Source organism: Physcomitrium patens, chromosome 2, assembly GCF_059467195.1.
Source record: "Physcomitrium patens ecotype Gransden chromosome 2, ASM5946719v1, whole genome shotgun sequence".
NCBI lineage: Eukaryota > Viridiplantae > Streptophyta > Bryopsida > Funariales > Funariaceae > Physcomitrium > Physcomitrium patens.
The window spans coordinates 20,726,549-20,798,637 of NC_143411.1; the positions used below are offsets into that span (position 1 = coordinate 20,726,549).

A 72,089-nucleotide genomic window follows, 5' to 3' on the forward strand; every position below is an offset into this window, starting at 1 on the left:
TATTCCATTTACAATACAAAGAGAGAACCTACACAAAACCTCATTCATTGCCAAGAAATAATTTGGAGATACTATCGAGATCAAAACAAAGATATTTCACATTAGTGAAAGGAAATTAATTATAAGAAGGTATAGATAAGATATTTGTATTATTGATACATAGGAATAAATAGTTAGAACTATGGAAGTTTCTAGAATTAAAATAGATTAGTAGAGTAGGTAGGATCCATTATAGAATATTCTATAAAGAATTAAGAGTAGTTATTTAAATAGGGTCCATCATCTAGGTGAGGCCACCACTAAACCTTCTAGAAGGAATTTAAGGCAGTTATCTAAATGGAATCCATTATCTAAGAAAATTTTAGAAAGTCCAAGGTGGTAGAATAAAGTATAAATAGGACTGACCAAAGTTCTTTAGAGGCATCTAGTCAGATATGGATTTGGACCCTTTTTCTTAATACAATTGGATTTTGTATCTTCTTATTTTGTTCTATTTTTTTCTAATTCTGGTTGTTTAGTTTTATCTTTTGTGTCTCATTTTATTTAATTCTATTCAATTTTGTTCTAATCCAGTTTGTCCTACCTTGTAATGAGATTTTATGTTGCTATGGATTAAAAAAGTCTTTGACACTTGAGGTAGACTGATCCTATTTCATTGAGCTTCTCAAGATGCTTTACACAAATATGTTAATTCAAAAGCATCCTAACTAGATTTTCCATAGTAGATATATCATTAGACCATAAAGGACTACTAACAATAGTAATAAAAAGCCATGATCACTAATAAAGGCTTTTTTGGAAATAGATGTAGTAGAATGGTCATCGTTATTAGGTGCAAGAATCTCTAGCTTTCCTACTTACTTCAAAGATTCACTTTTGAATATTATTGTAGGTGTAACTCATAATGTTTGACACCTAGAGCAATCACTAGTTGAATTCATATTTTCTTTTTCTTTTTTTACTACTTTGCTAAAATATTTGTATGTTAAAAAATTCTCATTCAACATATTAATATTATATAATATATATTTATTTATTTAAAATTAATTCTTCTTAGATTATTTTTGAATAATAAAAAATATATTTTTTCTATTCAAGGATTTTATTACTTATCTAATTTAGAGGTATTGTACACAAATCCTTAAAACTTTGAGTTGAAAAAAATTATATTATATTAAATTATATCTCATTTTTAATTCTCATACTTAAAAAGATAACCTTTTAAGTATGCTAAATACACTTTAATTATAGTTCATTTTATTCTAGTAGCTCAATCTTGAACAAATTTTGAATATCACAAAATGAAAAAATATTTTGTGATAATAGGTTTTTACAAAGCAAATTATATGGAAATATGCATTATATGATTTCAATTAATATATACTTTATTAGTTGATAATATAATTTTAATAAATAAATAATTAAAATTACTTAAATATTATATGTACTTTTAATTTTATACAAAATATATTTGTTAGAATATTGCTAAGTATCAAACTCTTTGTGAATCACTTGTAAACAATTATGAGAAAAAAAAACTCTCTTATAGGACATGTACGGACATTATATCCTATACATTTGGAATTATTGCAAAAATATCTTTTTATTTTTACTTCTATAGTTTTAAATTGTAAAGCCTAATGTTGTATAAATGTCTCTATATGCATATCACTTCTTGATCTATTCCTTGTTCCTTGAGGTCTTCTCTTTGAATAATTCACTCATATATTTTTTTTGTTGTACAATCACTATTAAAAGTTCTATCAATTGTTTATGTACTTTATCTTGTTGGTGAAGAGATAAAATATCAAATGTATGATTAATAATATCATAAAGAGGGTGGAGAATGTGAAAAGAGACTTCAACCTCTAGTGGTATTCTAACAAACTGTTTAAAATTATTTACTAAATGATATTGATGATGAAAATCAGTAATTGCTAAAACACCTTCAATCCTTAGTAAACTTCAAATATAATGCTTATGTGGAAGCCCTAATGTATTTGTCATTATTCTTATGTAGGATAAATTGTAATCATTAATTTTTGCTCTTACATATTTATATCGTTCAAATATAAGATTAAAAGCAAATAAAAAGATACATTGCATAATATAGATAAAGAAATTAACGTTGTGTTTATAAAAAATACGGATTTGTTTTGAACTCTATTTAGCTTTGAACTCTCTTGTTGTATTTTCAAAAAAGTAAAAAAGAGAAATTTATACTTTCCTAACATCTTTGGTAGATACTTTTAAATATGATTTCAATGCTAAATATTGACTATCTATTCATGATGTAATAACACTTCTAAGATGAAGTAAATTATTTATTCAAGATTAAATAAATCTTTTCTTTTATAATATCCAAGTATATTGTAAATACACAAAAAATATATAAATAACAATAAAAATATAGTTGTTGTAAAGATTACTCTATTCTAGATCAAAAAACTCTTCAAAAGGTGCATTAATCATAGTGGTTCAATTTGCAAGAAATGAAGACCATCATAATTCTACATTGTTTGAAAAATATTTTTTATAATTTACTAACATATTTTTTTTGAATATACCAAATATAGAATAATACATATAAAATAGAAAATATAAGTTCAATAGCATTTATTAATATTAAATCCTTATCAACACTAATGCATATAGATCAAATTTCTCCATATAATTAAAAAAAACTAGATTAATTTCCAAAAAAAGAAAGGTTTTGTTTTTTCTTTGAAAAAAGTAAAACCAATGATAAAAGAGATATTAAAACTTATAATTTCTATAATATGCAACATGGACATTATTAATCTATTTATTTTGTATGTAAAAACTATAACAATGGAAAAAATGTACCTTTTTGTAATTCAAGCATACTCAAAATGTTCAAAAAATAAAGAAATAACCTTATCTTTTTTATTACATTGATAAGTAAAATAATAATTAGAAGCATGTAAAGTTTTCATAATGCAAACAATAGGTGAATGTCTAGAAAGTGCAATGTGATGTAACTTTTGTTGCTCATTGTAAATAGTCTAAGCAATAACTTTGCTATTAGAAGCATTCTCTCGTAAACAAATGACAATAATTTTTGGCAAAATGTATGCAATGCAAATGGATACTTGCTCAAATGACTTACACTATTTCATTGATGAGTAAGACAATTTCAGTCATAATAAACTTGTCTTCTATCACACTTAAAGTCAATACGATCTTTGTTAGAGCATCATTTATAAATGACATATCCTTGATTATATGCAAATGCATCTATATTATCTTTTATTTCTTTACTTTCAAAATATTTTTTTATTGGTGCAAACATATATGCCTCACTTTCCATTGCAAAATACAAAGAATTATAGAATATAGAATCTCTTCTCTTCTATACACTACACACAATGTGCAAAAGAACAAATTCAAGTATAAGATTAACAAAAAAAAGATTGAGTATATGAATACTTACAAATAAAACATAACAAGACAAATACTAATAAATATTAACATTAGCTATTGGAAACTATTGAGAATTTTTGAAAATCATATTCAAAATCATGATTTTGTTTACTCAAGTGCAGATGATAGTTTTAATGATGAAGAAGATTTATACAATGCATGTGCTAATTTGTGATAATAGATAGATTGTTTTAATATAATTTGGATTGCTATATCATTCATTCTTCTTTTTTTTTCTCTCTTTCTATATATATATATATATATATATATTAATATTATTATTTATTTTATATTATTTAATTTTAATTTAATAAATAAACTTTATATCAAGCCATAAAAAAATGTTCATCTTTCAATGAATTTTTTATGTATATATTAAAAAATATTATGTTTATTAATCTATCTTTATTTCAACTTTGATATTTTTTATTTTTTAGTTTTTATTTTAAAATAAAATAAACATATTTGTAAAGTAAAAATTCTTTTAAAAAAAGATATTACTACTTCTTATAAGGTTTTTTTTTACACCAAAAAATAAATAAATAAATAAATAATACATGTATTTATATGATTATTATTTATAATTCTCTATATATATTTATGAACTATGCAAAAGAACTTTGTCATTGAGTTAAATATATTTTGCATATTTTCCATGTATATTCTCAATTTAATCCTAGATTTATAAAAAATTGATTAAAAATTCTAGTATAAATCCTAATTCTTTTGTAACCTGACTTCTATTGGTTGACTTAAACCAAGTAGGAATTTCACATTATGAATAAATTTTATTATTTTCAAACAAAGATAGTGTTAAGTGAGTTCATATAAATTGGCAAAAAGTGAGAATAATGTCATCATATAGCTCAATGTATCATTCATACAACAATTCTAATTCCTACTTATTTCATACATTGGAATTAGTTTATTTTGTTCATGATAAGCTCATATAATGGTATTCCTAATTCTAGATTATTTATGAATAGTTTTTAATTTATATTTTATTACTGTAAATAAATTAACTAATTGAAATTTTATTGCATCAATTCAAAAAGCTGCAATTTTATATTTATGTCTATGATTGTAGATAATTTCATTGTATTCAAAAAATGTTTAAAATTTACATTCAAGTTGAAAAATCATAATAATAAATGTTTAGATCTTCACATTCAGTATCAGATAAAATTCAATGCTCCCTCATGATAAGATTGCTAACATTTTCAAGAACTTTGGCTTGCTTTTAACATTGAAAGTCCTTAACACTGTGTCATGCCCTAGAACCAACTTATATACCTTGTCAGAAGCCGCCCTTGCACAAATCCAAAACCAACCATTCTTCATGTAGAAAGATTCCAAGTCTATTCCAAGTCCACTTGGAAAACCCCTCCGAGATAGCTGAAAAACCTTTTGTTGGTTTAAGGTAGTCTGACGTTAAAAACCTTAAACCCCGGCCGCATGCTACGCGTGTCAGGGCTGGTTGATGATGTCAGTCGGGCAGGGGCCCGCTAAACTTCTAGTCTGCCTGTGTTGCCGTGTGGAGGGAGTAATGCGAAATGCGTGCGAGCTATGGTCGGCAGATAATTTATATTTATTTTTTGAACTCAGAGTCTCCTTTCTTCCAGAGGCTTCTCATACTTTCTCATATATTTCTTCTACACAACGCTTGCAGGATCAAACCCTCAGACCCTTCAATTCGTAGGTTCAAACTCAAATTCCGACCATATTTAGTGCAACGATTGGCATCCAGCTATACACTAGCGATTTCGGTGGCCTTGTGAGGTTAGTCAAGGTGTGACTGAGTTCAGCAGACTTACAGAGCAGTCAAGTTTCGAACGGATTTCTCTGACAACCATCTCTGTGACCTCTCTTAGTGGCGATGGCGAGTTGCTGCGATCTGAATGAAGTCACTGTGGGTTGTGGAAGGTACATTCTACTCAAAGCCTTTCGCTGTTTCATCTGCTGTCGTTATTTAGCCTTGATCAAATGGAGGAACCAACGCGATAGAATTTCAGAGTTTTCAATTTCTTTGCAGGGAGTCGATAGTCGCCACTCTGGTGACATATGTGGATTCAAGAGTCTGCGACGTGAGATCGAACAGGAATGGTCCGCCGCTTTCAAAGATCTTTCCCCAGCTCTTCAATGCCATTTCTCAGCATTTAACCGATTCCATTTCCTTGATCCCCACTGCGAATGCCATCGACGCCTTCATTCATATCTTCTCCACTCCTGTGCCAACGTTGTTGGCTGAGGCGGTGCGTCCGGAAACCCCCCTTGCAAATACGCTCTCAATGGGGTTGTCCTCACACAACATGATGACGAATGGTTCTTGGGTCCTCCACCCGGCTGCTTACGAGGCCGCGGAAAGCACAACACGTAGTAAAACAAGCGGGACGCATTTGTCAGAAGAGTATGTTGTGAGCCTTGTCAGACTCACTGCCAACGGCAATATTTCCTCACTCCACTGCGGGCTAGAGTCGGTTTTGACCAGAAGCCCCACAGAAGTCGGCATTTTGCGAGGGGAGGGCGAGGGAAGAAAGAATCCTGGGGTATCCGGACGCACTCATCAGGTTGTGCTTCTCGGGGTTTCTTCCGATTTGGAATTTGCATCAAAGATTGCCAGCGTCGAAGATTTCATGATGGGAAAGATGGTGAAGTGCATCCCAGGAAATGGCTCAGACACTTGCACGGCAATTGACGGCTGTACATCCACCCTAGGAGCCGCAGCCGCGCAACGTGGAAATCGGGCCGAGGTGAACGGTTTTCCCGGGTTGCATGACACGGGATGGAATGAGGACGCCGTGGACTACGGGGCAGCGAGGACAAAGTCATCGCTGTGGACTAAAACCGGCCTTCCGCTGGTGATGTCATCACTCATACTCCCCGTTAAGGCGGAAGGGGTTGTCATCGTGCCGACAACCACAAGTCACACGGGTTACGTCGTGGTGGTGGTGGCTGTTGTGGCCGGAGCCATTGCAATCGTCTATTTCATCGTCGTCTCGAAATTGAAAGCTCGAGCTCGAGCCCTAGAAATGCAACACATCGACCGTTGTTTGGAGGATGTTCCTTCTACGACTGGGCGACGGAGAGAAGACGAAAACGATATTCCACCATCGCTAAATTTCTAAACCGCGAAGAAGCGGAACACACATAAACTTATCGCTTAACCGGGCTCGTTACTTGAGATCCGCGGCGTGACGTGTCTAGCTTTTACTTTACATCCTACTTTCAGGGAAGATGTAAAGTGACTTTAAATAACCAAAGGAAGGATTCTGAAGGGTACTGATAAGGTATCTTGTTCAGCTTCTTGAAATCTACTACGGGGGACCTGCATTGATTCTGAATGTATGTGTAATCTTATCAAAGTTACTTTTATTGTCTTGTTGTAAAATTCGTAAAGGAGTTTCTGTATTAAGGGGAAAAGGTGAGAAGTTTCAACTGTGAAATCCTTTGATGTGTTGAAATCGATAAGCCCTATTTAGTTGGATTTGTATTTAGAAAAAGCAACCCAAAAATTCAAAAGTTATAGGAGGAAAAGATGATGAGGATTTCACTTTTTTCTTTGGAAAAAAAGTATGATAAGTGTTATTCCCTAGAATTTCTATTGAGCCCACGTGAAAAAGTAATCATTAAATAAATTCATGAAGACTTGCCAAAATTTTCCCAATCGTTGAAAAATAAAACTACGAAATATAAAATAGATGAGAATACAAAAAGGATCTTTGAGACTTCATCTGTGAGGTCCCAGCCAGCACCCACTGACGGTCTTCAAATTTGGGGACCCGAATTAAGATATGTCTTGGAATTTGAGTGACGCGGCAAAGTAAGTCGACAACGGCGCTCTCAGTTCATATTTACGTAAGAATTATAAAATATTAAATACCTTTAAAATTTACAATTCGGCTTACAATTAAACATATAGTAAATTTGAATGATTGTATTAATTCTGTAAATACTTATTTTAGAAATTTATTACCTTTGTTATAAATTATTTACAATTTATACTTTTGGAAGTATCAGGGCACCAACCCACATTCTTTTTGGATGGATAATAAAAAAGCTCATGAAAAAGCAGTCTAAGTTCTCTTTCTTTAATTTTGTAGAATAGGTATCCAATCTGCATTTTGACCATTTTTCTGTCATCCATTAATATCTACAGAGATGGATGTTGAATAGCTACTTCAAATTTAGTGAGCACCTTGGTGATAGGAAACCAATTGTTAGAAGTCCCTAATAATATTGGTAGGAGTGCGTGGTTGAAAATTTGGGATTTCTAAAATTAACTGAAAATTATTTATGAACAATTAGAGAATATTAAGAGTTTGGGATTTTTTAGCATGTTTTATAAGATGCCAAAAAATAGAATACAGCATGCAGACAGGCAGGGACCCTGAGCAGTGGATAACTCAGCATCGGGTTTTTCTGCATGGCCATGTTTCAATCAGATCCAGACATGTGCTGTCAATTCACAACTTAGACCCTGTAGATATTTGTCTCTTCAAGGTCTTCTTACTGTTTCTTAAAACAAGTCAAGTGGTGGGCTCAGAACCTAACAAATTCCTAGAAATTGTGCACATTCTGGACAAGGGTGATGAACTGAAATAAATAAACAATTTCCTTCTTGTGGGTCTGGCAATATCCTTTACTGAAATTCCTGGTTTGAAATGTCCACCCAATTTCAAAATTTGTACTTCTACGTGGAAAGGAGTGAAGCACTTTACGACTTCTCATAGGCCATAAAAGACCTAATGGCCTCCTATTGCAATTCAAAAGTCCACCAATGAAAGGACCTAATGATCTCCATCCACTTTTTCCACTCCTGAAAGTTGGTTTACAAGCTGCAGACCCCAAAATTAAAAAGTGGCGATGTTTCAAAAAACAGGGGAGGGTTTTGTATTTTAGCTTTACATTTGCATATTGTTCATGTGTGGAAGGAGGCTCTTATCAGTCTAGCAAAATCCTATATTAAAAATCTTGGTTTGAATTACACTTGCTTCATACACTTAACTGTCAATAGCTTGAGCTTTGTGTCTAGTATGCAATCTTAAACACTTAGACTTAATTTACCACAACCTTGATGGAATCTAGTTAAGTTTTGAATTTCTATACCAACTACTTGATTGTAGATCAATTGAAATGTAGAAGCAAGTATATGAACAAGGTAGATATTATAATTAATGGACAATTTTTTCAATTCAATGATGAAAATGGTGCATTACTTGAATGCTTAATACTTTCTTACTAATTAATGATTGGTAACAATGAACACTTCATACCATGAAGGTAAAAGCTCATATTCACAAATGTTAGTATGATAGTTAGTGATGTCATCATGGTAGTTGATGATTATTAGAACACATCAATTGTCTCTTTTATTTAGATCCATGCATGTTTTGCTGAATAAATTTTTGAAACCATGGATGTGTAAATATGTATAATGTACACAATCATATTTTCTAAAGATTCTCTTTGACTTATTTCTCATATGTAAGCCAACCTAATTCTGAGGGATGGAGGGTTACAAAACCAAGAATCCAACTTTTACAAAACCATGATGTGTGACACCTAATTATGCTATCAAACTTTAACTATTTCCATACTACTTATAAATATAAATAAGTGGATGAAGCAACAAAAATTCTAAAATTTGGTTGTAAATATTCCACTATATTTGAATTAGATTTTTGCCATCATTCTTCCTTGTTTCCGCTCATCTCCAAATAATATCTTATACATTGTCCATCTTTTGATCCCTCTTCAACAACTCTTTGATTCATTCATGCATAATCAGTTGCCATGTACGTGCAACTCTACTAATGCAAAAATTGATCTTTGATAGTTTACACATGTTGATTCCAAATACGTGGAATTTTATATATTGCTCACAATTAAATATTATTTTTTCTAGGCTCCAAACCTATTTTTGACCACAAAATATCAAAATTGGTCAACAATGGTTCGTCAGCCTATTGAAAATAATCCACCTTATAGGTCAAAAAGAGAAAGAGAGGGGGGAGAGGGAGGGGGGGAGGTTGACAATGGATTGACTATTAGTTATCAATGTCAAATGAATAATAAATAATAAATATATTTAAAATCAAAACTAGTTATTTTTTGTGAAAGTATGTATGAGCAGAAGCATAGTACAACAAGTAACTATGCACTAAAAAAAAGGTGTCGACCTAGTACTTCTATTCATTTTTTTTATTAGATTATATAAAAATATAACATATTTGATTGTATTATATATATATATACACATATTTTTTATTGAATGCATGTGTCTTGTATTACAAATGATTTTTTATCAAAACATATCTCATAAAGAAACAAAAATGATTTGTAAAAAATAGAAAAGTAAATTCTAAAGGATATTCATAAAAATATGGAATACAACTAAAATAATAAATTTATGATTTAAATAATTTTTTCTACTATATACAAGATAATTGAATACTAACTTTTGATTCAACAAAAATCAATATATATATATATATATATATATGTATATATAACACATTTGGCATATCTATAATACTTGAACAAACATCATCAATTCATTGTATATATATATATATATATATATATATTATATATAGGGAGTTATTAAAGCCACATCCCAATGTTATTACAACCACATCTTCCAAACTATGTGATGATTAATTTTGGAGGATAGGGAATGAAAGATTGGATTAGGGAACAAGATAGAAGGGTTGGGAATGGAGGACATGGGGCATGGAACAAGGGATATAGGTATGGACAAAATTGATCATGAGATAGTAATGTGGGATGTGGCTTTAAAAACTCCCTATATATATATATATATATATATATAAAATAGATGATTTTTTAGAACTTTAAAATCACAATATATGTAATATGTGTTTAGAATAAATTTAATATGTTTTTATTGATCCTGTAGTTAAAAATCATTACAAGACAAATAAAATAAAAAAAACATCATTTTAATAACCAAATATAACTGATGGTTCAAATATTTAAAATAATGATTTATGACGTGCAGTTGTAATTAAGAAATTTTATAGTGTAACTGTATTTGTTTCTTTTTTTTATAATTATAAATTTAGGTTAGATTTTCAAATACCTTTGTATACATTAATTCCTTGTATAATACTGTTACAATTTATATATTTTTTGAAAAATATTCAAATAAATATCTGATTATGGTTTGATTACAAGAGGTATTTTTCTCAGAGAATGGGTAAAAACATATTTCTAGTATTATAGTAGAAAGCAGTATTCTTAAACCACACCAATAATTCTTTGATTTGTAGATTTTACATTTGATAAACATAATTTGATGAGGGATTTATTTACGTTGGCTGTTTTTTTCTTTTCTTTTCTTTTCACATTCAGTATGTATGTATGTATGTATGTATGTATGTATATGTATTTATTGGATATGAATTTAAAGTTTTCTTAAAGTTTATGATGGTTTTACTAAAACACTATTTTTTCTTTAAAAATAAGACATTTAAAAAATTATTTTAACAATAATAAATTAAAACACTTATCTCATCATTATTATATTATATATATAGTAATAAATTTTAATACTAAATTTATTTATTAAAGCATGTTTGGCCAAAAACTTCTTAGTAACAAGTTTATTCAGTACAAGATTTGCACCAAATATTGCTATCTTCACGTCCTTCCTGTCTAATCAAGATGCTTTTCAAGAAACTGTGACTAGGTTGATGTAAAATGCCTGAAGTCACAGATACTCAAACCTCAAGACACATATTTCAAATTTGTAGAAACCAATTCCATGTAGGATTGCTCCTCAAATAAACCACGTAATTCAAGGTTGTATTTCCTTCCAATGCTACGCACCTATGAGTGCTACAGAAAACAACATTTGCTGGCTCTAAGGGAAAACAAGGATGGCTTCTGGAGCGACGAAGCATGTATTATTGTACACACTTATTCTACATCACGAAGCACTCTCATGTTTGCCAAAATCTGTACCCATACCACACTTTGTCACGAAGCACTCTCATGTTTGCCAAAATCTGTACCCATACCACACTTTGAATCCTTAAGGCTAGACCTAACTTAGTACACAGTATGCACTGGACACTCCCACTTCATCTTCTTCCAACCTAAATTTTCTAAATAAAACTGTACTTCACACCTCTGATTGCATTGTGACTGTACATTGCCAAACTCTTGTCTTCCAGAAATGAATTGAGTCAACAACAACAATGCTAGAGTAGATGCACTGCTAATTTAGCACAGCAAGAGAAATATATCCACAGACGCCAGATCGTTCAGGTTCTGGATACGAATCAATGGAACCCTAGATTTTAGAGTGTGTAAAGAGCTTGCTGAAGAAAGAACATAGGTTGATTCGATAACCTGATTTCTCTTTTGAAATTAAGCGCAACCTCAAGTTCAGGAATACATTGAAATTGAATTGCACACTTCTATGCTATGCTATGCAATAATTTGATATGATACAAATTGGTGAGAATGGGGAGTAAAAAGGAGAGGTGGGGTGGAATCTAAGCGGAGTTGGGAGCGGCACGGAGCACAAGCACTTCTAGTGTCAGTCCTGGTCCGAAGCCAATGAAGAATCCGAACTCGCTGCCCTCGCCCAAAGTGGACGCACCCATCTTCACAGACCTGTGCCGAATCTGATCCAACACAAACAACACAGACGCGCTAGACATGTTGCCAAACTCGGACAATATGTCCCTGCTCCCTTGCATCTTGTCCTTGGTCAGCTTCAGCTTCGCCTCCACCTGATCGAGAATGGCTGGACCTCCGGGATGCACCGCCCAGAACATCTCGTTCCATGCCGGTGATCCCACTGGCTTCCTGGCCTCGTTCAAAAACTTCTCGATGTTCTTGGAGATGAGCCCGGGTACATCCTTCATGAGGTGGAAGATGAGCCCTGCTTCGGTGAGATGTCCATCGATGGCGCCGTCACTCTCTGGTAAGATGGTCTCTCCAGCCCAGTGCACTTCGAACAATGGCTTCTCTACCTCAGGCTTGGGGTCGGATCCAACCACGTACACGCCGGCGCCATCGCCGAACAGAGCTGAGCCCACAAGCCCGTCCAAGTGGTTCTCGCTCGGGGCTCGGTATGTGACTGCGGTCACCTCGCTCGCGACTGCCAGCACTCGGGCGCCCTTGTTGTTTTCGGCTAGATCCTTGGCCACTCTGAGCACGGATGCACCGCCGAAACACCCGGTTTGGTACATCATGACACGCTTCACAGTGGGCTTCAGGCCGAGCAGCTTGGCCAGGGCGTGATCGGCTCCGGGCATGTTGACACCCGAGGTGGTGGCGAAGACGATGTGGGTAATGTCGGACTTGCGGCCGCCCCATTCCTTGATGGCCTTCTGGGCGGCCTCGGCGGCGAGCTTGGGGACCTGGACGACCACGATGTCATGGCGGACGTTCAGGGAGGGCTCCATGTACGTGCAGATGCCTGGGTTGGCCTTGAGCACCTCCTCCGTGAGAAACATGTGGCGCTTCCGGATGCCCGACTTGTCACAGATGCGCTTGAATTTGGCCTTGAGGGCTTCCTTCTCGCCGCAGTTGGTGATGTTGAAGAAGAAGTCGGGGTACTCACTCTGCAGAAACTCCGCGGGAGGCACCGCAGTGCCGATGCCTAGCACGCAGGCTGGCCCTTCAGCGCGGGGCTGACCCCTGGGGAGCGCGACCCTTGTAACATCCCCAGCAGAAGCCATTTGACAACCCCGGTCGATTTCTTCACTCTAGTTCTCAATCTGTGCTGCCAAACGTATTCCGACTTTGTCTCTTTGCTAATTCTGCAACAAGAGAGGTTGTTCTACGCACCGATTCCGTTACGCTACCAGTTGGGATCTGCGGAGACACCCCACTCTCTTAGTTCGCCACGAGCTAGTCTATTTTCGTAACTTGAGTACAACGATCGGAGAGATTGCCAGAGAATTGATAGACGATGTAGTTGGGTGGCGACTTCCGTTTTGAAGCTTGTATCGACCCTGCTATTTCATGCACAGCGTGTGCCCTTTAAGAGCATCGCCATGTTGACACTTTCATCAGGATCGAGATGTCCTTGACCAGGGTATGTTTCATTTTGACCGCGACTTTATGTCTGCAGAAATAAAGAAATACGTTTACTGCATTGAATCGTGTGCTCTTTCTGTGGAGTCATTGCTGTTGAAAGCTGTTGACCTTTTTTCTGCTTTCACCCCACCACTTTGCGACTCCATGTGCCGTCTAGAGGCGAATTTCGAATTTCACAGTTGCACGACAATTTTTGAATTTCGCAATTGGACGACAAAACTCATGGTCTTGACTTGGCCCTTTGAAATCTTAAATTTTGGTCAGTCTTTCAGTTATACTGGTCTCCCTTTGAAATCTTAAATTGACATTAGCGAAACGATCCAGTCCAGGAGACCAGTATAACTGAAAGACTCTGAGAGTCAGGCTGAAGACCACGAAGATCGCAGCGCCTTCCTCTTTCCAAACAAGACCACGCGTCCAACTTTACTCCAATAGAAAGCGGGTCCACCCCAGGGAGGTACTTTCAAACCTACCCAAGACCCACTGACAAGAACATGAGGGGAATTGTAGTTTGATATAGTGTTGAAGTAAACGACGGACGAACTAAATTTCAACAACCCTGTATCATAAATCAATCTGGAGGGCTCTCATCCTTCATGTGGCACCAGGAGGCTCATAAGTCCAGGAAGGGCACCACTTTCAACATTTCAACGCCACCTCGGACTGTTTTCACCGCAATATACCCACCTTTATGGACTAGGGTCAGCCGTTAGAATACCTTTCGACGGTGAACACCGCGCTCTAGCCAGAGGCATTAGTTGCATAAAGAGCATTCCCCGAATCTCATCAATCTTCATTTCTCCCTGAAGCCCATTCAAGCAGCGCATGCCGGACAATGCCTGCATCCCACCCTTCGGCAATTGGTTCACCTCCCATCTCTTGAAAGATCAGCAAAGTTTGCTACTGCTGCTTGGTTGAGATTGTTTCCTGAAGTAGGCGTTCAGGCACGACTTCGAACTCTCAGTACATCACAGTCTTGCTTAGCTCCGCGCACCCAGTAGATCTCGACAGATAGTGTAATTGCAGGCCCTCAATATCAACAATGGCACCACGAGCTGGGGAGCTTAATGTCGTCGGATCAGGTGAGCAAATTAATGCGGTATCTTCAGACATGATGCTTGATGATAGCACATCTCAGTACTGCATTGGCCCATTCGGTAATGGACTAGTTCATGGTGAGGATCCTCTCAACTGGGCCAAGTCCGCCAAGGCCATGGAATGCAGCCACCTCGAAGAAATCAAGCGGATGGTCGACACCTACCAAAATGCCACCGAGGTGATGATCGAGGGAGCCACCCTCACTGTACCTCAGGTAGCAGCCATTGCTCGCAGACCTGACGTGCATGTCGTGCTCGATGCTGCCAATGCCAAGAGTAGAGTGGACGAGAGCTCCAACTGGGTGCTCGACAGGATCATGGGCGGAGGTGACATCTACGGCGTTACCACCGGGTTCGGAGCGACCTCTCATCGTCGCACGCAGCAAGGAGTGGAGCTCCAGCGCGAACTCATCCGCTTCCTGAATGCGGGAGTCCTCAGCAAGAGTAACACCCTGCCATCCGAGACTGCCCGAGCGGCGATGCTAGTGCGTACCAACACGCTGATGCAGGGCTATTCTGGCATCCGCTGGGAGATCCTCCAAGCTATGGAGAAGCTACTCAACGCGCACGTGACCCCCAAGTTGCCCTTGCGGGGTACCATCACGGCATCCGGCGACCTCGTCCCCTTGTCGTACATCGCCGGCCTGCTTACCGGTCGCCCCAATTCCAAAGCCATCACCGAGGACGGACGAGAGGTTTCCGCGCTGGAGGCCTTGCGCATCGCAGGCGTGGCGAAGCCCTTCGAGCTGGCGCCCAAGGAAGGGCTCGCCCTTGTCAACGGCACCGCAGTCGGTTCCGCCCTCGCTTCCACCGTGTGCTACGACGCCAGCATCATGGTGTTGCTCGCCGAGGTTCTGTCCGCGCTCTTTTGCGAGGTAATGCAGGGCAAGCCTGAATTTGCCGACCCCCTGACTCACAAGCTGAAGCACCATCCCGGACAGATGGAAGCTGCGGCTGTCATGGAGTGGGTGCTGGATGGGAGTTCCTTCATGAAGGCTGCCGCCAAGTTCAACGAGACCGACCCCCTGCGCAAGCCGAAGCAGGACAGATACGCGCTGCGAACTTCCCCGCAGTGGCTGGGCCCTCAGGTGGAGGTCATCCGCAACGCCACCCACGCCATCGAGCGGGAGATCAACTCTGTGAACGACAATCCCATCATCGACGCTGCCAGGGGCACCGCCCTGCACGGCGGCAACTTCCAGGGTACGCCCATCGGTGTGTCCATGGACAACATGCGCCTGGCTCTGGCCGCCATCGCTAAGCTCATGTTCGCACAATTCTCCGAACTTGTGAACGACTACTACAACAACGGATTACCGTCCAATTTGAGCGGGGGACCCAACCCCAGCCTGGATTACGGCATGAAAGGGGCAGAGATCGCCATGGCTTCGTACTTATCTGAGATTAACTACCTAGCCAACCCGGTCACCACCCATGTCCAAAGCGCGGAGCAACACAACCAAGATGTGAACTCACTGGGATTGGTGTCAGCCCGCAAGACGGAGGAAGCCATGGAGATTCTCAAGCTCATGAGCGCCACCTTCTTGGTAGGCTTGTGCCAGGCTATCGACCTGCGTCATGTCGAAGAGACCATGCAGTCGGCCGTGAAGCAAGTAGTGGCACAGGTGGCCAAGAAGACGCTCTTCATGGGCAGCGACGGATCACTGCTGCCATCACGCTTCTGCGAGAAGGAACTATTGATGGTAGTGGATCGTCAGCCGGTGTTCAGCTACATCGACGATTCCACCAGTGATTCATACCCGCTGATGGAGAAACTGCGAGGGGTGCTGGTGAGCCGTGCCTTGAAGAGTGCCGACAAGGAGACCTCCAACGCAGTGTTTAGGCAGATTCCAGTGTTTGAGGCAGAGCTGAAGCTGCAGCTGAGCCGTGTGGTGCCCGCGGTGCGAGAAGCATATGACACAAAGGGACTATCCTCGGTTCCCAACAGGATTCAAGACTGTAGGACGTATCCATTGTACAAGCTAGTGCGGGGAGACTTGAAGACGCAGCTCCTGTCTGGGCAGAGGACGGTGTCTCCGGGGCAAGAGATTGAGAAGGTGTTTAATGCCATTTCTGCGGGCCAATTGGTGACTCCTTTGTTGGAATGCGTTCAAGGCTGGACCGGCACACCAGGGCCCTTCCCCGCTCGCACCTCTTGCTAGTTGACACTGCTTTATCTCCCAATTTTGTCATGATTCTTCGATTCAGCTTCGTGCGTCACATTGACGTTAAAATTAATATTGTACATTCGTAGGAATTGTAGGAGATTCTTGTGGAAAGGCTTGAAGCAGAAGAAGTAGAAGAGGAAAATATGTTCTATTATGGTGAGTCACTTGTTTGCAAGGAAAAATGAATAAGAGTTCACTTCAGCATCTACTTGAGTGGTCATGGATTGTTATAATTTGTTTCGATGTCTTTGTATGTTTCGTGGAGTTTCAGGAAGATGGATGTTTGGTGATTGATGTGATGATGTTTCCTTCATCTGATGATGTTTCCTTTATTTTGTGACTCTGCTCCAGTTTTGTCGAAGCTTCTGTTCTTTGCTAGCCAAACGTTCATGAATTTGTTCAGATATTGGTTTCTTTTGAATGCTATCGTTAGCGCAAAATAGAGCTGTTTTCAAATTTTTAAGATCAGACTAGATCATGAATTGCTAGAAGATGATTTTAACCTTTTTTATACTCTTCTGACAAATGCATGTGATCGAATTGCCCTCTTATGGATTGGATCCTCGGTCAAGTCTCCTACTGGAACTAAAAGAATTCTTAAAATGGAAAAGCCAAAAGTTGGACTCCTCCAATGGACCTTCTGTATTTCACTGTATTTTTCACATTTTTGTACAATTCATTCTGCAATTTTATAGTCTGGGATGATCCTATACTACCGATGGATGACAAAATAGCACGAATATGATTGGCGATTCAAATCCCAATGATGATATCACAACTATGACTTAGATAACCTTGTACAGAATTTACCCCTGGTCAGTCAAAGGAAAATAAAATAAAATCTACATACTCGACGCTTGTTAAAGTATAGTTACTTGTATGTGATGCATACAATGGATCATGTCTAGTCAGCAGCGAAAGTTTCTAGTCCGTTTTAGTGAAATTCACGTCTTCCAGTGAACACACATGTGGTCGGCGCACCAAAATGAATCTCCACTTTTGCCAAAATAGGCATACATCCATAGTCAAAAAACCTTCATTACCAGGAAACGTGTCAGGTTTTTGTGGCGCATGCTTGATCAACAAAGTGCAAACAAATTGCTAACAAATTGCTAACAAATCGTCAAACAATGCAGACAACCAGGATATATCAATGGTGTAAAATCAATGTCTGCAGCTGTTAGACTCGAATACTTGCTTGGGCGTGAGGATGTTTACTTTTTTTTCTTATAATGTTTCTTGATTTTCTTATTCTACTCCGGCTCATTTTGCACTCAGAAGCGGTGTGACGACAATAAGCAGTTGTGAGTCTTATTATTTTCAGATGCCTCTGAGAAAAGACCGATGTAGCATGGTTAAGTTCAGTATTACGCAGCCGTGATGAATTTGTTTTTGTCTAATCTGGTTAGTGAAATCCGGTGCCGAAATGGAGAAAGAGCGGACATTTGCTGTTTATAATCTCAGTTGCGATTCAGAGTAGGAGAGATGGCTCGACAGGACGGAGTCACAATCAAGCAAGAGACTAGATGCATCGGGTGATTGCTGGGCAACGTTTGTTAACATTACAGTGTTGTGCGCAGGAGCTTTCACTGCTGCATTAGTCTGGACAGCGAGCAACAAGGAGGGAGGGCATAAAGCTGTCAACGTTGCATATATTATGCTCTTTCATCTTTATAATAGCCTCGAGCGACTGCAAGCGACCACGAGGTTTCGACAATCGGTAAGTAACTTCGATCTGGTGGCTCTTAACATTATGCCGTCATCGCTTGGATGGAAATTTCTCGGAGTGGGTTGGTAGGGGCAGCCACAACTTCACTCCCACGCATAGGACCTCCGATCTTCTGCCCCGACACCCATCCGGTGCCCTGCATCTACCCCATTGGAGATCTCTTCCCCAACAAGAAAAATCCCTGTAGATGATATGACACAAGGGATATGGTGTTATTAGTGGAACAAACCTGACCCTCTATGTATCAGAAAAGCACAGGGTGTGTATTAGTGGAATTAATCCTGATCCTCTGTATATTAGAATTAATTGTTGGTGTCAAAGCAGTAGAATGTTATGGAGAAGATATTATAAAAAATTCACATGGACCAACACTGAACACAAATTCATGGCATCTCCAATTAATTCGTCTATTAAATTTAAATGATTTTCTTCAGTATTCATCCTACATGCTTTTAAATAATATTCTCCTAAAGTTATGTTCCATCTCCTCCTATTATAAAAAGTTACATTCCTAAGTGATTTGTACATTTAATATTTTTTACTGACTTCTCAATTCTTCGTCAATCTTTCTCCACACCAGTCTCATTAATATTTCCTATAAAGAAGAGATATTAAGAAGCACTTCCAAGTTTGAAGGTCATCCAGCCAGCAATTGGTGCACATCCTCTCCACAACGTAGCAGCGGTGGTGCTTGAGGGAACTCCGTCTGGAGCTGACAAATCCCAAGCTCTTGCTAGAAATATCATCACTTTTATTTCCCGTGATGAAGGAAGAATGTATCATCGAACCCGCAACCGCAACAGGCACCAGATCCGTCGAGCTGAAGGTAGCTGTTGTGGTCGGAGCCATAGCAATCCTCCTTTCCATGATAGCAATCATCCTTTTCATCACCTGGAAATTGCAAGGGCGAGCTAATGCTAGAAAAATGGAACCCATTAACCGGTGTTTGGAGGATGTTCCACGGACGACTGGACGACGCAGACAAGATGCAGTGAACATCCTACCAGATCTTCCTTCTGATCCTAACTTTGACTACGCAGAAGCGGAACTCACGCGTATTCGCGCACGCTCACACACGAGCACCCCTCGTCACTGAGGCCATGCCGAAATCCTGGAAACGACCGAGTCCAGGGCTCGGCAAGCGTTTCCCGGGTGCCGACGAGCTCCCGCGCTCGTGCCACCTCCGTCGGAGAGGTTCGCGAGTGGCCTCACCTTGTTTTTTTTTCTTTTCGCCAAGCAAGCGGAGGTTCAGCACAAACCTTTTCTCCGCGCTTCTCGACACATCTCAGTTTCGTCTTCCTACTCCGTCTCGACGCCATCTCTCTCTCTCTTCCTTCCGGTGTGCTGAGCCAAAAAGAAACAAACTGGTTTCTGAGATTGCTTGTAAATAAGTTATGTTGGTGTAGAAGCTTGCTGTTTCTCATGTGCCGAGTGGTGGCTCAATCACGACGCTGAACTGGGTGCTTTACCTGTGCATGGAATCAGCCCATGGAATTTTCGAATGATGTTGGTCCTGCTCTTTCGACAACTGGTTCTGCTCGACATAAGCCATGCTGTGTGAGATTATTATATAGATTAGGATTTTTGCTTATGGTGCTCGCAGTGTAACGGTTTCTAAAGTTCGAATGGTTTGTGGACCACGCGGACCGCCAGACGTTCTTGTGTCCAGCTTTCGGAGGGTTTTAGTGGTCTCTTCGATTTCTTAACTAGAATAACCACAAGTGGGCGATTCCGAGACTCCTCAGGTGTGAGAATCTACAACCTCGTCTCGCATTGAAGTAGTGTTGGTTAAACTGGGAGTTCACCTTGCCTTTATAACGATCAGAAGAACAAATAAATAAAAATATATATATTTTGTTCATTTGTTTGATATATATATATATATATATATATATATATATAATACTACATTTTATGGTATAAGATCAATGCATAACATCAAGTTAAAAAAATCAAGTTAGAAAAACCAAATAATAGACTCTAAGAGTTTTATTTTTATTTTCAAAAGACATATTATTTAATCTTTTTTTAATTAAATAATTTATTTAGAGAATTATTGATGCTACATCCCCAATTGATATTGCTACATCCTTATAGACTTAACTTCCTTGTAGACAACTAGCTAATATTATGCCTCTTTCTTTTGCTTATATTTTTCTTTTTCTTTTTGCTTTAAGAAAGGGTGGTTGTTGAGAGAGAGACAGTGAATATTTTATAAAAAGACAAATCACAAGCTGCTTTCTTTTTAATAAAATATTTTCCTCAAAGACTATTAATTTTAAAGTTTTATTTTTTATTTGGCTACCAAAAATATAAAAATAAAAATTCTTTTTATTCTATTTTTGGATTAATATTGGAATTAATATTAGACTACCAAACATACCTTTAGCATAGAAGTGTGATCTTTAGTCAGTTTAAGTTGTGCACAAGTTATGTAGAGTGAAGCAATATCAATTGAAGATGTAGTGTTAACAATTCTCTTTATTTATCTTATATATATATATATATATATATATATATATATATATATATATATCATTTAGCTTATTGTTGCAAAAGAAAAGTTTGAATAATTGCCACATAATTTGTATTAACTTTTTAATACAAAAATCATAACTTTAGTGGAAACAAATATACATGTGTATTATTATAAAATTTAGAATTTAAATTATATATATTTAAATAATTTCATATCTTTTGTAATTTTTATATATTTATTAATAAAATAATATAGATTTAAATTTTACACACACACACACACACATATATATATATATATATATATATACACACACACATAACATGTTATTAAAATTAAATATATCATGTATATCAATTGTAAAATCCATATCCATATCTATATATATATATCTATATATATATATATATATATATATATATATATATATATATATATATATTGATAGATTTAATATATTTAGTTACTTGATAATTTTAAAACTTAAAATTTAATCATCTAAAAAATATCAAATTATGATATATAAATATAAATATGTATAATAAGTAATATTGTTTAAAACATAAGTTGTAGTAAATAAGGATGCAATCAAATATGATCATGTATAAGAGTTTTTTTAATAAAGTAAAAATATCTTAACTTGGAATTTATATAAAATTATTACAAATTTTAATAATTAAGATTTTTTTAAATTAAATATTTAGAGAATCACTATATTGATACCTTCTTTTTATTATATAAATATCATCTTGTACCATACAAACAATACACTACTACTATAAGTTTATAAAGAGCTTGACAGTGATAAGGCAGAAAGATATTAAAACATCAACAAAAAACAACAACCTACAACATATAAACATTAGCAACACAAAAGTTAATTAAAAAAATAAAACATAATAAAAAATAAAAAATAAATTGGCCATTATGAAAGGAATCAAATACATCTAGGTAGATGTCTTGAAACTCTACACTTGAATAAATAATAACTAATTAACTTGAATTAATATTTTATCATTTATAGTCTAACTTAAGTTATTACTTCATTAATTATTTAAGTTTCATAAATCTATCCAACTAATATTCATCATAATCCATACAATAGATGTCATTTCAATTTTTCATCTACAAAAATATATCACATTCAAATCAATAATTTCATCCAATTGTTATATTTGTCTAAAAATCTATCTATTGTTTTAATTATTTATCCAATTAAACATCTATATCTTCTTTAACCTTCCATCTAAAATTTATCTATACCAATTAATTAATAGATTTACAAAATTTTCTAAGTAAAGAATCAAGGAGATCTAGCATCTCTAAATCTATTGTTGCAACCTCCCTCCCACCTCTCTTCTTCTTTTTTCATAAAATAACATACTATATTTGCTACTAAGCTCTAAATTGAGTCTAACAAGTCTTGTTAGAAAGAAGACTTAAAGATGCATCCATCTTTTAAATTCAACGTCATATTTATTTGGACATTTCTAATATTGTTCTTTGAAGTTGATATTATAATTTAGCAAGGTAACAAACTCTTTTCTATAAAACTCAATGTTACATCATTTTGCTTGTTTTTCCTTTAGTAAGATTAAGATTATTAAAATATTTACTTTGAATCAAGCTTTTTCTAAATAAATATGATCATTTGGACTATCTTAATTTTCTTAATTTTTCCCCAAAGTTATATCTTCTATAAGTTGCTTGAATTTGGAGGCAATGGATCCTTTGCTACAAAAATTATCACTTCTACCACATATATGGTCAGATATTATTGATTTTTAGCTCTTTGGAAACTAAAATTCATTATTTTTTTTATTATTATTTTTTTAAATCTTTTTTTTTTAATTTGTGAGCAATAAATAATAGCTTTTTAAAATAAAGCCACCAAACTATGAAAGTAGTATACTATCCTTCATTAAATTGGATGTTATTTTTTTTATAGAGTGCAACAAAAAACCATATCTTTAAATAAATACTAAAAATCTAATTATAAAATAAAAGTAAAAATAAATAAATAAATAAATAAACTAACAAAGATCAAAGCCATTTATAAAGTATAGAAAAAATTTGGCATTGCCTTGTCCACTAATAAAAAAGAAGAGGATCCCAACCATATAAACCTTTAAGTCCTCTTATACTATTGTTTGAAGACCTAAAAGTGGTAGCCAAATATCTTACTTTTTTAGCCTAATCAACTTCAACATTGTATTTAGAATGTATTTTTTTAAAGATTGACTACTCAAATGCTTTAATCCATAATAAACTATAACATTTATAAAGAATAGAAGTATAACAATTTGGATTGAAATTAAATTACTTCTTAATTATTTTATAGTTATTTTAAGATTAATTCTAATTTTTTAAAAACTTATTTATGATATTATTTATATTATATTTAGATAAAAATAGTATAACTAAAAAAAGATAATAAAAAATAAGCTTTAAAACTAAATCACTCAATGCTCTATTAATTATGCTCATATCTACCTAGCCAACTTGATCTACAAACTCCACTTCTTTATTTATTTTTTTTTGTTTAGTTTTGGGATTATTGATGTATATGTAATGTGGGTTGTTGGAATTTTTATATCTTTTGGTCTCAATAATGTCAAATATATTCAAACATTTGTAACAATAGCATATTATTAAATTCATAAGAAATGACCATACAATAAAAAGGATGTATCTATACAATAAAATAAGTATCTACCTAGCAATTTATAAAACTATTTTATAGATATTGTTAAGATCTCCTCTTAAATTTTAATTTATATTTGTAGAAAAATTATAATAGGTATTATATAAATGTGATTCAAATATTTTCATAAATTAAAATTTTAAATTAACTATATATTAAATTATTAAATTTTATTTCTACAACAAATTTCAATAAAATTTAGAATTTAAGAAACATAAATTTTTTTAAAATTATAGATATCATATGAAATAAAATCAATAATCATAATCAAATTAAAAACCAACAAATAATTTTTATTTCCTTCTAAGATCCTAATAAAATAAAAAAATTATATTAGTTATTTAATTTAAATTTGAATTTAAATTTTTTATATAACTTTAAAGATAAAATAAAACACTTTTATAAAATTTTAAAAACATAATTTAAAAAATTTATACATAATTAAAAATTTATTAATCTAATTTAATTTCTTTTTTTATAAAAAATTACATATAAAGTAATCTCAAATTTTTTAATTAAAAATCCTTAAACTTTTTCTTCTAAAAATTATTTTTGAAATCAAAACTAATTTGGTATTGAAACTAATTTGAATTATTTAATTTTTGGTTATTTGAATATTTATAATCATAATATATATTTTAATTTCTTTAATTAGATTATCTGAGCAAAATCTAAATTTTAAAAATGCATCAAAATATAGGCATGCACCAAATCATATGAAGTTATTTACTATGTAGATATTAGTATTTTTTTAGATGTCTTGAAATCATAGACCACTAGTTTAATTAATGGAACTTTATATTTCCTAATTTTATTTGTACCTGTTAGTACTCAAAATATTATTTAGATCATCTATAATCTATTCTATCTAAATATAAATACTTTGTAGTTAATAAGTTTTACATCATCTAATTTTTTTCAAGAATTATAGACCAAATTTATTTTTTGTTAATTAATGGAACCTTATACTTCCTAATTTTATTTGATTATTCATAGCTCTTAAAATATTGTGCATATATTTTTATCAAAATAAATTATAAATATTATTATTTTAAATAATTTAAATTTTGAAGGACATACATTGAGGTAGAATTTAATAATTTGTAAGAAAATAAAAAATTATAAATTTAATTATAATATAATTATTTTGACTTATTATTATTCATTTATTTATTATTTAGGATGATTTTTCTGATAATTTCAAGACTATTTTTTAATTAGATGCCACAATTTTTTATATTTTGAGAGACTAAAAGTTTTATGCTTTTAAAATTATTATAAAGAACTTAGGATTATTTGTAATTGTATAAATTCTTATTTTGGTTGATAATGTAATGTTGAATCATAGATATTAACTTTTTCTATACTAAGACCATGCATTTGGAAGATAAATTTTGGAAAGAAGTCATCTTTTTTAACATATAGTTTAATCCAATCTTTAATTTGAAGAGATAGTATACCTTTATTAAATCAAGTGTGCTAATATTTTCAATAATAATATAAAAATTATTCCAAAATTGATAATTATCAATTTTATAAAAAAATTAATCATAATCTTCCTTTAAATTATTTATTAATATATTTATAGATTAAAAATATCTTAAACTCTTTATATCTTATTTTTATGAATCTTAGTTATTTTTTATATTAAATATATCTATATTTAAATGAGAAGTAGAATCCTTCAACAAAAAAAAAATTGAAGACTTTAAAAATAATCTTGAAGAATTAGTATGAAACTAAGATATAATCTTAGTCTATTATCTTTTTTTTAAAGTATATATCTTATTTTTATTTATAGCTTAAATTAATTAGGTCACTATTTTCTATAGCCTTATGCACAAGTCTACGTATCAAGAATGTTTAAATATTTAAGTTATTCAATAATAGCTTCTTTATTATATATAAAGAAAGTAACACTATTAGCACTAATTACACTAATGGCTCTAATAGCTAAATTTGATTAAAATTTTGGATTTGAAATGATAGAGCAAGAATAATATCTTATAATTGTGTGATATCACCAACATTAGCTCATGCCCATATATTAAAGTCTAATTATTCTCTTAAATTGCTAATATGTTGGAAATTTGGACTACTTAATTTTGAAGTCTAAAGCCATATCAAATTAGTAAAGTAAATCAACCTTTTAAACACAATAATCTCTTCTATTATATTTTTTAAAAAAATATTTTTCATATAAAGATATAAAGTTTTATTCTAATTTTCTAAAGAATTACTTTTAGAGTTCTATTAAAAGATAAGAATTAAAATTTTACTTATAATTAAGAATAAATATGAAGTTAGTAGAAAAACTTATTGAAAAACATTATTGAGTAGAAAAGAATTGATTATAGTAATATTATTGTCACATTTATAAAAAAAAAATCTATAAAATGTGTTTTTTTAATTAAGAGTAAAAAAAATATATATATATATATATATATATATATATATATATATATATATATTTCTCTAAAAAATAATTCTAATGAACTTTATCATAATATTTTAAAAAATTCAAGAAAAATATTGAAAAATAATTTATAGAATTTTATTCTAATAAAATAATATTTTTGGACTATTAGAAAATTTTCATAAATAAGAGGAAAAAAGAAGTTTAAAAAATAATCTAAGTATATGGCTTACATTAAGATACATGATGTTATTTTTTAAAGAAATTTGGTTGATTTTATTTTTGTGATATTTTGAATAAAATCGTTGGTTTTTAATTGCTTAAGGTTTCAATTTCTTAGAAAAAAAAATATCATGTTATATTTTATCAAGTTTAATAATAATTTACTATTGATTAAATTATTTTTTTATTTTACTGAAAGTTTTACTTCTAATTAATATTTGATATTTCCTGATAAAAATAAAACCCGTTTCTATTTTTTTATTGTTTTATTTTAAATTCATAAAGTTTTATCATAAAAATTAGTTTGATTGAATTAAGTTTTATATTGTTTAAGCATTTTAGAAGAATCTATGACCATTTATTATATTTTACCTAGAGTCAAGTATGTTTGATCTTTTAAAAGATATAACTTTCTTTTTCATAAAAAAAGTTTGCCTTTAATCAAAATTATTAAAACAATCACAAGAATTATATTTAACATCTAGAATACCTGCTGATGTATTTGAACAAACTTTATCAAAAATGTAATATTAAGTAGAATTATTGCTTTTATAATTCAAAGACAAAACTTCTTTAGTTTCAAAATATTACCATATTAAATAATATATTTAATATAAACATAATTTTAATATGAAATACAAATATCTAAGCAAGGAATCTATTTCTTTTTTTCTTGTTTTGGCATAATATATGATATTGAATATTATTTTATGACAAAGAAGTGTTTTAATGAGTTTGGCAATAATCTAAAATAAATATTGATATTTAATATTAATATTTTTATAATTTTATTATATTTAATTAGATTGAATTTTCTTCCAGATAATAATGATATTTTTAAAATAAATTTATGATTGCGAGAAATTCTTTGTTGTAGATTTCGTCATTTGTCTTGGTTGTAGAGAAATTTGTTAACTTAAAACCAGTAGAATAAAGTTTACTACCTCTATTTATTTTTTGTAAATCTTTATTTAGTAAAATATTATAAATATTTTTCTAAAATAAATATTAGAAAAAAATTAATGACATAAAATTTAATTTAAAAACGAAATTATTATTATATATTTTAATATATATTTTCTATCTTTATACTATTAAATTTTTGTTTTGAAAGCTTATTCAACAAAACAATATGCTATATATAATTTTTCCTAAAGATGTAATATTAGTTCTAAAAATAAATTAAAAATCACAAGTATTTATTAGAGTTTTAAATTATATAATATTCCATAATTTAGTAGAATAAATTTAAAGAATATTATTTGAGATAATATACCTTTGTATCTTATATTACTTCAAGATTTTATTTTAACTTTTATTTGAATAAAGACTTGATTTTGCATACATGAAAAAGTTATTCCTTCTTATTTTTTCACTTGTAAAAAATATCTTTGTCCTAATTCTTTATTACTCTTTAAAAATAAATCAAGAAACAACTTAAGATTATTAGATTTTTAATCTATTTTTAAAATACATCATTATAACTATAATAAATCTAAATTTATAGAATAAATGAAAAATTCATAATATTTAAAACTACAAGATTTTGTTTTGTTTCATACTTACTTCTATAAGTAGAATTTTAAGGATAAAATACTTAGAAGATAAATTTAATCATCTATGATTTATATATATATATATATATATATATATATATATATATATAATTGATTTTCTATATTAAAAATATTTTGAATACATATCAATAGCTTTGTTAACAAAACAAAAAATTCCACAAAGATCCAAGAAGACAAAAATAAAAACTAAAGAAATTTATAAACCAAATAAATTAACATTGAAAAAGTTGATAAATTATGAGATAATACATAACCTTTACTAAATAATTACGTTCAAAAATCTAATTAGATATTTATTAATAAAGCTAAAAAATAATATTATATATATATATATATATGCTATTTATTACATAATTTATTATTTTAGGTAATACATTCATTAAGATGCTTTGATTTTTTATAGTATGTGTATAATTTTTTTATTTAGTTATTTTTTTTCAATATTAAGTTTTTTAAAGTTCTAAAATATTTGAAATTTATATCAATTTTCATGTAGTCTATGGTTTTTTTATAAACACTATTTGGCACAGGTATGTAGTATAAAAATTGTAAAAGCATTTTAAGTGGTATTTTATAAATAATAATAACAACTAATTTTATTATTAAATTTGAAAAAATATATATTTGAATTATTTTTTAATAATCTTGTTATTATAAAAATATTTTTTTTGTTGATAAATGTAATATCATTCTACTTAAATGTAAGTAATAGTTGTTAATATTATAATACATACACAAATAAGAACTAATGTCAAAGACATAAATAAAGATAATACGTTGGAAAGATAGTACATTCTTGAATAATTTAACAAAAAAACAAAAAACAAAACAAAACAAAACAAAAGAAAGAAATAGATGTATGAAAGAAAAGATTTAGAATGGCTATTACCAAATACAATGAGACTAGTGAATCTTAAATCAACACTAGAATATAAGAAAGAGATTAAAAAGATTTAAAGTAGCCTTACTCTTACCTCCATACATACTAGATATTAAAAAAAAAAAATTGTAGAAGTTTACTAAGAAACACAAGTCTTGTGGTGTAAGCAATAAGATATAGATTCCTATTAATACATCTTTCTAAAAATAAAAAATTATAGAATAATTACATAGCATATCTTTATGAATATAAAGATCTAATTTATATCTATGAATATTCCTCGAATCTTTTAAAGAAATTCATTATCTAACTGACATGTTTTTACTTATTTTTATTTTTTTCCATTTACATATATAATCATGCATCTATTATAATTAATATCGTTTTATTAAAAAAATATTAAAAAATTGCATCATATTTTCTATTAATAGATAAATAATCATAAAAATAAAATTAGGTTATATAATATCTAATCTCAATTACTTATTTTGATAAAAAAAAATTCAAATATATATATATATATATATATATATATATATATTGTAAATCTAACATGAAATTTTAGAGTTACATAACTAAGAAGTTGGAGCTCAATTATAAGTTATACTAATTAATAAATATAGAGGATTAAATATATAAGAAGCATATAGATTCTTTGTATGGTGTAGAATAAAATCATCTTTGATTTCATCTGAAAATTCAAAAAGACATGCAAAAGTGAACTTAGTTGTTTATTAATTATAAATTCTTTGATTAAGATTCATAATAGAAAAGAAATAGTATGGCCTCAATTATTTTTTATTTGTGATATAAATTCATCAAAAAAAATATAACTTAATTATATAATATTTCTTAGAAAATATTTTGACAAGTCAAATACATGTTAAACATATTGAAGAAATTATACTAATTTGAAGTATAATGTTCTAAAACGATGGATTGATAAGAAAGAAATAATAGTCATTAAGATTTGGCAAATAAAGTGAAACACCAAAATATATAGACATTGTCTTAAAAAGATTGCAAAGGATAAGATTAAAAAAACTAGAATTGATTTGATAAATAACTTTAATTAAAATCTAAAATAATTAAAGAAGATTCTTAGGTCTTGATTTATAACTATAGTTTAAATAATTTGTTTGATATTTTGTAAAATATTTTAAAAGTTAGTTTAGAAAATATATTATAATAAATAATTATAATAATAAAATATATTTATTAAAAAATAAGATATTATAAGATTAAAAATACTAATAGTTTAAAAATAAACAAAGATATTTTAAAAATATATATATATATATATAAAACTTAGTATAGAAGATTTAGTAAAGACTTCAATCATTTAAAATAAAATGACAATGATAAATTAGGTACTAAAATTTATAAAGAAGAGTTTATGAAAGAAATGATTTATAACATAAATCTAAAGAAGTAATACAATCTTGTGAAAAAAAATTAAAAGAATAAAAAATTAGACAAATTAAAGATAGATAAAAGATAGAAATTAAAATGGCTGTTGCCAAATATATAAAGACTAGAGATTCTTGAGCTAAGATAAGAATGCAAGTAATACATCAACAAGAGTGATGAAGGCTTGACTTTTACCTCTATAAATACTATCTAATTAAAGAGCTATATTGTGATATTTTTGAAGTCATTTGACATGTATCTAACTTGCAAGGCAAGTTTCTAATATGTATGCCACATGGCCAATTTGTGCTACAAGTGGTCAATATGTACAATATGTGGTCAATATATGCAATATGTGGCTAATTTTTCAACCTTCCAATCACCTACAAATACTTTAAAAGTCAAATCTGCATCTATGAAGCTTCTCTACAAGACATTAACAAATTTACTTATTTATAGTTATTTCTTTTTAACTACTCTTATCTTTACTAGTATTGCTATGTGTGTGACATGTTTTTATATAGGTTGTAAAAAAATAGTTTAATGCCAACAAGAATGCTTGGTCTATTTTGAGGATACTAAATAATGTTCATATTCAAAGGAAAATTTTTATATTGAAACATTGCTATTAAAAAACTAAAATCAATAAAGATCTAAGTTATATATAAAGAATTCAATTCAAATTTAGTAGATATTATTTTATGCCTTATTAGTAGCTAAATCAACTTTCTTTAATATAGTATATATTTTATGTAGTCATTTGTATTAAAAAGGCTTTTATCAATAATATTGGATCGTAAATAAATTAAGATAAAGAAAATTAAACATAAAAAATATATATTTACTTTTAAGACAAATTTTATATTAAATTTATTATTAAAATTTATTTAAATATTATTATTAATACCTAAGAAATAATCATTTAGAAGAAAAGGTCAAAATTTAATTTAAGAGAATAAAATCAAAACTCTTTATTAAATATATATTTTATTTTGAAAGTCAAAAGTTATGATAAGTTAGCTAGTCTTAAAACCATTTTAGAAGTATAAGGTCTAAAAGATTATGACTTAAAAACAATCTTCTATAAAATAATTAAAATTAAGGTTTTGTTGGAAATAAAAATTAGTATGAAGTTTGGATTTTTTTCTTTATTTTTGGACATAATCTAAAATTGGATTTATCTAATTATATACATGAGTAAAAAAATAAAGTTTTAAAAAAATAATAATAATGTGATGAAAAAATTAACAATTTATATTAGAAGGTAAAGATTAAGGAATTTAAGTTTAATTAAATTTTCTTAAATATCTAGGAACATATTGTTTGGAAAAAAGAAAGATTTGAAGAACTCATAAGATATGTCACAAAGAAAAAGTCTAATAATTTTCATAAAAAATCAATGGTTATAAAGAAAGAATTGATTATTGAAATTCTTTAATAAATTAAGATTAAAAATCCAAGAACTAGTAATGAGAAATTTATTTTTTAAAATATCATTTTTCAAGTTAAATATTTTATAAGTATTTTAGTAGATAAGAGACTAAAAATGTCAAATTAAAAATTGTAAAGGTAACAAAAAAAAACTAATTAGAGATTCTGACTTATTATGATTAACTCATTGACATTTTTTTAGAATTTAAGGAAATGAGTTAGTTTAAATTTTTTTAAAAAATTCAATGACATTTAGGATTTGTTTGAATTATTTTAGAATTTAGTATCATTTCCTTAGTATTTTTAGAATTTAGCATTTAGAATTTAATAAGATATAGGATTTAGAATTGATTGGTATAGAGTTTAGGATTTTTTGGATTAAAATATTAAAATATTTTATTTTATTAAAGAATGATGTTTTCAACATATAATTTTTAGTTTATAAAATGATTAAAGAACATACATAATTATCTTCTATAGTTAGATGCTTAGTGCACTTCCAAAATAAAATTGGCATAGTACAATAATGTCTAAGTTATAGATTGTTTATAAAAATCTTTCTAAAAATAGTGAAATTCTTTAAAATATTTTTACAGCTACTTGGCTTACGTGAAAGAATAAAAAAGCTAATATGTATCCAAGAAGTTTTATTGATGTTTTTCAAAATAGATATTATCTACTTAGCATAATTTTACCAATTTCTAATTACATCTATTAAAATTATTATTCTTGCTTCATTTTCTTATATATATATATATATATATATATATATATATATATATCATTAAATTAATTTAAATTAAATTAAAAAATTAAAAAATTAAATTATTTCATAGTTTTTAAATTTTTTAAATTTTAATAAGTTACATTATTAGAAGATATACACAATTTTTTTATTACCTGATATATAATATTTTTTAATAATAATAAAAACTTGAATTAAAATTTATATACACAATTATTGATATTAAAAGACATAAAATCATGTACATATAAAAATCAAAAATTAAAATTCTAATAAATCATACATAAATTTATTAAGTCGTGTGATCTGTTTGTTAAAATCATTTGCACAAAGTAGCAATATTTAAAACTTTTACTCACAAATTTTGTTCTATTAAATTTTATCAAATATTTATTGTTGCATTTAAAAAATATGAAAGGAGATTTATGTGTGTATATATACACATAAATTTAAATATATAATAATAATAAAATGTAGTTGAATAAAGTAAAATAAGGTAGATTTGGAAAAAATACTTGTCAAGTGAATTTGCATTTATGAAGTCTCTTTAGAAGCTCTTTTCATAAAAATATTTAAAATTAAAGAGATATAAAGTAAAACAGACTATATATATCTATAAATTTTTAGTAACCCTATTTTTATAAAACAAATTTGAATTTTTAGAAGTTTTTGAAGTTATTTTATTTTTATTTTCAAAATATATGTTTCTAATTTTATCGTCAATTTTATGAATATTTCCAATATTATGTAGACGTTTTTTTAAATCAACTCTTAACCTCTGTTATACATATGTTTCATTCAAAAGTTCCAGATTTTTTTGACAGTCAATATACTATAGATATTTTTTTAAATATAAAATTTTAATTTTTAAAATTATTTTAAGTTGATACTTTTTTAAAACTTAATCCTTGTGAACTGAAGTAAAAGTCTTAAATAAAAAGACAGATTATAAAAATAACATTTTATTTATATTTACAAACTAAAGAGTTTGACTTGACATACAAGATTGAAGTTAAAGTAAATTATTCTATAATAAATTTAACAGAATAAAATGAGTGTAATTAGTATCGTTTTATTAAAAACCATTGGATCAAATAATAAAAGAAAAACATTTTTTAATTATACTTATTTTCTGTTTTTGGCATTTCTTTTGCTAAAAAATGTTGTCTTGCAATCTTGTGAATTTAAATTTTATTTTATTGATTTTTTGTCTTTTACAGAGTGAATAGAATAAATACTAGATTAATGGATTAAAAATTTATCATTTTCTCAGACTTTATATGATGCTACATATTTATTTTTTCTATTTTATTGTCTATTAAAATGGTATGTTGGACTTTATATTTAAAATTACAAATATAATTACTTTTTAATTTTGTAAATATTCTATAATTAAAGCTTCAGAAAACAAAAAACCTGAAAAAGAAATTAATATTCTTGATTTGAAACAAGATGCTTAAATCATTATTAATTTACACAACTAAAAACTTAATATTGAAGCTTATAAGTGGATGATGAGAACTAGGAGCAATTGGGTGATTGGCTTAAGGTAGCCAAGGGTGGTAGACATTTCACTTCGGGAGCAAGGGACAGGTTTTACAATGTTACTGGTAGTTGCATCATAGATTATGAATAATTTTTATATTTTCATATCCTAATGCCACTTCACCATTTTATTTTGTTTTCTTTCTACATCTAGTTTTTTTTTTTTTTTTTTTTTTTTTTTGTTTGTTTGTTTGTTTGTTTGTTTGTTTGTTTGTTTTTTGGGTGAATCATGATGGGATCCCTGGAACAGCATTATCCTTGCATCCCATCATCATGTTGGCAAACTAAACTATTCTTCATTAGCAGTATGAGCATCTTCAGTGGGCCATGTCAAATGGACATAGTCAAGTTGTGTTCTAATTTTGTAACGTGGTAAACTTAGTCTAGTGTAGATTGGACGCCATGACAAACACCCAAATCCACACAAATCCAAACTGCCAGAGATTCACATGCCCATCGACTTTGCTCGGCACCGCATTAACTCGCAAGATCGGTGGTTCAGGCAATGCTTCATAAATTCGTCTCACTTGAACCGTACCGATGGTGCTGCCGTGGTCGGTAATCTCCACCTCCGTTGCTACAATCAACGAACTTCAGATGTCGCTCTGCGAGTAGTTGGTCAGACAACTTCACACTGAAACCCACGAAGCTTGTCCATGAGTCCCATAGTTTCCAGTTATGAATTTGAGCTGGTATTCCAATTCCTGCAGATGTAATTTTCCCGCTGATAGTGGGGTGAATGTCAGACTGTTAGGGTTTATCCACGTGTATATTCACGTATTTGAATGTGATGCTGTGATAATGGTTAACGATTACCTCGTATATTTGGGTGACAAATTCAAACTTGACTGTAATCTGTACTGGGGTGTCAGTCGTGTTAATATGTTTCATGACAAGTCATTATGTGGGGGAAGGAGGTGTGATCAATTGTCAACACAGACAGGAGGTGCGTGCAGCAGGTTGTGGCCACGATCAGGTCGAGGAGCTCGTTGCGTTGTCTAACTAATCAGATGTGCATGTTACCTACTGGCGGTTGATTTCAGGTTTGTAAACATTTTGGCCACCTCACACCAGTCCGGCAGACACACCCTCCTTGGCTTCCTGCATGCTACGACCAGCTGCATTCACTGCTGCAGGTTGCACTGCCGCTTCACGCGACCTGAGCGTGAGGTGGTGGTCTTCTTCATTTCAGGCGCCAGTTGTTTATAAACTTATCGGAGCTTAGGATCCGTCAGCAGAGATGATGCTGATAGTCCGGCTTGTTAGCGCCATTTTCTCTCTTCTCTTCCATGATGCAAGGTTGCCATTTAACGCTATCCCTGCTGTTGAGTGCCGCTCAAGGTCGTTGATAAGCCGAGCTCCCGCTAGTTGGTGGAAAAATTGTAGCTAGCTGTGAGTGTGGAGTGTTTGAAGTTAGCTTTCAACCATGGTGCAGATTTGGAATGTTTTCCATATATTTCTGTCACTGGTTACGGCAGCTGCTATGTGCAGGGTTGTGATGGCGGACTTCTCCCGGGCAGAGGTGGACGGTTTTCTGCGGCCTCAGAACGTCGCAAGAGCGCAGCTGGGCCTCCCACCCTTACAATGGGACGGCCGACTGGCTAACTACGCGCAGTGGTGGGCTACGCAGCGGCAGTACTACGGCGACTGCAGACTTCAGCATTCCGGGGGACCTTACGGGGAGAACATCTTCTGGGGGGCGGGGAAGCTGTGGCAGCCTGTGGAAGCAGCCAACGCGTGGGTGAGGGAGAGACAGTGGTACCGCTACTACAGCAACTCGTGCGCGTACAATAACAAGTGCGGGCACTACACGCAGATTGTGTGGCGGGGGACGACGCGGGTAGGATGCGCGAGATCTGTCTGCAACGATGGCAACGTATTCATGACGTGCAACTACTACCCGCCCGGCAACTGGGTTGGGCAGCGACCATACTGATAATCACCCATGTAGTTCTAGCCCGAGCTCTTACTGCAGCTTCTCTTCCTTAGGTTTCCCCCTTGCATTCTGTAGAATCCTCAAGCATCTGCTTCGTGTTGCCACGCTTTCCTCGTGACAGCGTTGTGCGTACGGATTCCCCTTGGCTTCAATAAAGAAAAGAAGAATATAAGACCAAACAGTCAGCGTGAAGAATGTGTACTCGTCGCCTAACAGCCTTCTTTCCATAGCAAACCAGTATTGATATGCTCCAGAGTTGAAGCAACAAAATGCATGCCCGTCGAACGTCGTGGCCGTTACCCTTCAATGGGAGGACAAGCCTATTGTTGGAGTTTGGTAAGGGAAGTTTACAATTCCAATTTGCTAACTGTTGTGAAAGACTTCGTCTAGCTTATCGTGATTCGTAGCATTCTTCAACTTGTTTAGAAGTTAAATTAGGCCAGTTTCAGTGGATTACAACTGTAGTTCAACACGGTTAACTCCTCCATGATGCTGAGCCTGCATCAACCCGAGCCGCAATCCAGTCTTGGAGTCTTCAAAAACTATATGCGGTCCTTCTCCTTCTGCCCAGCAAAGCTGAAACCCACAGTGAACACAGTCAATATACGTCATTTTTACATGAAAATAAATAAGCAAACCACGACTTGTGCCCAAAAATGCTCCATGATTGTTTTCAGAATGTCTGAATAACAATTTTTCAATCTTTTAGGCTGAAATGCAATGCGTTTAATGAAGGATAAAATTATTAAAATTGATTTTTATGATTGTGTTGAAGTTTGTTATTGAAAAGTATAATTGAAAAGTATTTAATTGTATCCTATAATTCGTTTTGTAATAACAATATCATTGTCTGATGTGGTTATGTCTATCATTGTCATTTTTTTAAAGTTTTGATTGTGTATGGATGATTTTGAGCATGAATTTCTTTTTATATTACATGCATTTTAAGATTATGATTGAAATGTTCTTCAATTATCAACCAGACACTTGAAGTGAAATCTATTGAAAAAAAGTATGTAGCATAAGTAACCTAGACCTATTGTTAGGTAACTATACTTTTGAAAAACATATAACAATAAATTAATACACTAATTGATCTTTTTTTGAAATATTAAAAAATCAGTATTTTAAATAAAATAAATTGTAAGTTTTGTATTATGTGAAAAAGTTGCAATATCATGTGTCATCATTTTTGTTGTTCTTGTTTCTTTCTTTCTTTGTATATAATTTTCCCCAATATGTCTTATAATAAATATTTCTTTTTTCTAATTATAGATAAAAATTATTACTTCAAAGATTATATGCAAAACAATCATGAATGCCATATCACATACACATCAAGAAAAATATCCTTATAAAAAAATGATTATCTTGTAAAAGCACCACACCACATTTTTTTGGCTAAATTGATTTGAATTTAGTATTTTATTTTATAGTTTGAACTAAATATATATATATATATATATAAAATAATATATTTGAAGATGATTGTATATATATATATTTTATATTGAAGATTAAATATAAAAAGAATGTATTTTTCTATTATTTCCTCTCTGTACATATATATATATATATATATATGAAATTAAAATAATCTATTAATAATCAGAAATAATATAAACAAATAAATAAAATTATTAGTATTAAGATAAAATAGAATCTTAAATTTGAATCTTGAGTGGAATGTACATGAGATATTCAAAACACTGAAGTTGGTTTTGATCTTATTTCTATATATATATATATATATATATATTAGTTATCTAGGATGTCAATAAGAAGCTTCTTTAGGACCATAAAATATATGGAATAAGTGTCAAAGTTGTGGGATATTTTCACAAAAGATGTTTAGATCCAAAAAGAAATATTAAATAAATTTTTATAATCAATCTCTCTCTCTATATATATATAATAGTAGAAATCCATACCGTTGGCCACAAAAAAAGAATAAAAACTTAATTTGTGATTTCAAAGTTAAATTGATTACTCCTAAAGAAATATTGACCAATTTATATATATATATATATATATATATATATATGTATAAAAATAGAATAATTTATATTTCTTTATTATAATTAGTAAATATAATTTTTATTTATTATAAAAATAAATTAGCTAAGTTAAGAAAAATTCTAAATAATCTATATTTTTGGTAATATTTTTATCTTTTTTATTTTTATGATATAAGATCTTCATCATATTTGGAGAAGTGCATTGTGAAAGAATAACATACAACTATCCATAGACAAATATTGAGGTTTTAAGATCTATTCCTACATTCTTTAACAATTATCCATAAAATTTGTTAATATTCATTGCAAATACTACATTTATATAGTATATCACATTCAAAATTAATATAGTATTGAAATAGAAATATCTATTATCAGAGACAAGAAGACTAAAAAGTCTTAAAACAAGACTATGGAATAAAAAAGTATTAATAAGAATAAAGAAGGATTCACTCTTTTGTCTATATATAATATCTCACTAGGAACTACGTCATAGTATTTTATAAGACCTTCAACATGTGTTTAACTTGCAAGGCAAGTTTTCAATATATGAGCCACATAATTAGCTTGTACTATAAGCTACCAACACGTTATTGTATTATGTGAAGTCTTGCTTGAGAGTGCACCAAGTACTTGGCTATAGAAGATAGAATGGAAATTACAACAAAAAAATTCTAATTCTATTAGAATACTAAATAAACTCTAATTAAACCTTAAAAATGCTAAATAAGCTTTAATCAAATTCAAAAGAAACCTTAAAGAAATTACAAAAGAAACATTAAGAAATCTTAAAGAAATTGAAAAAAAATCCACAATAAATTTTAAAAGAGTCCTTAAGAAGTCCTAAAAAATGTTAGAATAATCAAAAATATATCTTAAATAAATCTCAACTAAGTTCTAATTTAACCTTAGTTGAAATTCTAATGGACTTTAATTAAATCCTAGACAAATCTTAAATCCTAAACAAAATCTTAGCCAAATTCTAAATCCTATATAAATCTTAGATAAAATACTAGATCCCACATCAAATCCTAAATCCTAAACTAAACCTTAGATCAAACTTTAGATCCTAAACCAAACTCTAAATAAATCCTAAATCCTAAATCAAACCCTAAACCAAATTCTAATCCTATTCAAACTAATCCTAGTACAGTTTAGAACCTCAATAACTATCAATTGAACCATTGATCTTGCTTAAAAATTTATACACCTTTCAATAATTAAGTTAAAAAAAAAGAACATTAAATTTGAAGATAACTGCACTTATCAAATAGAAAAAGAAATCCTAAAATCTGCTCGAGTGTTGGCAAACCTTCTACTCCAATTTAAATGTTGAATTCTTAGTGCAAATATCTCCTTATTAAACTATTTAACTGTCTTTAAATTTCACATATGTGTAGGAAATCAAGTCTATTATCTTCAAATATAAACTTTACTCTAATCCAATAAATAAATTGCTAAAGATCTTAGAAATCCTAATTGCCTTTCATAGTCCAATTTCTGAGACCTCAACTTACTTAAAATTCAATAGCCTTCCATTCAACCATTCAATCAAGCTCAAACTTATAGCATATACTTTAAAAAACTATTCTTATAAGTCGTCAAATTTTGAATTATAGATCTACTACCAAATTCACAAAAATTTTCAAATATGTAATACTCTTATTATTTCATAAATTCCAAAGTCACCCAAAACAATTGTGACTTTGTAAAGCTCTTGCAAAGTCATAACATACTCAATTCCTTCATAATCAATACTTAAATAAATTCCATCAAGTCTACTTTCAAATTCTATTCTCCAATTTGCCAAAAAACTCCTGAATTGACATCTATGCCTAGTTTTGTGCCCTGGGGTCTGATTTCAATCTACATTGATAACTAGTTTTCTTTGAGTATCAAATTTTTTTCTTTTGAGTTAATTTTTATTTAAATAAAATTTTAACTACTCTTTATATATGCTTATATTTTTTATTTGTCTAATCTACCTTGTTTTGCCTTATTTATGGCCTTACAAAGTAAATAGAAGCCTATTTTGTAAAAAAGTAGAATTTAAATCTTTAATTCGAATTTCTTTTAGAATATTATCTATTTTCTAAGATAATTTGCTATAATATTTGAAATAAGATCTTCTATAATATATTAGATTCTTTATTCCTTTCACCAATTAATCATGTTATATCACGACTACATACAATACTTGGTTAATTTATTGGCTAAGTTTTTAGCCTACTAATCAACTCCAAATACATGTAAAGTCAAAGTTGCATCTATAAAGCTTTTAAAAAGCTTGTCTATAAGATATTATCAAATTTATCTACTTTAGTTTATTTTTACCTATTTATATTATTTAAGTAATTATTGAAATAAATATATATATCAATGATACTATTTTTATTTTTTTATTTTTAGGAATGAATTTTATGAAAAGTAATGATCATGTGTTAATAAATTCTAAGATGAAAAAAATTATATTTTCTATATACTCTGATCTTTGTTCTCTTTGAAGATAGTTAATAGGTCTTTTTAACTATTGATAATATCTCATTTTAAAGTAAAAAAGACTAACTTAAAATTTGATCAATGTTGAGGCTTTTATAATTTCTTTGCTTCTTTCATAACAAAGATTTATTATCTTTCATCTTGATTTTAATGGATATTTTTAATAAAATATATCAATTTTTGTTTTTTTTTATTTGCATGATTCTAAGCTGGCTCTCATGTGCATTTACTAAAATCATATTTGCATCAATGAATAAGATATTTCAATCTATTTTGGTACTATCTTGAGTCAAAGACTTATTTGATTTCAAATTCTTTATTATTATTCACTTCTATAGGAAGAAGTAGCATTTATCTTTTTCTTAGTATATCTATTGTCTTATTTGGCTCAAAAAGAGATACATAGAATATGGGATGGATTTTCATAGACTTTGGTAGGTATAATCAATGAATAATTAGATTGATTTATTTTCAAATAAGAAATGGTCGAAGTCTATGATAATCTAATTTATCATAAGGGCAAATAATCTTAATATTATGACAAAATAATCATACTTTGTTGCTAATATGGAATTAAGGTTGTTCTTTATGATAAGCATATGCATTAATTTTTTTATTATTCTTGAGCTTTTATTAATTATGCCTTCATTTTTGCATATAGCTCTAATAAATAATTTTCCAAATCTTTTGTTACAAGCTTATTAACTTTTGAAAAGTCAAAAGTATCAAATTATAGATAATAACCATAATTAATATATATATATATATATATATATATATATATTGATTAGAAAAATATATCATATTATTGTAGATAATTTTTTCTAATAAAAAAGAATTATTTAATCATTTAGTTGGTAGTTGATAGAACACCTCAATTACTACTTTAAAATTTGATTCATCTACTTTATTTGTCTATTAATTTTAGGATAGAAAGCCAAAGATAGTTTTATGTCTACTATTAAAATTTTGAAAATAATTCTCTAAAATATTGATAAAAATTGAATCTCCTTATCCAATATAACATCTTTTAATAATTTATAATAAAAATAAATATTATCAAAGAAAAGCTTAGCTACTTTTTTTTTATCTTTGATAGATTTTGTACAAGATAAAAAATATAAAAATTTGATGAAATAATTTATTATCACAAATATAGAATTATAAGAATATGAGACTTAAAAATTAGTAATAAATTCTTTAGAAATAAAAAACTATAATTATTCAAAAATAGATAATTGCTAAAGAAGTCCATAAGATCAATGGCAAAGAGTTTTTGATCTTGAAGAAATATTATATGATTGTACAAAGTCTTTAATTGCCTTTCACATTTGAAGCCACCAAAAATCTTTATATATCAATTCCAAAGTCTAATTATATCCAAAATATCCAACTATTAAAAAGTCGTGACAAGCTTGAAGAACAAATAATCATGTTTTATTTTTATGAACATATAAACAACCCTCAAAATAGCATAGATTATTCTTGAACTCAAACTTAAAAGTATTATGAGACTTAGAAGAATTAGTCTTAATATGAAAACAAGAAGGTTAAAGAATATATTCAATTGAATTTTTTTGAGAATGGTTGAATCAATTGTTAATATTGATTTCATTGCTTGAAGATAAAATTACTTTGGTTTTAAGAAGAATATTTTTTTAAAATTAAAATTTATATTTTTTTTTAGTATAAGATAAAAAAAAGTTAGAAATCATGATTAAAAAAATTTGTTATTTTTTTAATTGATAAGTGATCTTGAAATCAATTATTAATAATAATATTCTCTAATGGACTTAGCAACAATTCAAAACATATATTGAAATGAAATACTTGAAGTTTTTTTGATTCTTATATATAGTAATTAGACTAAAAGTGCCTTCTAGATAATGAATTTATAATTGTAAGAAGTTCTTTGTTGTAGATCTCATAATTGACCTTTGCTACTAAAAATTTCTTAAAATAAAAAGATATTAGATAGAATTTATTATCTCTTTCTATTTGTAGAAATATTACCTCCAAGGCAACATCACATGTATTTATTTTTATAAAAAAATGCTTTGAAAAAGCCAACATGATATAAGAATGGTGCAAAAATAAATAATGTATTTAAAGCTTTAAACAATGCTTCAGCTTCTTTATTCTATTGAAGTTTGTCTTTATAAGTCAAATGTGTAAGTGGAGCTATAAGTTGAAAGAAGTTCTTGATGTAGTTTCAATAATATATAATAAATCTTGAAAATAATTATATATCTCTTATTATTTTTGAAATCTTCTAATCCATGATTGTCTTGATTTTCTTAAGATCCATCATAAGATCATTATTTGAAATAACATATCCTAAAAAATAAACTTGAGTAGTGTGAAATATATACTTTTTCATCTTAGCGTATAATCTTGTATCTTTAAATTTTTATAATATACAACAAACGTAAAGTTTATACTTTTTTTTGTTCTTAAAATAAATTAAGATGTATTTTAGATAACAAACAAGAAAATCATGAAGAAATTTTCAAAAAATATTATTTATTGAATGTTGAAAAATAATTAGCATATTTGTGAGTCCAAAAGGTATGGCATTATATTTAAAATGCCTATACCTAATTCAAAATGTTGTCTTCCATTCATCTCTTTCTTTGATGTATACCAAGTTATATGCTCTTCATAGATCTATTTTTGTATAATTCTTTGTTTGATTGAATTGATTAAGGAGTCTTAAAATCAAAGATAAAGGATATCTATTATTAATGGTGATCTTATTAAGTCTTTCATAGTCTATACACATCGACAATAAATTGTCTTTCTTCTTTACAAATAAGATATGAATTCCTACTTGAGATTTAAAATGACATATGACTTTTTTAGATGAGTTCTTTTTAATGTATTCCTTGATTGCAACCAATTTTTTTCAAAGTCCCATAAAAGTAAATAATCAAGTGAGAATTTTTTCAAAGAAGTATGATGAAATAGAAATAAAAAAACATGTATATTAAAAAAAAAACTAAAATGGCTATTGCCAAAAGACAAGAAAACTAAAGATTCTTGAATTTGGACTAAAACAAGAAAAGAATTGACAAGAGTGAAGAAGGCTTTACTCTTGCTTCTATATATACTATCTACCTAGGAGCTACGTAGTAATGTTATATAGAACCTCCAACATGTGATGACTTTGTAAGTCACATGTCTTAACTTAAAAGACAAGTTTTTTATGTGTATGCCATATAGTTAGCTTGTTCTATAAGCTACCTACATATGTGATATATGGCTAAATTTTTGACCAAGTTTATAATCTAAAATTTAATTATAAATAAGTGTGAAGTCAAAATCATGTCTATTAAGCTTTTAGGAAGCTTTTCTAGAAGATATTATGAAATTAATCTACTTTTATTTATTTTTACCTACTTCTATTTAATCATATAGATAATTATTAGAATAAGTATGTATGTTCGTGATATTATCTCTCATTCTAGAAATAAGTTCCACAAGGCATAGTCATGATATATTGAAGAAATTTAAGATACAACTAATTCTATTTATTACATATATTGATCTTTGTTCTCTTTAAAGATGGTTGATAGGTCCTTTCAGCCATCAATAATGTTTCATACTCAGGCTAGAAGACCATCCTATTATTTAATTGTTGTAGAAGCTTGCATAACTACCTTCAAATAAAACAATTGGAATACTATTAGGAATTATTCCTATATCTAATAAAATCACCAAACATTAGAAGTTTCTTCTAAAGTCATGATATCAAATATTTATAACTTTCTATCTATTCAAAGAAGAATATATCATTCTTAAGGTTCTTCATCTTCATTATCTCATCTTAAAAGTTGAGATAATTGCAATGTCTCATTTTGTAAGTTAACAAAAAATAATTCTTAATTTAAATATATTTGTTGTTGATTCTTCATTTTTTTAGCACCACAATATATACAAAAGTTACAAATAAAGATAGAATATAGAATATTATCTTTTCTTGATCTTATTTCTTTTATAGCAAAGATTTGTTATTCTTCATGTAGATTTTGATAGATATCATTGATAAAAAGCCTCCATATTTTTTGTTCTATTTGCAAGATTCTTTGTTGGCTTTTATGTGTCTTCACTAATATCATACTTATACCAATGAATAAGATATTTCAAAGTATTTCAGTACTGCTTTGAATCTAAGACTTCTTCTACCTCAATTTTTTATTATTTTCCACTTCTATAGGAGGAGGTGGCACCTCTTTTTTTCTTGGCATGTTCATTGTCTTATATAATTTAAGAAAAGATAAAAAGAATATTAGATGAATCTTCATTGATTCTAATAGGTGTAAGTAATAAATAACTAGATTAATTTGTTCACAAATAGAAAAAGGTTCAAGCTTACAATAGTCCAACTTATCACAAAGGCGAGTAGTCTTGATATTATAACAAAGTAACTATACCTTATCACCTATGTTGAATTGTAGTTATTCCTTGCAATAGGCATCTGCATTAATCTTTTGTTGTTCTTGAGTTTCTTTTAATTGCACCTTCAATATTGCATGTAGCTGTGATAAATAATTTTTCAAATCTTTTGCCATAGGATTATTAATTTTTAAAATGTCAAAAGTATCAAATTATAGATGATAATCATAATTAGCAAAAGAAAGTGTTTGGTGAGTAGAAGAATGTACTATATTATTATAGAAAAACTCTACCAATGGCAAAAGAGTCATTTAATTATTTTATTAGTAGTTGATGGTATACCTCAAATACTACTCCAAAACTTGATTAACATGCTCCGTCTACTTATTAGTTTCAAGATAATAAGCCAAAGATAATCTTATATCTATCTTTAAAATCATAAAAAAAAAATCTTTAAAATCTTGATACAACTTAAGTCCTCCTATCCAACATAATATCTTTGTATAATCCACAATAGTAATAGATATTTTTAAGAAAAATTTTAGCTATTTTTTCTCCTATGATAGTATTTGTACATGGTACAAAATGTACCATTTTGGTAAAACAATCTAATGTCACAAATATAGAATCATATAAACCTAAGATAAGGAGATCACTAATAAAAGCCATAGAAATGAAAGACCATGGTTGTTACGATATAGGCAATGGTTGAAAAAGTCTATAGGATCAATGATAAGGAATTTTTGACCTTGAACAAATGTCATATGATTCAACAAAGTCTTTTACTACCTTCCACCAAAAATCTCTAGATATAAGCTCCAAAGTCTTATTGTTTCCAAAATGTTTGGCCATTGGAAAGTCATGGCATGCTTGAAGAACACATAAACAAGTTTTTTTTTTTTAGAATATATAGGCATCTTTTAATATAGAATAGATTATTCTTGAACTTGAATTTAGAAGCATCATAAGACTTAGAAGAAGGATTTTTGATATCATGAGCAAGAAAATTAGAGAAATAATTTGATTGTATTTGTTTGGTAAATGTTGAATCAACAATCAATGTTGATTTTATTGGTCAAAGATAAAAATACTCTGGCTTCAAGAGATTTTTTTTTTTTATTAAAAGATATATTTTTTTTTATATAAAATAAGAATATCTAAATAAGGTACTTAATAAAACTTATCTTATTATTTTTTAGGTCGATAAGTAATCTTGAAATCAAATCTGGATAAAAACATGCTCTAATGGACTTGGCGATGATTCAAAACATGTGTTGATATAAAATATTCTAGATTTTTGTGGTCTATATAAACAATGACTTGATTAGAAGTACCTTTTAGATAATGGTATCATTCTTGAAACAAATCCACAATTGCAAGAAGTTCTTTAACATAAATCTTATAGTTGATCTTGACTATTAAAAGTTATTTTGAATAAAAAGCTATTTGGTGAAGTTTACCATTTATTTTTGTTTGTAATAATATGACATCTAAATCAAAGTTTGATGTATATTTTTCCATAAAGAATGGCTTAAAAAAGTTGACACAATACAAGATTGGTGAAAAAATAAAGGTTGTTTTTAAAGCTTCAAATGTTACTTCTACTTCTTGATTCTATTGAAGTTTGTCTTAACAAGTCAAATGTATAAGTAGAGTTGTAACTTGAGAAAAGTTCTTAATGAAGATCCAATAACTATTGACAAATTTCAAAAAGTATTGGACATCTGTTATCGTTTTTAAAATCTTCCAATCCATAATAATTTAAACTTTTTTAGGATCCATCATAAGTCGATTATTTGAAATAATGTATCATAAGAATTCAACTTGAATAGAGTGAAATACACACTTTTTTATCTTAGCATAGAGTCCTCTATCTTTTAGTTTTTGTGATACATGATGAATATGAAGTTCATACTTTTCTATATTGTTAGAATAAATTAAGATATTATCTAAATAATAAATAATTAAATCTTCTAAAAACTCTCAAAAGATATTATTCATTAGATGTTGAAAAGTTACTAGTGCATTTGTAAGTCCAAAAGGCATGATGTTGTATTTAAAATATTCATACTTAATTCAAAATATAGTCTTCTATTTATTTCTTTCTTTGATATGTACCAGATTATATGCTCTGTATAGATCTATTTTTATATAGATCTTAGCTTGATTCAATTAATCAAGAAGTTTGGATATTAAAAATAACAAGTAACTATATTTGATGGTAATTTTGTTAAATCTTCAATAATTGATATACATATGTAGTGATCTATTTTTTTCTTCATAACTAAAGCTAGAGCTCCTGCTAGAGATTTGGAATGGCATATGAAATTCTTGCCTAGATTTTCTTCAATATATTCTTTGAGTTTATCTAATTCATTTTGTGATAAACTATAAATTTGTCCAAATAGTGGTTGAACTCCTTGAAGGTCAATTAAGTAAACTTAGGGATGATATTTTAGAAGAATATTTACATTCTTTTAATCAAATATATCTTTAAAATCTTAATATTGGCTTAAAATTCCACTTAAAGTCTTTCTATTATTTAAAATAGGTGTGCCATGATACAAGGTAATCCTTCTTTTTTAGCATGCAAGAAAGCTCTTACACTTATAAATATAGATTTACTTCCACTAAATTTATGACTTTCTACTTGATTAACTACACTCTTAATTATACTTTAAAAAAAAAATCAAGACTACAAGAAATCCAATCTATTTTAGGATTATATTTTTTAGCCATAATAAACCTAAAATGATTGGATTAGAAAAAAATCTAATGATATTAAATATTACAAAGCTATTATAACCATTAATTGTTACTTCTATAAGAAGGATTTTATGAATAATATCTCTTGAAAATAATGGATGACCATTTATGACTTCTACATGAATAAATTTAGTTTTCTTTATTAAAGATATATTATGTCTTTTAGCAAATTTTTCATCTAAGAAACACATTGAGGCTCTTGAATTTAATAAGACAAAGGCTTTGTGATGTTTAGGTCCTAAAATAATACTTATTATTAAAAAAAATTATGAACAGAGAATAGAACCTTTACTAGGTGTTATATAAAGTTCACATCATATGGTTCCTATTATAATTAGACAAACTTGTTTTCTGACATACTATCTTCTTTGACAGTTGTACTCCTCATTTTGTGGTTGTGTCACTTCTTTAGATAATGTTGAGCAGTGTGCTTAGGTTTTCTATAATACAAGCACAAACTTTCTTAATGACAATAAGTCTTTTTTTGTTGAGCAAGAGGTTTGAAATGTATCACATCAATTTTCATATCCTTTACTCCTAAATGTATATATTGAAGAGACATTGGTATTGCCATTGAATTATAGTAATATTGATGCATACTTATGTGACTCTTAAATTGAAATTCAAAAATTTGACTATCACACTTCACAACAAAGTGAATTGCTTGACTCAATATTTAAAGATTAGACAAGTTGAGCATCAATTTTTTTACCTTATATTATAATCCATAAAAGAATTGGCTAATAAATGCAACATCATTTCACTTGATATCAATTATAAGATGTTAAAATTATAAAACACATAATGTTATTGATAAATTGTCTTATTGCAAAATATGGATCTTATTAGTTGTAACACAAATTGCATCATGATCTCTATACATGGATCAAATTCTACCAAAAAAACCTCTAGATTATGTAATATTAGATCATAGCATTCAAAAAAAAATAAAATTTATAATAATATTAAATATGAAAGAAGTATATCAATGATTTTAACTTACAATCGTGGAGTTGGATAGCATTGGAATTGAAATTCAATCAGAAGTTGTACTTGATTGATAAATCTTCAAAACTTGGATCTTGTGCCATCAAATTTTTTCAATGGTATAATCTTTAGTTCTCTAATATTGGAAGGATATTGTACTATAGGAGAAGGTATATGATTTGGTACACATGTTGAAGCAACTCTAATCATCTCTATATCTTCTCTTCTTGCCATTCTTTTTGTTTTTTATGATATTAAATTAAATTGATGCATTGCAAGCATTAACATCCTCAATTTTTCTTGCATTTGTGCCATTGCACTCTTTGTTTCAAGAAGCTCTTCCATAATAAAACTTAGAAAAGAGAAGATATATAATATTGTTGAAGCCAAAAAGAAGAGAAGATTTGAGAACAAAGAAAATACTAAAGACGATATGAGTTTAGAAGATGGTAATGTAAAATTTCTAATACACTTATGTCTTATCAAGAAAAAGAAATAATCCACTCTTAATCAAGAAAAGGCAAAGTTTATATATTATAAATATATACTTAGTATTCTATCAAAGATAAGAATCCGTTGAAAGTAAATAAAAAAAGTGAAACTTTTCTTAAATAAGTATAATAAAATAGAAATAAGGAAACATACATATTTTAAAAAAAAATGGAATGGTTGTTGCCAAAAGAAAAAAAAATGAAAGACTCTTGAATTTAGACAAAGGTAAGAAAATAATTGAGAAGAATGAAGAAGGCTTTACTCTTGCCTCAATGTATATTATCTACCTAAGAGCTACATAGCGACATTCTATAGGACCTCTAACATGTGTGGACTTTGCAAGCTACATGTCTTAACTTAAAAGGTAAATTTTTTATATTTGTGTCACATAGTTAGCTTGTTTTACAAGCTACCCACATGTGTGACATGTAGCCAACTTATTGACTAAGTTTCTAATCTAAAATTCAATTATAAAAATTTATAAAGTCAAAATTATGTTTATAAAACTTCTAAGAAGTTTTTTTAGAAGATATTATGAAATTAATCTACTTTTATTTATTTTTACCTACTTCTATCTAATCATATAGATAATTAATGGAATGAGTATGTATATTTGTGACAATTTAAGTTGGAGTACTTGCAAATTACATACAATTAATAACTATGAGTTGCAAATTCTTCCACACATATATTATTGAAAATCAAAGGTCACTAAAAATTTCCTCATATGCACAATTTAAATGGTCAACTATCATATGTACTGTCTTAATTGATCTATTGTATAAAAGATGTATTTCATTCTATATATATGCCTATATACTAATAAGCAACTCTCCTTTTAGCTACTTCTCTATCATCTCTTCTATCATTATTTGTACTTAGTTATGCCAAAAGATCATTCAACTATTCATAAATTTATAATAGTGTAGAATATATGGAATATAATCTATATATATATATATATATATATATATATAAACTAAAAAAAACTAAAACAGAAAATTCTTTTTCTTGTAAATGATCTACTGTTTATAATATAGTTACACAAATTATTTCAACTTCATCACAAAGTTATGTAGTGATTGTATACCATACTCTCACAACAAAATACTAAAACATTTAAGTGTGACAAGACCTAATAATGATTATATTCTATGCTCATATAACAAAATAGTAAAATATTTAAGTATGTTGAGACCTGGTGATAATTGTATATTATGTTCTTATAACAAAACACTAAAGCATTTAAGTGTGTCTAGACTTGGTGATGAATTTTATGTCAAGAAGTTCCATAAGATGGTAGTTCCATAAGATGGTGCCTTGATTTGATTCTTTAATTTGTTATTCATCATATTTATGTAAAATAATCCTATAATCTATATCCCTCAAAATTAAAAATCAAAGCAATAAGGTATTTTACTTGTGACAAATAGATGTGGCATATAAAGCTCTTTTGCATACAATATAAATTATAACAATCATAGGTTTTAAAATTTATGGTTTTACCATGTTTCAAAATGTAGCTCCTCCACAACACTACTAAATTGTTACTATGTGCTATTGTTGGGAGAAAAAAAATTATACATTGCAATTTCCATTTATATGCCTTTTATCCACCATGATGTGCATTTCTTTTATTGTATTACTAATCTATATGTTGAGTCGTGCCTCATTTCTATTTGTGCTTACATTAATACAATCAAAAATTGGAATCAAACTTACATCTTCCAAAATCCAATGCTTATCACCCCTTCTTCTATGACAACTTACTTTTGATCTAACATCGGTGTAGAATCACTACTCTTCTTTTCTATGGAAATAACATTCATTGCCACAAAAATTACCTTGATTGTTTGTTAAATCATTGATTGGAAAAGCAGCACAAGTGGCTTGTTAAGACATAGATGCATATGGAGAAATTCTCTTATTGTGGTAGAGCAATAGTAGTACATGGTTTATTGCTACAATCACTTGCTTCATCAATTAGAATAAATGTATATAAGTATCCATCAAAAAACTCAATTGCCTCAAATTCTATACCAACACCAATACTTGGATTAATGTAGCATGTGAATAAATTGTTATTGGCTCTTAACAACTCCATTCTTTGAACAACTCTGTTCTTGAAGATATTCATGTCTCCAATTCTCTTTGCATTCTCAAAGTTCTTAGAATTTTCTTCAATAGTCAATCAAAATGCATTTTTATCTCTTTATTTTATATGTCCAAGTTGTTTATATACATATCTATATATATATATATATATATATATATAACTTGTAATTTTATCTTACATGTGCAAAACTTCTTCTATATTTTATAAAAATAAAAATGACTATGCTATAAAATATAAATAATTCTTAATATTTATTTTAAATTTTTATTAGATATAATTTTGGATAAATATTCCAAAGCATTAAATAAAAATAAAAATGAGGATTTAAAATTATTATTGTAGTTGAAATTGTGGATATATTTTAATCTTAGATTTTTAAATAAAGTCTATAATAAATTTTGTAATTATTTTAATAAATAAATTCATACTTAATTTTAAAATTTAGAATTGTTTACATAATTATTCAGAATAAATACATTGATTTTTTATAAAGAAAAAAAAATTAAAGGAAAAGAAAATAAAACATAATAGAGGTACTTGAAAAGAGGAATGACATCAAGAAGATTTTGTTAGTTAAAGGGGAAGAAGAAAAAATCATTTGAAAAAATTTGCTAATATTCACCAAAACTGATATGTATTGTGTGTTATCAATCATAAATCAATCATTGAAAAAAATATAAATGATTTATTATACGTAATTTAATTTAATTCGATTTTTTTTCTTTTCCTTTTTCAATTTCAATTTAAGTCATTTGTTTGCACAAAATTTATTTATTTTAAGGGTTTGAAGCCATAAATTATAATACATGAAATAACTTATCTTTATATAACTGAATAACAACACTATTCAAAATTAATGAAAACTTATGTTAATATATTTGTGTACTCAAAAAATTACAATACAATTCAATTTCAATTCAATTACAATTTAATTACAAGTTTTTGCACAGAAAACTAAGAATAATGATTACAAATATACGGCTTTTTATTTCTTTTGTTGGAATCCAATTCAAATAAAAAAATTGTAAAAAATATTGCATTTTTTGAGCCAATTAGCTAAATTAGGTGATAGCTTGTATATGTAGTTGATGAAGACATAATTGTATTTCTATATTGAATATTCCAACCTGACTTTTGTCTCCCTGGAGAAAACCACCACCATATGCTCTCAAATCTTCTTTTTAGTTTCCTTCAAAAAAATAATTTAAATTAATTTTCTAAATTATATACACAAAACTTACATTAATTACAATCATCAATATTGAAAATGATAACTTTTTTTTCATGTATAAAACCTAATAGATAAAAGTAAATAAATAAATAAATAAATGGAATAGAAAGAAAACTCACTAAGCTAATAGAAAACTCAGAGAATGAAAAAACGTGGTTGTGGAAGGGGTCAAAGAGTAGCATATTATATATTGCTGCAGACAACTTCTGGCTCTTAAACCAATTTCTTCTTTCTATCTCAAATAATTCTCAATTAAATTCTATATCTGAAAAAAAAATAGTATTTTTTCCCCAAACACGATTAATTCTTAATTGGGTGATTCCAAAATATAAATATAAACCAAACACCATTAAAATATCTTCATCGTTATTGGCAACGTTGGATGCATGCATGTGATTAACTGTCTCATAGATATTCCACCCATTGGATATTCATCCACGCATACTCATTCATCAACTGGATTTCATCCTTAGACATCCATAATCCTCATAGTTCATTCATCCATAATTGACCCCATATTGCTCTCATTCGGCACGAGGACCCAGAAGAAAAGAACTAAGACTGCGTTGCAGAGGAACTGAGGAGATAAGATACATTGAAAATTAGGGCTTCGGGGCACCACGTCGAAGAAGCTCGCAAATCGAGGCGCGAAGATCAGGGTAGCAACCAACCGGATCGAACGAAAAAACACCGCACTGTAGAGGGTGAATATCGATTCTACAGTAAGTTACTCACGCCACAACTGTCTCTTCCCAATTTGAATATTTGCAATGTAAGAAAAATGGCCACGGCAGTAGTGGCATCGTTAGCGGCAGCTAGCGCCCCGAGATTGCTTCCCCTCACCAATCTGCGGGTGGGTTGCAGATGGGCTTTGCAGCAGCGGAAGCGATGCTTTGAGTTGGCGCGTCAGTGGAGCTCAGCTTCGCGGTTCTTGTTTCCTGAGCGGCGTGTTGAATTGAGAGAGGGGAAGAAGGAAAGGTCCCTGTTAGTGGTCGCCATGGATCAAGTAACGTCGGGGAAAGCCAGGTCGCCGAGTGCTGACGACCACACGGAGCCTTCCTCAGACGCAGAATCCGAATTGTTGCATTCTCTGTACGCAATTCCAAGTATAGACAAAGCGTGGGCGATTCCATCGTGCCAAGGTGGAGCGGGTTTCGATGTGGTGGTGGCGATGAGCCAGGTTAATCTCCCTGCGAACGCGAAGCGCACGTTTCTGTCTACGGTCTACATTCCAGAGACATCGAGTGCTACGATCACAGATTACCACTGGTCACCGTTTCCTTTTGAGATCAGCGGGGCCAGTCTGATCGTCCCTTCACCTTCGGGTGCGAAAGTGCTGATAATTCGCAACCCTAAGGATTCGACGTCGCCAACGAATCTTGAAATCTGGGGTCCTGGGCAACTTCTTCGGGAGATATTTGTGGCATCATCAGTACACGGATCAGTCTATGGAGACGGTTGGTTTGAGGGTGTTTCGTGGAGTCAGAACGAAGAATCTATTGCGTATGTTGCCGAAGAACCTGTCGTTTCTCGCCCCGTTTTTGGCCAGTCTGCATCGACGCCAGGTCAGAACAGCAATGCTACTTTGGAGGCAGGGAATTGGAAAGGCCAAGGGGATTGGGTGGAAGATTGGGGCGAGTCCTACTCTGGAAAGCGAAGACCCGTCCTATTCGTTGCGAATGTCAGCACCGGGGCAGTGCAGGCTGTTGAAGGCATTTCCCGAGATATCAGTGCTGGGCAAGTGGTGTGGGCTCCTCAACCGGCATCACCTGATGGTCCACAATCTCTCGTTTTTGTTGGCTGGTCATCTTACGCTGAAAATTTCAGCACTCCACGCAAGCTGGGCATGAAATACTGCTTCAATAGGCCTTGTCATCTTTACCACGTTGAAGCCCCAGTTCCTGACAGGGAGCCTTCTGATGCACCTCGTGAGGCTACCAACCTTACAGAAGGCGTGAGTAGTGCATTTTCCCCTCGATTTAGTCCAGATGGAAAGAAGCTGGTGTTTTTGTCTGCTGAAGCAGCTGTCAAAAGTGGAGCGCACAATGCCACGAATTCCCTTCATCTTATTGATTGGCCAACAGACTTGATCAGGATCGGTGAAAAACCGCAGGTTAAGGACATCGTCAACGTTGTGCAACATGCGGAAGAAGGTGCTTTCCCTGGTCTGTATTGCTACAATCTCGTTGCAAACCCTTGGTTGGATGACGGCTCTACGCTCTTGCTCTCCTCAGCATGGCGCAGTCAGCAGGTCATTCTTAGCATTGACGTTGAAAGTGGCAATGTGAGTAGGGTTAGCTCTTCCGATTCCTTGGCTTCCTGGAATCTTCTCGGTTTGCAAAATAGTTGCATAGTTGCCACTGTCAGCTCCCCAATTCAGCCCTCGAGTTTACACCTAGGCCACTCGGCTTCTGTTGGCAGCCCGCTCAAAGGTGGCAAGGAGTGGAAGTGGTCAGCCATCAATGTCCCCTCCCTTAAATTCGCTTCAAAGATAGAATCAGTAATGCAATCCATGAAATATGAATTGCTCCAGGTCTCTCCTCCGAAAGCGGACCCTCTGAAGTCCTTATCCGTAGGCTCGGGGCAACCATTTGAGGCTATCTTTGTCTCCCCAACGGGCTCCATCAGGCCTCTTACAGAGGAGCCAAGGATAGAGAGTATTCCCCCTCTGGTGGTGGTGCTGCACGGAGGTCCTCATTCCGTTAGCCAAACCAGCTTCTCCAGGAACGCAGCGTTCCTCTCAATGTTAGGATTTAATCTACTCCATGTTAATTACAGGGGCTCATTAGGGTTCGGAGAAGAAGCACTACAGTCTCTACTCGGCAATGTGGGGCGCCAGGATGTCGATGATGTCCTTGCGGCATTGGATCTGGTTATTGGAAATGGAATGGCAGATCCTGCGAGAGTTGCTGTCCTCGGTGGATCACACGGTGGCTTCCTGGCGACACATCTTATTGGCCAGGCACCGGATCGGTTTGCCACCGGCATAGCTAGAAACCCTGTATGCAATGTCTCCTCCATGGTGGGTATCACTGACATTCCAGATTGGTGCTACGTGGAAGCTTTTGGTAAAGATGGGCTTTCCAACTACTCTGAAGCTCCTTCGGTTAAGGACCTCAGTGTGCTATACCAGATCTCTCCCATTGCCCATATCTCCAATGTTAAGGTGCCGACATTGTTTCTGCTTGGGGCTCAAGACAGAAGAGTGCCAGTATCCAATGGCTTCCAGTACGTACAAGCGTTGCGGGCGCGGGGACAGGAAGTCAAAGTCATCGTGTTCCCCGAGGATGTTCACGCCATTGATAGACCTCAGTCGGATTTTGAGAGCTTTTTGAATATCGGAGTCTGGTTGAAGAGATTCATTCAGTAATGAAGCATGGTCGATAACATGTGAACATCAACGTGATCAGCCTTGTCACATGGCAAGTAAGATCCGAGGCAAGTTTCAACTTTGCTGCATTTACTTGGCTAGCATGTACTCATTTTAAGCTTCCTCAGATTCAGTTGGACACTTGGAACAATTCAATCACGGGTTGTATCATTTATGCTCATTCTTGTGGCTACCACTGAATTCTTTCAGTATTTCTTCAGGATTATCTGACCATTGTGTTTTCTATTCAAAGTTTCTTGAATTAAGGCGAGCATCGTCACCTGTCCAGTTAGCTATTAAAAAAAAAAAAAAAAAAAAAAAAAAACTGGACTTAGGAGTAGTAATATTCAGAACGAAGCTGACGAATCGTGTCAACTTCAGTCCTACTCCACAAATATATTTATTTTCTTCTAATTTGTAATCCTACAAAACTTTATTTGGAATGTAGATGCTGCGACATAAATTGCAACGATGGTTTATTTGCATTTGTACTGCCACACCTAGTCAAGTAACTTGTCCTGTTGCTGAATTATTCATAATCTTTCATTGCGAAAAGATATCGTTCCATGGGATCTTTCTGAAGCCAGGAATCTTTCCGATTTAGCATCAGAAGATAGCTGATTTTTTTAGCAATTTATTTTTGCTGCCATATCTACATTAATGATACTTTTGGGTGCAGTTACCATACATTTCTAGTGGTATCAACTACTCATCGTTCAATTTTTTTGCACTGGGGCTGAGTTTAGTTTATATGCTATCAATGTACTTTCAATGATCAGGGGGTAGGAATAAAGTATTTATGTCAAATCTCATTCCTCATATTAGTCCCTTCACAATCGTTGCATGTCAGGCATTATTTTAAATGGTTTTTTGTTTTTTTCGTTTTTTTCGTTTTTTTTTTTTTTTTTTTCTCATCAGTATGTGTGACTTGCCCCTCGTGCATGGACAAACTTGTCTGGAAAAGCACCACACCACATGTCCAACAAATGAGTGAATCCTTTGCCCCCTTTTAGTCAATAGAAAGGATTCAGAATGCTTTTTTCATGGGGGTTGTGTCGACATCAGCGATGCATTACAGTTCCATGGCCTACTACGGGTTCCATGAGTGTTTCGTATCACCACAACACTCCCCATGCAGGGTTGCGTGAAACTCACTTCAGAAGCATGCAATCGATCCATTGACTGAAGATTATTGTTCATGGCAGTCAACAGTGATGCTGTCAGTGACCGCCACCCTTGTGCAGACAACGCTGAGCTACGAAGAGTCGAAGCCTGGTACGCATCTCATCTGATTCTTCTCATATCCAATGGTTCTCTTATACATTTACACCATCGAAAGGATTGTTTTTTGTTAGCGCACAGCTTGGAATTCCTTTATCAGATTATCTCATTGTCCAGATTCTGGTTGATGAAGCATCTGCAGATTGCGAACTGAGCTGACTGTGAAGTGATGATCTGTTTTAAACGGATTCCATGTGTTTTCAGAAACTGGGTTATGCACAACCCACAAGCATTTTAGGCTTAGAAATTAAACTGTACGAGAACATCCCTTCGTTTTAGACATTCTACAGCCAACTGCTTCAGTCTGTGCCTCACACTGTAGGCTCTTGGAAACTCCTTATTCAAGTAGAATGATGTTTCTGCATATGATTGGATATCAAGTTGGCTTAGGTTTCGGAAAGATTGTGCTCTTGTTTTAAGGAACATTTACATGTCAAGTTAGTTCTGGAATGTGAAAGATGTGGTTTGAATAGCTGCATTTTTCCATGGTAGGTTTTATTTGTGGATGGTAGAAAATTTAAAATGCAGTATTTGATGTCTTTTGTTTTTAAAATTTTGATTCGTTCGTTTGGTTTATGTGAAGGCTATAATCTAATAATAGTTTCATGTAGTTTTCAACTTCATTGTAAACAAGAATAAAAGATGGAGTACAAGTGCTTTTATTAAAATATGAAGAAAAGTAAACTGAGATAAAGTAAGCAGCATTGTAATTTAGAGTAGTTTTATTGAATCAAGACATGAATGAATTAAAATTTAATATTTATCAACGTGACTTAATGTTTAAAACTTTACATCCTAAATCAGTGTTTTGTTATAGTATTATTACATTTCGTATAATATTTGACGTTTTTATATTTATTTAATATTTAGTATATATTATACAACAATCAACATATTATTGATATATAATATTAAGATTTTTTAGCTAAGTGAATCATAAATTTTTTAGCATTTTAAAGTACACATGATAATTAAATTGAATGATTGTATATTCATTTTTAGTTTTAAATATTAAAATTTAGATATGTGATTTTCTAAAAAAACATGTTTCAGTCTATGTAATGTTTTTTTACTTTTTTACTTTTTATTATTTAAATTATATTTGAAGACCATTTAAGGGAAAAAGAAAAAAGAAAAAAGAAAAAAAAGAAAAAAATATCTTAATCTAATTTTTTTTATTGATAGAGCTAATTATAAATTTTGGTATCATAGTATAAACATAGGAATTTTCCAAAGCAATCATGGACCTAAAAGAAAAGAATCTGTAGATAGAATGATGATTGAAGTTGGTACAAGTAATAGCTCTTTAATTCTTATGTTAACCTAAAATTTAAAAATGATAATCTTTAACCTAATTTAATACTGATAATAAATAAATGGGTCGTATTAAAGAAAATGTTAATTGGATCAAAATAAGAGAAGTAGAAATCTAAGAGAATTTTTATTTTTATTCCTTAAAAGTTCAAATTGCTACATTCAATGATATAGCGTTAAACTTTGTAAAAAGAAATACAATAACTTTTTATTATGATTTAAGATTATAAAAATTTAAAGTATTTATTTATGTTTCATTTAGAAGTAAATAATTTTCATGCAAATAATGGAAGTAATTTCTATAGAAATTAGAAGCATCACAAATACCTAAAGTCTGCCACACAATACTATAAGTTATTATAATTTGACTTCTTATGTATGAGTACTTGGGTATTGACTTAGATACATTTTTAGACCAAAGAAGTATCTTATTCATGCATTTTAAGTAATGTTATATTTATTATATTTTTTCTATTATTTGTTCTTGTATAGTACCGCTAATATAGAGTAAGAAGGTCTCAAAGCTCCTTAGTATATTATGATTAACTGTTATAAAAATGGTTCTCAAGTTCTTGGAAGAAATGCTCTTTTTTCTTTTAAATTATTTTAGAATATTCTAAAAATATTTTATGTGTTTTCATCAAACAAAGATTTTGTACTATATGTTCAACTAAAAAAAGGAAAAGAAAAAAGTACAACATTGCAAGCTATAACTTGGACCATAATAGCCTGTTCATATTTGAATTCTCAATTTATTCAGAAAATATTTCTTTATATATGTGCATCAATATATATATATATATATATATATATATATAATATCTTCAAAATAAAAATATAAAGAAAAGAGAAGTTTTTTTTCTTTTTTTTTTTTGATACTAATAACTTCAAATTTTGACTTCAATATGTTAACTAAGAGTATTAATTTCAATCTTGATTTATATAAATTTTGGCGTAAACTTCTTAGTTTCTATAACTTAGTTCTCTTGGTCTGACTATTATTGATCTTTATTTATATGATAGTATTATTTCGTAAAAATATACTTAAATTATAGAAAAAATATGATCAATAAAAAGAAAGCCTTGATTTCGTCCTATAATTGAATATTAATATCAATTAATCTAAACAAGTTATTTTTTTAATTAATTTATTTATTTTAATGCTAATGCATATATATATCTATATATATCTATATATATATAGAGAGAGAGATATATATATAGATGATTTTTAGCAAAATATGTAAATTTTGATTTAAACAAAATAAATTTATTAGTAGTTTTATCATATATAGACTTTTATTAGTTCCTATAAACAAATTGATATTTGATTTTTTTTCTTGAATCTCATCCTTCTAATCTAATACTTTAAAAAATGTTCATCAGAAAAGAATAATGTACATCAAAAATTTATATTTAAAAAAAATAGTATATTTTTTTTTAATAACTTTAAAATATATTTATGAAAAAAAAGTTTTTATATTTAAAAATATATAAGATCTTATTCAAAAAATTAATATTTTAATTTTTCTTTGTATATATATATATATATATATATATATACATGTATCTAGATAAGATTTTAACTAAGTTTTTTAGTGTAAAACTATGTCAAAAATTAATTTCTAATTTTCAATAAAAATTTCATACACATGAATAATAATACAAAAGATTTATAGTATATCATAACTTAATTACCATTAATATTCTGGCCGTTGTTAAATTATTAATAAAATTAATATAAAATTGAAAATTTAAATTCTTTATTAAGAAAATTAAAAAAAAAATCATTTCCACCTATATAGGATTTTTAGTTTTGTACTTCAAATCTCTTTTTAAGGAATTATCAATATTTAGATTAAATTCTACAATTCATTTAATTTTATAAATAAAACATTACGTAACTAACCAATGATGTGTGTGTATATATATATATATATATATACACAAATTTTGAATATATTATTTTATCTAATGTGTATGTATAGATATTGTATTTATATGTATATATATGCAGAAATCCATGTTGTTGGATACAAAAAAACTATAAATGCTTCTAGAAGTAGTTTCTTCTAGATTATTGGGCCTTAGAAAGCCCTATGTTCATGCATGCCCTTCTTCACAGCCAATAAGAAGGCTCCTTTGTCTCTTTGATTTATATCCAAGTTTTATATATATATATATATATATATATAATTTAAATATTTTTAACAATGCTTCAATTTATATTATGGAACATCTTGATTGAATTTCAAGATTTAAAAAATTTAATTGCATTAGTATTACAATCAAATTGATTATAAATAAAAATACATATTTTAATACTAATGCAAATTAAAAAAAAAAAAAAAAAAAAAAAAAAAAAACAACTATAATATCATATTTAATCTAATTATAATATTTAGACTAAAAAAAATGTTAGGTCTTGATTTTGATGTTATAAATCTAATACTTTGAATAAAAATATTTAAAAAGTAACAACGGAACTTAAACATTAAATTTTATAAATTTTAGAACCTAAAGACTAGTCAGATATTTCATTCCAAATAATGTGATAATATGACATGTTTACCTTAAGACTCTTTTATATATTGTATATTATTTTGTCTAATGATTTATGATTTCTTCTAATACACTTTAGTATAATAAAATAGTTGTAAGTTTTTATAATTTTATAAAAATGAAATTAATTTAAATCAAGAAAAAATTATAGATTTTATTATGAATAGTACAAACTAATATTTGTAACAAATACATCATAAAATTTTAAATGGCTATAGAAAGAAGCATAAGTTACATATTAATCATTGCTAATATTGATATATATCAAAAAAATTAAGGAGTTATTAAAATATTTAGTTTCTAAGTTCTTACATTGTCTTAATTATCAATATTGCTCTTGTAACATAACTATTTCTTTACATTTCTCAGTACTAATCCACATTTAAATTGTCAATATGTATGATGTTTTAATTCAATATACTGGCTTAAATTCAGTTAAATAGAATAAAATAAAAAACATTAATGATTTGACTTATTTTTGTTTACAATTTAAATTTCAATATAAAAGAATTAATATTTATATAAGAAAAAATTAAATTAATTCTAATTGTGATATTTTTAAATATATATATATATATATATATATATATATTATTTCATATATGATTTTTAAAATCATATAAAATTATAAAAATATACAATTCTATTAGTATAAATTTTAAAATTAAAAATACATTTAGTTTAAAACAAAGCAATAAATGGTTGATGAAATAAAAACTTTAGAGCCTCCTAATTTATTCTTAGGTACCATAAACAAATTTTAACATTATAAGAACAATGAAAACAAAAATAATCAATTGTATTCAAACTGTTATATTAATAGTAGAAATTAAAGAATCAAAGTGATAAATATCATTGTAAATTAAATAAACAAAGTGTCAAATATTTAAAAAAATCTGTACAAAATATTTAAAAAACTTTGTCCGTACTAAACAAAAATAATATTTTATTTTAAATTTATTATTTATAATACACATGAAATCTAATAGAACAAATAAATTCCACTTTGTTGCGAATAGTTTGTTATGTAGTTTGTTTTAAATGATACATATATATATATATATATATAAATATATATGTATAAAAAGAAAAAAAAGAAAAAGAAAACTTAAATCTGAAAACCATCATGAATATTTTTAGATATTTTAATAAATATATGACTATGTTAACACTGCTGAATTTTTAATAGAAACAAATCTACAATTGTTTCTACAGTTAGAGATCTTGCAATTAGGATCTACATCTTACTTCAAAGCATTCCCTTGATTAAAAAATTTGAATTTACTTACATAAACCTACAATATTGCATATCATTACATAAATATATGTACTTCTGAAATGTATATTCATATTTTCGAATTTATATTTAAGCAATAAAAATTTGATAGCTTATATATATTGTACTGCCAATTTCTATTTCTAATATACAGGATACTTTCTTACCAAAAACTATAATTTATATAAAAATTCTTTTATTACATAATTTTCTACAATTTTTATTAGATAAGAATATTTATATTTATGATTTTTTAATCATCTTTGAGTTGATATTATTTAAGAAAAAAAATATTGAATCTGATTTATTGAAATCATAAATTACGTGAATGTTTATATTTAAAGATTTTAAATACACATAAGCTATTATGATTATATATATATTTTATTTATTTAGTGATTAGTGATGGTTTAAATTGTTAATAAAATTTTAAAATATATATCAAGGTTTTTGATCTTTTACAATATAATTAAGAGTTAATCAATTATTACATATATATCATGATAGGCAAATTTCTAGCTTTTTTTGATATTTTAAATGATGTTATAAATTTTATTTAGAATAAGGTCTAAAATATTTATTTTTTCTTGATAAACATCATCTAGATTGATAAAAACATTACTTCTAATAAAAAAAATAAAAGCAAGATAAAATAATCTATTTATTGCAAAACAAAACAATGTGCAAATTTTAGTAGATTTTATGTTTAACCATTTTTTTTTTAAATGCTATTAAATTATTAGTTTCATATGAAATATGCTATCTAATAAAATATTTTTTTTATGGATTATGAAATATTCTACTTTGAACATATTACAATTTTCTTATTAATAATTATATATTTAAAGTTTATATGATGTAATTTTACTTACAAATGTAGCATGATATTTTACATGTTATATGAACATAATGTATAATATTTCTATGATTAAATGAAATAAAATAAACTATTGCCTTTATAACTTATTTCATATATAATAGAAAATTTCAAGATAGTGCATATTTAAGGTTTCAAAAAAATGCTGTAGTTATTGACATCAAACTAGAGTCTAAAACAAATTACATACTTTTACTATGATTGGTTTTATGTATTATACATTTAAAAAAAAATTAAATAAAGACTAAATTATTTTAAATTGGTAGATGATTGATAAACTAGATGCAACTCATTGCAATGAATTTCTACAATATAAAATCATAGAAAATAATTCTGAAATTCACATAATTTTTTTTAAAATGTACTTTTAATAGAAAAATAATTATGTTGGTAATATTGTGTATATATATATAAGCTTTTAAGAATATAGATATATAATATAAAATAAAGACTTATTTTAAAACATGAGAGTAAAATTAATTATTTAAATCATTAAATATATGCAATTTAGTAACAAGATAATAATAAAAATGAAGAATTATTAAAATATGTTACATATTTATCTAACACAAAAAACTATAGTATATATTTATATATATATATATATATATATATATATATTGGTATTTGATTTTGAAAGGTAAATTTAATTTTAAATTATTCTAAAAGATAGCCTACTATGTTACTAAGTAGGCTTTGGTTTTTTTGTAACCTATTAGAAATAATAAATAAAAACATATAATGTGATATTTTATAATATGTTTATAAATATTCTAATGTTTTAATGTAGACAGAAATAAATATATTAAGTTTTAAGTTTTATGAATTCAATAAACTAGAATAAGAATTTATTTGTTTTACATTCAACTTTTATTTTAAGTCTTCTTATTAATTTTATACTATAAAAATCTTTATATTAATAAAAGTCAAAGAAATAATACAATGTAATGTATTTAAACTTATACTATTGATTTAAATAAATGAAATAAACATTTGATTCAACAAAAAATATATAAATAAATTCGATGTTTAAAATAGAACTGTTTATATATATATATATATATATATACCTCTTCATGATATTTTAAAGAGACTTCATAACTTTGGTAAAAATAACAAGGTTTATCTAGTTGTTTTTAGCAAAACTGTATCTAAACTCAGTGTCATAGATGAATATATATATTTTTAGCTTATCATCTATTAAGTTAAGTTAAGATAGAAGGTTATGCCTCATATGTTTATATGTCTATATTTTTTATTTTTTATTTTAAGTTCAAAGAATTGGAAAGGCAATATGTCGGGTGCAAAATCATTTTTTCAAATAAATATTTTGGTATTTTGTGGAGTAGATATCTGCTAGAGAGATTTTACAGTGCTTAAGAGTGGTAGATAAACAAAACTCTTGAAATGTCAATTTCTATTTAATTTTTGTAAGTATCAACAAAAAAGAAAATGAATAATTTTATGTTGTAAGAATAAAAGAAAACAACATTTATGTTAGGTTTAAAGTTAGTGAATTTTAGATTTTTTTGTGATATATAAGGTTATATATATATATATATATATATATATATATATATAATATTTGCATTAAAATTAAAGTGTGAGGAGTTTAAATAACAACACTTTTTTTTGCAAGATATTTGTGGAATACTAAACCTATTGAGGTACTTATGATATCCTAATATAATTAGATTGACTTTGTATTTCATATTAAAGAAAAACAAGTAAAAACAAAACAAAACAAAAATGGTATATGTGAGTGTGTTTTGTGTGAGTACAGGTGGGTGTTTCCCTCATGTTCCAGAACTCATCATTTTTCCTCCAAAAATCACATAAGTTTTGAAAGGATGAATTTGGATGTTAGTGTAGCCAAGTTGCTTGTGAAAGGGACAAGATGTATACCCACATTATTATTAACATCACTCATCCCCCCCCTAATTCATCCCCAATTTGTCCATCCATCCATCCATCAAGTCACCCCTTTAAAAATGACCTTTGAACCTCACCCATAGACTTTGACATGGTAAGTGTTCCCCCACAGGTCACAATACAATTATCCATGTTGCATGACAGGAACTGTTCTCCAGTCAGGACACATTGTTCTCCAGAGATGGAATCCCCCCCCCCCACCCGCAAGGAGGAGTACAGTGCCAGAGGTGTATGGAGGGGGAGATGTGGATGAATGGAAGTCATCCAACTATCGGATGGATGACAGTACAGGGGGTGACTTTGAGGGGCGTCTATGGACCACAGTAATCAAGAGGTCACACCAAATATTACCATCAAGCCCAACCACTCGCTTAGAAATAGGCGGTCCTGGTTGTGGATCCCATGACCCCCCCACCCCCCCCCCCCCATGCTTTGGTGGTGGGCTCACCACGTTCTTACCCCAACTATCAGCCTTTTTGCTTTTTACTTTTGCTTTTATTCTTTATACATCTTGGGTGTGGGTTAGGGTTTCAAATCCCACTTGGAGCTTGCCTAATGGTGCGGGAGTTGACATTGAGATGGGATGAAAGTAGGGTATGAGACATTTGGATGGATGGGTGTGAAAAAAAAATGGTTGTGCCTTTCAAACCTTGATCCATACATCTTTAAACTTTACCTCTTGATTATTATTTTTATTTCTATAATCATTGTTTTTTCTCTAAATACATGAGTCTAACATAATTTCTAGCCAAATTCAATAAATTGATAAGAATTAGACTAATTTTTATTACTTTTTTCTCATTCTTGTATATTATTTTAGTTTTTTGATTTTTTATTTATTTAGATTGATCATTAATTTTGACTCTATGAAATCAATCTTCCCTGTAAACATAGATAGTTTGAAAACCTACGTTTAATCATATATTAAAGATTAAAGTTTCTAAATATTGTTACAGAAAATATCAATTTTATTAAAATAAAATAAAATAAAATATCTAATTTTATTTTTTAAAATAATAAAGGCTTTAAGATTTTTTTTTTATTTTTTTTATTTTTTTTTCAAACGAAAAAATGTAGTTGTATTTCTATTAGGAAATATTAAGAGAACTATATTTAAACACAATACACATGTCATTTGAATAAATATTATACCAATGTTAAGTTCCTTTTTTGAATTTAAAAATGATGTTTAAAAACATTTCTTTCTTTTTGTAAAAGATTTTATTGCATAATAGATATATCATAAAGAATAATTTTTTAAATATTTTTTTGATATATTAAAAATTAAATTTTAAATAAATCTTTGTTGAATATATATATATATATATATATATATAGAAATGAAAATTGTAAGAGTCTCTTTTTAATGATTTTCTAATATTGAAAATACTTATTAACAAGTAGAAGTTTTGGAACAAAAAAAAACATAATCTAAAAGATGTTTTAATATTAAGGATTTAATTTATTTTAAATAATAAAAAAACTAATATCATAATAACTACCGCAGATATTATGTGAATTTCTAAGCTTTTTCATATATACAAGAAATTTGCCTATACTTTTAGAATTCTTGAGAATTCATACATATCATTAAAAATGTTCAATTTTATGACATTTTGATAGATTAAATGTTATTAACAACTCTTGCATTTTATTTCTCAATTCAATTAAAAGCTATTGGCTTTTAAATTAGAGAAAAATTAACACCAAAAAGTTTTATCCTACACAGTATAGCAAATATTATACTGAAACATCTTATTATCTATCTATGCAAAAGATTAAAAGAAGTCTTTTTCAGCCACACAATCCAACATAAGAACATAATTTATACTAGAACTACTGCCTATAATTAAAATTACGTCAAAATTTGGAAGAATGAAAGTAAGAACATCTACGTAATTGCCATTATTTTAAGTGTTATCAACACTTGTTGATTAGAAAATAGATAGTTTAAAAACGTTGTAGTTAAATAAATTTTACTTGAAAAAATAATTAATATAATGATTGGTATCCTTTGTAAAATTTTAGTGTAACACAAATTTCATTTATTAATAAAGAAAGATAATTATGAATATTTTTTTATCAATATTTTTAATATTTGTGCAATTTCATTGTCTATATCACAGAATAATTCGATAGATTGTTACAAAATAATCCATGTAAAACTTTTAAGTCATTAAAAATATTTCAGATTAAAATCATATTTTTTGGTTTCAATATTAAAAAAAACAAAAAAAAAACACATAATTATTTTTCATTTCTTTTTTAAATTTTAGAGAGGAAAGAATCCTAAAATTTTAAAAAGATATTTAATAAGTTTCTTTTCCATGAATATAAAAACCTTCTATCATAATATCTATTTTTTTATTTCTTCAAGAATAATCAATGGCTACGTACATATAATTAATATTAAAATGGAAGTACAAATAGGCTTTTGCTAAAAAAAATTTGACATGGTATACAGCATTATTAAGCAATAAATGTTTCTATGTAAGATTAAGTTATCAAAAAAAATCTTTATTGAGCTTTTAATTAAGACATAAATTTAAAAAATGATTTTTTGGTTTCAAATTAATTAGAAATCAAAGATTATCTGACAATTACTTTTATTGGATAAAATTGTTAAATTAGATTAGGCTATTATTAACATATAATTTATTTCTTCTAATTGTCCCATCTATGTAACTATATTAATACTTAATATTTAAGAAATTATCTTTCATTTATTAATTATTAAACTAAATTATTCAACTAATTATTTTTACAATGATATTTAAAGTTAATAAATTTTAAATTTTATTTATTTTTAAAATAAATATCTTTATATATTAATATTTTAAATTTTATAGTATAATTTATAGCATAATTTATAATTAAATAAAAAAATATCTTCAACATTAAATTTATAATACATAAATTAAAAATTAATATATATACATATATATATTATTATATATATTTAAATTTTTATATTATATATAATTTTTATATTATATATAATTTTTAAAAATATATATATATTTTTATATATTTTAAAATTTAGAATTTTTATTAAAAAAGTATTTTACATTTTTTAAAAATATTCAATGTTTACATTTTTATATTTTAAAAAAATATATTTTTATATAATTATCATATGCATCTAAATTTATTTATATTTAGCTATATATATTTTAAAATATTTTAAAATAATGTAATCATGATTATAATTATTTTAATATAAAATGAGTTTTATTTAATGTTATGAAATTAGTGGTAAAAGTATATTGAACTACTTATCTTTTTATATGCAAATGGTCGAGATAAGAGTACTAAGAGGAAGAAATAACTATTAGAGCTAAATCATATATAATTTTGTGTAAGATCATCAAACACTTAAATATTCTAAAATTTAATTTAATACTTTTATCTAGTATAGAACCTTGTATGTGTTTTGTCATCCATGATTTATCCCATCTCTTGAAAATAATAGTCATATTTATTGAATGTTTGACATATTTTTAATGACAATCTGTCAACAATTTTGTCAATATCTAATTAATCCTTTTTATATCAAACTTCTAATATATAATCTATTCTTATTTTATTTTCAAATACAAATTTGTTTCTTTGAATCTAGACAAAGTCTCCTTCATAAAGACTAAATCTTACAAAGATATTTAAATTAAGAGGCTGTAGTATTAGCAAAAATAATTTGCTTCTAAGTCGAAGGTTTCTATGGTTCTTAAGACCAAGAATTTGATGTTACTTTATATTGAAGAGATGTGATCCAATTCCATATATCGGAGGCTTTCTACACTTGATGGCATTTCTACAACTTGTAGAGAATTAACTCTAACTTTTGAGGATGACACAACGTACAATAGATATCAATAGGGGGGTTGGTATTTTTTCTCCTAACTATTAATTGTCACACTTTTGTGCCATACAAGACAAATGAATATAGCCTTATTATTAGAATGAAGATAGGACCAAATGTCATTAAATGAGAAATCTTGATCTGATAGTGAATTCTGTTTGTATGCCTTTAAATTGGAAGTAGAGATATTCATGTGATGTAACTTCTTGCCAAGTATTGTGGAATTGTTACAATTTCTTTAACTTCAATGTATTTTAAAACCAAATTTGACTTTTTCTTTTCTTTTCTTTTCTTTTTTTCAATATATTAAATGTATACAAGAAGAAAATTATTTGTTTTTTTTCTTTTTTTAAAGAAAAAAAAAAAAAAAAAAAAAATCTTCTTGCTCCAAGTAAAAATATATTGGAAGTTGTACTTGCAGCTTGTACACATTTAACATATTGATCCAACCTACATTATTTCAATAAGCTTAAAATATTATTTGAGCAATAATAATAATCATATTTTTTTTGTTTTTTTTTTTTCATTGAGTATTTTAACTTCAACTATATTTAAAAGGACTTTCAAGTGTTTTATTAACAAATTAGATTTATCCACAAATCTTTATTGGCATGGACTTCTCCACAACAATCCTGTGCTTGTAAACAAGTAAAAATTATAAAATATTTAAATAGTGGTTAATACTAATAAATTTATTTAAATAATAAAAATATTTTAAAATAATTTTAATATGGTATCTTTAAATTTGGAGTATTTGTATTTAGAAAAAAATTGTACAAATTAATTAATTACAAAATATATAATAAAAGTAATCTTTAGTGTAAAACAACTTAAAATAGAATAGAAGAGATACTGTGATTACATAAAATTAAAAAAAATATTCTAAAAAACAATAATGTTTATAGTAGTGTATATTTGATTTATAATATTAAACTAAATAATTGTAAAAATTAGAAAGGAAAAAAGTGATAACTAATTATAAAAAAATTAAAACTAAAAAACTAAAAATTAATAAATTGACTCTAATTTTTTTTAATAATTTTTTTAAAAAAAAATTAGACTTTTATTTTTAATTTTGGATTTATATAATAAATATAAATAGACATATTTAGATATTTTGTTATAAAATACATTTTTTTAGTTTACATAATATAAACTATTTGATTATAGTATGATTTTAATTATGATAAATAAATTCAAATTTTCATAGCTTCATAATTAATTATTGAGTAAAAACTCTTTATAAATGCATTATAATTTTAGATATGTTGTAATTTTTACCAACTTAATAATATTTTTGTTTATAATTAAAATGATGTTTATACAATTGTTAAAAAATTATTTTAAAATTAATTTCATATAAGCAGTATAATATCATCGGTAGAAAAAATATATTTAAAAAACATTAGTAAATTTCATTTTAAATGTAATACATTTTTTTTATTATTATTTACCTTAATAAGCCAGAATAATATATGACATAACTTTTATTTCTTTTTATTATTAAAGAATCGTTGACTTCTTTTATATGATTATATAAAAATATTTAAAAATATATACTAAATTATTTTTTGATTAACTTTTCTTTTCTGCAATTCATTACGTATGCATTTTTTTTTATTTTAATAAAAATTAACCTATTTAAACACATCATATTATTTTTAGTTCTAAATTTTACTATGTAAATATTAATACGGCTTTTTTATTTCTTAATTGACAAAGTCTGGTATGTGTAATTCTTATATTTCTTTTAAATTAATTTATGCCATGTTGTTCAAAACTTATGTATTTTTATGTAATATCATTATGTATAATTCGATGATAAGAAAAATTAAACTTATATATTTATATATAAGCTAAAGAGTGAATATTGATTATGATTCTTTAGTAAAAATCATAATAATTATAAAAATAAAAATAAAAATATTTTAAATTAAATTAAAAATAAACAGATTTATTTTTTCACTATTTTGAAATAAAATAAATATATTATATTATATGTGAAAAATTAATATCTTATAAAAAATTGCTACATCTACAAAATAGAATCATAAAACGTAATAAAAATATATATTTAAATGATTTTGATTTTTTAATAATATACATGAATTCTAAATAATAATATTATAAAAATAATTTTATACACAATATTTTTTTATTAAAGTATTATAATAATAGATGATATATTTATTTTTTCATTTAATAAAACGGTATTATTATAAATTTGTATAGATAAATATATTCATATATGTTAAAAGTAATTTTTTCTAGTTTAATAATTTTATAATTATGTTTCTTAAAATTTTTAAAATAAGACTGTTAGAACATAAATAAATTTTATTAGTTTTAAAATAGAACCTAAAAATATGCAATAAAAAATAAATAAATACAAGTTTAGGGGGTTTTATTCCTATAAGTCTACTTTGAAAGGCATTGTCTAAAAGCTTTACAAAGGTTTCCTTCTTGGTACAAAAAATCCTAATCTAGAAACCTTGATCTTTAGAAATAGTATAAAGTGAGAAGATGCTATGGAATAAACAAAGATATATATATTTTTTATTTTATGAAAAGTCTAAATACATCAGCTCAAATTTTTATCAGATAGGTATAAGAAGTATAAAAATGCCAATTTCATATTTTTTAAAATAATTATTTCATGAATTTTTTTCATAGGTGTGGTTAAATTTATGATCAACTTAGTTTGAATGATATTATTCTATGCTCTAGACAAGTTTGCCACAACTCATCCAAAGAGTGACAAATTAGGATGTAATTGGGTTTTACTTAAAAGTCTTGCACATACTCTCTGGCTCAATTTGATGGGGGGTGCAAGCAATTGTACTGGGCATATTATCAGGTGGGGTCTTTTGCATTCTTTGCTTTTGAAATGTATTGAAGTAGTATTTTGGGTTTTACATTCAATGAGATGACTGTCTTTCCTAAAGTAATATATAACAATAATATGAAATAAAATTAAAAATTAGAAAAATCACTCAGTTAGATATAATCTCACTTTCAACCTCTGAATTAAACTATGTTTCATTATTAGTAGTTAAAAATATAAATATTTTTTTTGAACTTTTATCTACAGAAATTAGATATATATATATATATATATATATATATATTCAGTTATTAAATAGATTCCATATTAAGACATGTGTTAGATATAATGTCTTAAGCTTTTGATATCCAATATATAAATAAAATGACAAGAGAGTTATAAAGAGTTTTTTTCTTTTTCTTTTTCTTTT

At 28.6% G+C, this 72,089-nt stretch overlaps 5 protein-coding genes and 1 pseudogene across 9 annotated transcripts; 5 read left to right on the top strand and 1 right to left on the bottom strand.

Moving 5' to 3' along the window:
* Window positions 1-5,129: 5,129 nt before the first annotated feature.
* Window positions 5,130-6,887, top strand: LOC112294407 (uncharacterized). Its single transcript, XM_024544765.3, has 2 exons — window positions 5,130-5,367; window positions 5,477-6,887. The coding sequence occupies exons 1-2, from the start codon at window positions 5,321-5,323 to the stop codon at window positions 6,567-6,569; spliced, it is 1,140 nt and encodes a 379-aa protein (XP_024400533.1). The 5' UTR covers window positions 5,130-5,320; the 3' UTR covers window positions 6,570-6,887.
* A 4,363-nt stretch (window positions 6,888-11,250) lies between these two features.
* On the bottom strand, window positions 11,251-14,016 carry LOC112294401 (naringenin-chalcone synthase). The gene has a single exon (XM_024544751.3). It carries the CDS (start codon window positions 13,158-13,160, stop codon window positions 11,967-11,969), a length of 1,194 nt encoding a protein of 397 aa, XP_024400519.1. The 5' UTR covers window positions 13,161-14,016; the 3' UTR covers window positions 11,251-11,966.
* Window positions 14,017-14,079: 63 nt separating this feature from the next.
* Window positions 14,080-16,992, top strand: LOC149989787 (phenylalanine ammonia-lyase pseudogene; annotated as a pseudogene). Its single transcript, XR_016501811.1, has one exon. The product of XR_016501811.1 is annotated as a phenylalanine ammonia-lyase pseudogene (transcript).
* Window positions 16,993-17,918: 926 nt separating this feature from the next.
* Window positions 17,919-20,376, top strand: LOC112295772 (uncharacterized). 2 transcript variants are annotated; one of them, XM_073530113.2, is made up of 3 exons: window positions 17,919-18,090; window positions 18,367-18,506; window positions 19,096-20,376. In XM_073530113.2, exon 3 carries the CDS (start codon window positions 19,279-19,281, stop codon window positions 19,609-19,611), a length of 333 nt encoding a protein of 110 aa, XP_073386214.2. In that variant the 5' UTR covers window positions 17,919-18,090; window positions 18,367-18,506; window positions 19,096-19,278; the 3' UTR covers window positions 19,612-20,376. The 2 variants fall into 2 exon arrangements, with proteins under 2 accessions (XP_073386214.2, XP_073386217.2); XM_073530116.2 differs by having other exon boundaries at window positions 18,079-18,190.
* A 14,039-nt stretch (window positions 20,377-34,415) lies between these two features.
* Window positions 34,416-36,039, top strand: LOC112272751 (pathogenesis-related protein PR-1). 2 transcript variants are annotated; one of them, XM_073530977.2, is made up of 3 exons: window positions 34,416-34,542; window positions 34,968-35,223; window positions 35,416-36,039. In XM_073530977.2, the coding sequence occupies exons 2-3, from the start codon at window positions 35,165-35,167 to the stop codon at window positions 35,858-35,860; spliced, it is 504 nt and encodes a 167-aa protein (XP_073387078.1). In that variant the 5' UTR covers window positions 34,416-34,542; window positions 34,968-35,164; the 3' UTR covers window positions 35,861-36,039. The 2 variants fall into 2 exon arrangements, with proteins under 2 accessions (XP_073387078.1, XP_024356618.1); XM_024500850.3 differs by lacking the exons at window positions 34,416-34,542; window positions 34,968-35,223 and adding an exon at window positions 34,605-34,967.
* A 16,881-nt stretch (window positions 36,040-52,920) lies between these two features.
* LOC112278092 (acylamino-acid-releasing enzyme 1) lies at window positions 52,921-56,219 on the top strand. 2 transcript variants are annotated; one of them, XM_024511172.3, is made up of 2 exons: window positions 52,921-53,086; window positions 53,229-56,219. In XM_024511172.3, the coding sequence occupies exon 2, from the start codon at window positions 53,362-53,364 to the stop codon at window positions 55,732-55,734; it is 2,373 nt and encodes a 790-aa protein (XP_024366940.1). In that variant the 5' UTR covers window positions 52,921-53,086; window positions 53,229-53,361; the 3' UTR covers window positions 55,735-56,219. The 2 variants fall into 2 exon arrangements, with proteins under 2 accessions (XP_024366940.1, XP_024366929.1); XM_024511161.3 differs by lacking the exon at window positions 52,921-53,086 and having other exon boundaries at window positions 53,115-56,219.
* Window positions 56,220-72,089: the final 15,870 nt, after the last annotated feature.

What these genes read in the sequence shown, in the direction of transcription:
- LOC112278092 (XM_024511161.3), top strand. Translation starts at nt 53,146, where the DNA reads ATGGCCACGGCAGTAGTGGCATCGTTAGCGGCAGCTAGCGCCCCGAGA.
- LOC112294407 (XM_024544765.3), top strand. Translation starts at nt 5,321, where the DNA reads ATGGCGAGTTGCTGCGATCTGAATGAAGTCACTGTGGGTTGTGGAAG. An exon ending in GTCACTGTGGGTTGTGGAAG is followed by an intron (nt 5,368 to 5,476) that starts GTACATTCTACT and finishes ATTTCTTTGCAG; the next exon opens with GGAGTCGATAGTCGCCACTC.
- LOC112272751 (XM_073530977.2), top strand. Translation starts at nt 35,165, where the DNA reads ATGATGCTGATAGTCCGGCTTGTTAGCGCCATTTTCTCTCTTCTCTTC. An exon ending in CTTCTCTTCCATGATGCAAG is followed by an intron (nt 35,224 to 35,415) that starts GTTGCCATTTAA and finishes TGCTATGTGCAG; the next exon opens with GGTTGTGATGGCGGACTTCT.
- LOC112295772 (XM_073530113.2), top strand. Translation starts at nt 19,279, where the DNA reads ATGAAGGAAGAATGTATCATCGAACCCGCAACCGCAACAGGCACCAGA.
- LOC112294401 (XM_024544751.3), bottom strand. Translation starts at nt 13,160, where the DNA reads ATGGCTTCTGCTGGGGATGTTACAAGGGTCGCGCTCCCCAGGGGTCAG.